Source organism: Antrostomus carolinensis, unplaced genomic scaffold (genome assembly GCF_000700745.2).
Source record: "Antrostomus carolinensis isolate BGI_N321 unplaced genomic scaffold, ASM70074v2 scaffold11603, whole genome shotgun sequence".
Lineage (NCBI taxonomy): Eukaryota > Metazoa > Chordata > Aves > Caprimulgiformes > Caprimulgidae > Antrostomus > Antrostomus carolinensis.
The window spans coordinates 1-58,709 of NW_010305872.1; the positions used below are offsets into that span (position 1 = coordinate 1).

Here is a 58,709-nt window from a genome sequence, read left to right on the forward strand (position 1 = left end):
GAAGGGCAGCACAGTGCACCCCTCCCCAGCCTCCAAGTGTTCACTGCCGGCTTCACTCTCTTGAGCGTGGGGGTTTTTTCCTCAGAAATGGTGTGAGAAACCACCCGCTGTGTGCGGGGTCTGGGGCTGCCCTGTCTACCCCCCTCTCCCCACAGCCCTGCCGCTGTTTCCTCAGGTGGGGCATCTGAGGAGACAGCATTTGGGAGCACTGCGCCTTTTCAGAGCTTGCTTTCTGCTCCTGCATTTTCCCAACCTGGAGAAGATCACACCACTTGGTTTCAGAAAGGCAGGACTAAGAAACCAGGAGTGAGAAGTGTGAAGAAGGGACTGATTTTCTGAGGTGTTGGGCAGCCAATGGGGAGGACACCCCAAACTTACAGAAATCAGGCCACTTGCTCGTTGTCACGCCATTAGCTGTGACTCGGGGAGCAACCGTCTCAGTTTGGGCTTCTTCAATTTATTCCTCTCAATTTTACTCTGTTCATTGACAGAATATCAATGAAAAATTCACCAAGGTTTCCAAGTCGTGTTGTTGGGGTGAGCTGAAAGGCTTTCATACCCTGCCACCTCAGGACAGGGTTTATGGTGACCAAACAGCAGGCTTCCCCATGGTGGCAGCGGGGATGGTGGTGCCAGGCTGCCTGTGTTGCCTGACCACATGCTGCTCTCACCAGCCAGCCCAGGAGACACCATTTCAAAAAGATGTGGATGGTAAACCCTGCTCTGCCAGTGACTTAGCCTACGGCCTCAGCCAAGTCACGTCACCACACCTTGAGAGGGAGAGATAATGCTTACCTACCTCATCTTATGAGGCTTCACTTATGTTTATATAGTGCTTTGAATGCTTAAAGAACTGTCTAAGTGCTGTGTATGAATTTTGGGCGCTCCAGATCCTATGATCTTTGGCCCTTTAAAAATATATAGGAGACTCAAGCCAGTCCTGGAGGATATGCCCATACAGGCGTCACGGAGCAGCAGGGGAGGGAGAAGCCATCGTGGCTGTGCAGCAGCTGATCCCGCATGGCTCGTGTGAACGTGGCACTCACACCAGAAGCAGGAGCAGACCGGTTGCTCTAGGAGCCTATGCAAACCTCATGCTGAGGAAGCTCCCCAGATCTAGGCTGGAGGCATTTCAGTCCACTTTGGTAGAACCAGCTCCTGCTCCTCTGCTCTGCCCTCTCAGACTCGAGCTCAGAAGTTTATTTTGTGCCTTCTTCCAGATAGCCCAATCTGTAGGGGTCTTCTGGACCTTCTCATTCTTCCAAAAGAATATTTGCTGGCCTTGGATAGAGGAGGATGTGTTATTTGTGAGTTAATTCGAAGGGGGGACCTCTGTCCTTGGCATCAGTGGAAATCTGTGGAAGCAACGCTGCTCTTTCCTCCCTGTAAGAAGAATGATTTGTTGTATGACAGTGTTGTAAGCTCCCAGTGCTGCCAGTGGTGTACACAGCATGCCCAGCATGATCACGAGCTGCATTTTATATATAATCCTTCGCTAACTGTGCTGCTAACTCTCACCTGCCCCTCACAAACACAAACCCACACCCACAGCTCCACAGTACCACTCAGCTAAATAATAACCCGACTGTCCATGCTAACTGGGTGCAAGAGGCCTTTCCAGCCAAACCAGTCAGAACACACTACTGCACTGGTGAGATATATAATCCCCCGGGATCCCATTGCTGTTCTGGTCAGACACGCATGGCTGATGGCCCCTAAAGAAGGACTCTGAGCCCTAGGTGGGGAATTGCCTGGGGCAGCCGGGGGAGCTGAGGTACAAGAACCTGTATGGGGTTTAGGCAGGATGAATCATCTTCTGCTTTGGATTTCATTTTTAATAAGTATTGGTGATTTTACTGATTGAATGTTTAAATTTTGGGTTTTTTTCAGGGAAGAATATAATAAATTTATATATATATATATATATATCTCTCTCTCTCTAAAAAAATTACAGGTCTCATGTTTCTTTGTAAGGGGTGGCTAGAGTGCTCTTTATTGGCTTAAAGAGATCCACCTAGTCAATGTGTAAGTTCCCTTAGATCACTAGTATGAAAAATGTTCTTTTTTTAGTAACTTATATGTTAGAGAGCAGTGGGCAAATATACATTTAATTTATTTATGTAATTATTTAATAAGTTCTGTTTCTCACTTTTATACCCCCAATTATAAAAGTACTGAAGCTAAAATCTTGCGGCATCCCTTAGCTAGAGTCTCACAGAATAGGCTGAAGGCTTTAAAAGGCAGTAGAGTAGAGGTGCCTAACAGCAGAAGTGGACAGATAGCACTACTCAAGAGATAAGCCATGTATTAATTGTTCTTCCTCTGTGAAGGTATGAAAGGTGACTGAAGCATTGAAGTACTAGAACTGGTTCTGAAATTGTATAGAGGGAAAAATTTAATTGTGTTTGAAGGAATAGTAATTAGTCCTTCATTTCTATTGATGGTTAAACTAGGTACTGTTTATATCCTACTCTTTTCAGCTGCATGTATGTGGCTACAGTAGTTCTGAGCTTGGTTTTTAAGGGATCACAGGACATAAATGGCCCTGTTAAGCAAGCAGCAGGTATGTCTCCCATGTGTTTGCAGTCCAGGGACGCAAACCCAATTAAAAGGACCAGCAGCCTGGACTCCTCGCACCAGATGTTGAGAGCTTTCTTATTGCACTGACAGTCCTGAAACCTGGAGGAGCAGGACATTGTAATGTAAGACATGGTGGCTTGAGCAGCTTGTACAGCAGGCGGAGTTTTCTTGGAAGGGGGAAGCAAATACAAATCAGCTGATGGTGTCAAACAAAGAGGGCAGCATAAAAGGAGACATAATGCCAGGGGGATTGTAAGAGACAAAGAGCTGGCCTGGGAGGAGGCAAAGATGAAGGGTAGGCTTGTGGGAGAACATAAAAGGGTGTGCTGTTTGCATGGCAGAATATGGAGGATCATGAATGCTCTGGTAACGAGAGGAAGATTATATTTCAAGGAGATTCTACTTTGAAAAAATAATGTGAAAAACAACTGGGAGGTGCTGTCATTATCATCCATTAATATCCCCACACTTGTTTGACAAAAAGTCACAATACTTTCCTGCCAATACCTTATTCCACATGTAGTATTTTGGAAGGGCATGAGACAACCCAAAGTACTGTTTCTTGTACTACAACATGTTTTATCTGACAATTCTAAACTTAAAATAAATCCAGCACGCAAACTAAGCCTGCACATGGAGCTTACCATTTCTTGGCTTATCGTTTTTACCTTCCTCATCATTTCCCTACTGATTTGTTATTCTTGGTCATTATTGCTCACCTGAAATTAGGTTGGAAGTTTCTTAAGCAAAGACCCGGAGTCTGTCATGTCCTGTAAAGTACTTGTCACATTTTTGGGCCTGGTAAACAGAAAAAACCCTGTGCAAGTGGATTTTCTCCCACCCTGGCAAATCAGCATTCCATATGTTCATAGCAAACACTGATGGGGCAACTTCTTGTTTACTTTAGTTGGTTCAAACTCATTTGTCAATATAGCAGCCCACTACGTGTCACATGTGAGCATAATAACAGCTTGATAGTAACTAGTTTTGCACTAATAAAAACCTTGAGATGGCCTAATGCTTCCTCATAAATAGGAAGCCTTTTGAGATTATTACCTAAATAACATCAAGTGATTTATAGAGAAATAAGATGGGGTGGGATGTTTTTCCAACCAAGAACTTTTAGAAAGATTAGGGGGTTGCCATTCAGCAGCTCAATTAATAAAGACATGCTAGAAATTAGACTATGGATAACAACTTCATGTGAAGCTAAGAATTCACATTTTACTGGAAAATCTCACCATTGTATGCATAAAATTTTGATTAAATCCAAAATTATAAGTTTAGCAGGAGTGGGGTTTGTATCTTGTGCTTTATCAGTTCATTGTCCCTGAGCACTACAGATGTTGCATACCAGTTTAGTGTGTAAAACCACCCTTCACCATTTTGCTTGTTCTGATTTAACATCTTATTCATTCCAGCAGTTAACTGTGCAAATTAAATTATACAAATTAATATACTTTTTTCCTTTTTCAGAGATTTTTTTCAAGTCAAGATTTGTCTGTGTACAGTAGCCCAATAGCTAGCAGTAAATAACAGTATAACTTTCCTGTTTTCCACTTCAAATTTGTGATTTAATTGTTAAACATGTCAGTTCTTTCAATAACCACTCTCCAATAAGGAGACCTCAGGGCTTTGCCCACTTAATGCTGGATCAGTGGGTACAATTACTTGTGCATCAGCAGCTGTAAAGAAAAAGGGGGTGAAAAACAGTCCTGGTGCTGCAGAGATGGTGCGTGAGCTGTCAAGTGGATGTGTCCTGGGAAATCCATCAGCCTCTGCATTGAGAGCTTGATATTAAGGAGAAGCTTCAACTCCAGCACTAGGAGCCCTAAAAAACATTAGGAAAAGCATATTGCAAACAACAAGGGGGTATTTCTGCAGTCCTGGTGTAGGTTATACTTTGCCATGACTTTCCACTGGAAGCTTAGGAGCCACAGCAGCGCTGTTGAGATGACAGTTGGAGATGTGTGTATGAGAAAGGGAGTCCACTGAGTCCTGTTTTGCAATCAACTCTGGATAAACAATCTCCAGTATTTTTACCAAATTTCAGGAAAGCTTGGTCTCATGATTACTTTTTTTTTATCTTCTCACAATCAATTATCTTTCTCATCTTTTTTTGTGTTGTGTAGTTTTGGTTTGGTTTGTTGGGTTTTTTTTTTTTAATTTGAGATAAAAATACAAATTAAATGGCCAGTGAACACAATTTTGACATGAGCAGTAATTTTGAATGCCTCACTTCCCAGGTGCCTGACTATAGACTATGAGAGGAGCTGACTTTCAAAAATGCCAGCCACCTTTTATTCTACCATTAAGTTTCAGGTTAGACCCTGGAAGCTGACACTTGAAATCACTAGCTTTTTCTGAACATTTCAGCCAAGCAATTCATATATAAGATTAACTGTTGTGTACTAAGTGTGCTTGACTAACTTTGTAATTGATTGCAATATTTAATTGCAATAGCCATCACAAACCTTGTACCAACTTTATTTTTCACATTCACCAACCAGCTGTTTCTTCAGGGTTAGCAGAATTACGTGTCCTGTCCCATAAGGCCCTCGGAAAGGAAGTCACTACTAATAATTTGACCAGCTGTGGAGATTTCCTAAGTATTTGGTGCTTCAAGCCATTGAAGATACAGAGTTAGATTGTTACTTTGCACTGAAGTAGCATGATAATTTTTAGCAATATCTCATGTTTCTGGTTTTATGTCCTTGAATGTAGAACTTTCCAAACAACAGTGGTGAATGGTGACATAATTGTGGGCAGAGAGCTCAGTCAAAGTGGTCCAAGTAAATTAACTGACTTATTTCACATCACACTCTGTCAGTCAGCAGAGATAACAGGCAGTCATCTTTGTCCTGAAGCCCTGGAGCTCTACAGGAGTCAGCAGAGATCTCAGCTGGACATCGTGCCTCAAGTGTGCTGGGAATCGTGTCACCCAAAACTGACCCTTCAGTGGGAATCAGAAAGTCAGATGTGCCACAGAAAGAATTTTATGCTTTGACATCCCACTTTTACTGGGCCCTGGTCACAAAGATTCACAGCTAAACATATCCAGGAAGGAAGTCACACAGCCTGGAAGATGCAAGTGTAATTATTCATGCACAGGCATCACCAGCAGAGAATCTCCCCAGCACAGTAGCTTCTTGCATATGACAGGATTAATTTACAGCTCTCTGTTCTAATTGTGATAACTCCTTATCTCTCAGCAAAAGATTGCCATTAAGGTTCCTTTTTCTTTATCCTGAATTATTTTCTTTGCTATATGTGACCATTGCTACTGAATTGCCAGGCCTGTCGTTCCCCTTCTATGCTAGTAATTAATCATTTAATGTTAAACAATTGAAAATCAAGGTGTAGAAATAACCAGCTGACGTAAACAAACACTATTGTCATTCTCTTGCCCCTTTCTTATCACCTTTCACTGCGTGGAGTCTCATCTAATTTCACTTGTAAGCTCTTAAAACCAGGGTCTGTGAATGTTGAACACCAAGCACAAGAGCCTAATAGGATCTACAACAGTGGCACTACAGAAGAAACACATTTACTGTGCACATAAACATGTAATTAACGGGGCTCCTCTGTACTCAGAAATGCCGCCTACGCTACTAAGCAGGCAGTTCTGGCCAGGTAACATCTCCCCTGGCCACCATTCTGGTCCCATTTTGAAGCTGAGAAGATGTGAAGGAATACCATGGCTAGAGAGGGGTTATTTATTGTGATATTTATTGCTGCTGGAAGACAGAGAACAACCTCTCAGGCTTTTCCTGTCTGGTCGTGCAACGTGCCACACATCGGGTCATGCGTTGCCAAAGCCTGGCAGCGCCTGTGTATGGAGGAGGCTGCGGAGTGAAGCTGCGAGATGTTGTTGGTTGGCATCTTCCCATGGATTTGGCTGACATCTCCCTCTGATGTGCAGCATCCCAGAATGGGAGGGAGGTGCCGGTGTGGAGCTCAGAACACCAGTGGGAACGCACAAGATAGGCACCAGCTGAGCGTGCCCGAACAGGCGAGCTTTGGCAGGGCTGGGCAAGGGGGAAAGGGGCTCTGCCTCTTCCCTGCCAACGAAGCCTGTGAGGAGTCATGGTCCCCATTTGTAATATCCTCCTATTACAGCAGCAGCAGTTTTGGTCAGACATCAACATAGATTTGGACATCAAGGACCAAATCCTTTGGGCATAAGATTTGTATCAACTTCACCGTCCATACAGAGCGACATTAAATGTGCTATTGTGTGCGGTTTATGCTAGACATTTCATTTTGTTGCTGTGATTCAGGATACTTGTCTCAGCTGTGCTTCTGAGATGCAGGCTTCTGCCTCTTCCCATTCACCTGATCACAGGTAAACAAATATATGTCTAATGAAGTTTCTAAAGTAATCTTCAGGTAGACACTTTGCACAAATAATAAATCTGGTAGTACCAGATTTTATTCTGACTCACGGACTATCTAAGATGGCAACATTTGAGTCCCACAGACTCATTTGTATGGTTCAGTAGAGTATTTTACATATCTTATAAGCTTTCTACATTAGTAGCTTTTCTAAGAGTCAATAAAATGAAAGTGTTCTTAAAACCATCAATCAAGCATCACAGTGTCATAAAACATTGTTGAAGAATCACAGAAAGACTAGTCTTACTGGTCTAGAAGACGATTATACTGCTGATAGAGTCTACTTGGAAGAGACACAAATGTATCAGCAATGCTTGTGATGACATATACCTCGCACATTTGACCAGTTCTTTATAATTTCTTTGTTTCACCCATCAAACAGTTACTTCAGGTTTATCTCAGTGATCTAACAAATTGTGATGCTGGAAACTAAAAGCATTTTGTTTCTTAAACTGCTGTGGTAGGTCCTACGCAGGGATCAGCATAGGTACCTGGAGAAGGAGATTACTTCTGTGGCAAAATTCGATTGCGCTATGGGTCCGTTAATGTTTTGTGTGTAAGTGGAACTGGGCGCACTTTGTCCTCTGTGTACAAGGGATACATTTCCCTCCTTAATTGTTTCACTACTTGAACCCACCTTAAAAATGCAGGAATCTTCCAAGTAGATCACGATCTTTTTGGAGGAATCCCAGTAGGTCCAACCATTCAGAAGACTGCAAATAAAGAAACTCTGATTCAAGGAGGATATCAAGGAGTTTAGTTCCAGATGAGAGATTTCATTATCCCTGAACACCAAAATCCTTGTATGAGACAACTGAGACATACTGTAGTATAGTAATTCTAAGTTAAGATGTGCAGAACTGGAGTTACTTAGCTATTTAAGAAGAATGAGCAGATACTGAAGCCTTGCTGAACAGCCGATTTAATTCAGCAAGTACTGATCAGACACAGTTAGTCAATCTGTCCGTGGGTCAGCCAGCCTTGACAGATGTTAACAGTTTACCAAGATGACATGCAATAAGACAGCAAGCACATGCTGATCACAGGTTTTATAAGAGAATCTCCAAACAGAAACTTAATGTTTTTAGACATCAGTAAAAATGAAAGTGGTTGCATTCAGGAAAGGAAGGTTGTAACTCAAATCAGACAGGAACTTGGACATGTTAGTTGTGCAAATCTCTGCTTTCTACAGAGTTAGGGAAGTGCTGACATAGGCCAAGTAGTCCCTATCCCGTGGCAGTATTAGTTGGTTCATTAGGAAAAAGAAACAAAGTGGAAGCTGGGTGTTGTCTTTCAAGTGAAGAAAGCTGTAAAATTGATGTAATGTTTGACTTTTACAGGAGGCATTCACAGCGTCTCCTCCGTGGAGAGGCAGCAGAGGTTCCAGCACCAGCATTCATTCCCAGAACATCACTGCAACTTAAAAGATCCAGCACTGGAAACAACTCCAACATTTGCACAGCAGCTCTGAGTCTCACATTATTGATTCTGCCTTTAATGCTGTTCTGTGGTCACTGCTGAAGTTGTGTACAGCAGGAGGGTCACAGACCCGCTGCAGCCTCTCTGACACCCACACGCTAGCAGGCTGGCTCAGGAACTTGTGCACGTTCCTGGGATGGCATTTCACCTCTTGGTGCTTTTGTAGGGCAAGGGAAGGTACAGCCCCAACCCTGACCTTATTAGACTGAGGCTGGAAAAGAATGGCAGCCACTGCCATTTTCTAACAGAAACTGAAATGTCATCTTTATGTCCCAAAAAGCACTAAAATCTGATACTAAAAAATATCACAAGCTTTTCTGCACCTAAAAAATGCAAATCTAACTATCCAGCTTCTACCACGTTTTTCCAACATGTACTGTGTATCAAATACCAAGCACAGATCTGCAGATGATCGTCACAGCATGTGCTAGACCTAACAAACTATAATTGAATGTAGATATGAAAGAGTGGGACATCATGGGTGACTGGAGTTAAAGCTGTTACAGAAGTTATGAAGTGGACCTGCAGCGACTCCCAGCAACAGAATGAGTGTGTTTGCATTAGTAATGGCCCTGTACAGCTGTTTAACCTGCAAACCTTTACCAAGCAGAAGATGACTGGATAAAAAGAAGAGTGTATTTGATCTTTGCAGGGATGATTTAAAGGAGAAAAATTAGGATATTTTAAAAAATTAAGCTGCCCCTGGAATTTCTCACATATTTTTAACTAATGAAAGACTCAGCTGCTTACAGGAACTAAAACAAATAGGTAGAATTTTCATTCCTTACTAATAACAAATTTTGCTTTTGATCAATCATGATGAAAAGTTTAAGGGTTACTAGACGCAAACAGATTTATCATAAGACTGGGACTTATCACAAAGAGTATAATTATGATTATCAAATCCACTGCACAAGAGCAAAGGGTGTAACAGATGAACAAGACAAATACAGGATCTCAGAAGTTTTATTGAAGCTCATCCCTGACACTGAATCCAGAGCTGAAGTTTCTGGCCTTGACTGGGCGATTCTTGCAATTTTTTTTATTAACAGCACCCTATACACAGTTCCTGTGAGTGCTTGTAGACTTACAGTTCTTGGATGAAATTTTGACATACATGAAAGAGATCCAGTTCTTTCTCAAACGAGTGTTAAATTTGCATTCATGTGTTTGTCATTTAAAGATTTTTTTAGATATTGGTCTATTTATAGAGTAAATTGCAGATTTTCTAGCAAGTTGCAGGAACACTATCTTATGCAAGATAACATATTAATAGGATATATATTTCTGTAAAGGTTTGTCATAAAGAAGTTAATACTGCTTTATTCTCAGTGTAAACGTGACCCAAACCATTTCACTTTGGCTTTACGAGCTTCTAACTAAAAGTCTTACTCAATCACATTTCTAAATGTTGTCCTTCGTGTCTTTACCTGGCTTATATGCAGGAAGAAAACAGTTGTCTGTTTTATTCCCTCTCCTTCAGTTTTACTGTTGAGACCTGTTATTGCAGTAATTCACACCAGAACACCATTCTTTGTTCAAAAGAAAAAGACAGTGTTTTGTACTTTAGATGGATGTTGCATTTTAGAAATGTAAGAACATTATTGTTTCAGTTTTCTGGAGATCAGATGAGCCCTTATTGAAAAGTATAAGGAAAATATTGATGCTTCTGTATATGTTGCAGTCAGTTATTCTGATACAGAAATAAAGGATGGATGCTGCTATGGACAAATTATTGCATCAAAGTCACTTGCAGAGAAGTTTATCAAGTGATTTCCCAGTTCAGTGCATGAACTTTTAGGCTACTCATTAGGCAAGTGTTAAGATAGCAGGTCTAAATACCATAGGCAGAAGAATCAGGGCATGGTTTTTCTCCTGATAGTAAAAATTTTCACAAACACTACTTTGTAACATACATCACCATTATATATTTACAGATAAGGCACCAAAAAGGTGATTAATTTGAAGCCTCATTTTTTATGTTGGATCTCATTGACTTAATTCCATATTAATTTTATTCATTTCAAAGCATGTTTATTGGTGTTTAATAATCAGTTATTTAATAATGTGACAGCATAGTTGTACTTTTGGTGACTGTAGTGAAGAGGTGCACTACTCTTCACATTCAAATTCCAGGCTTTATGTTTTTGTTTTGTTTTTAACTGGAGCATATACAGCGTTTCCTCAGACTACCTGCACAGTTACCTTGTTTTAGGGAGATGCAACATACCTTGGGAATCTTTTAATACTAGCAGGCTCAGCAAGTAGTCCATGCAGCTTTTCTCCATGATAAGAATAGCTGTGGGAAGGTTGAAGAATATAAAGAGGAAAAAGAAAAAAAAAAACAAAACAACTATCTGCACTTCAAAGATTCCCTTCAGATGAAGCAGATAGAAAATCCACATAGATTATTGCAGAAGCTGTAGGTGAAATTAAAAGTTGCCATCTTCAATATATGCATTTGCCTGAAGTATTGTCTATGTTTACATATTCTAGGGCAGACACAGCTGTAAAGATATATATTGCTTTTATTCTTTAGTCTGAAAGTGTTGGGACTTTAAAGTTGGGGTCTGTTAATACTGAGATCGCATTTACAGTCCAAAGAATTATGTGTCCAGCATGTAGCAATCTTGATTATGTTCCGGTCAGGATGTGGGGAAGATGCTATTAGAAACAAAACCATCAATTCGCTTAGACAGTCCCACAAACACGCTTTATGGCATCTGCCTCCTACTCATTTTAAGTGAGGTTTATAGTGACACATTGGTGAAGATTAGTACACAACTGCAGGCAGATGCCCATGACTGATTCAATTGTTTGCACTGACACTCACAATTGCTGTAATTGCAACTGAAGTGATACAAGCCATTGCAAAAAACAGACAAAGTGAAACCAACATTGTTCCACAGAGATTTTATTAGTTGAAACCCAGAAATGCACAATTGACTGTTTTTTCTTGGTATGAATTCACCGCAGCATTTTCATTTGCTAAGCCTGCAATACTGTCCTCATTGATTTAACATAAGATCCAAAAGGCCTCTTTAAAAACAGAACTTGTACAGTGAAGGCAATACATTCCAGCCTCACTTGTTTATAAAAAAATATTTTTTTAAAAAGTGATTAAAAGATAAAGCAGCAAATCATTTTTAGAAAATCAGTAGGAACTTAATGTGATCCTAAGTAAAGGATATTTCTAAGCTCTAGCTTTCCTGCATGCTCCAAGTGCAGCTACCATTGTTCCTTTCCTCTTTTCCTCCTGTAACTGCTTAACAGCATTCATGTTCAAAGCTGGTACTTCTGGAGAGGCGTGACCATCTTCTACAGCCTCAGGAGAAAGAGAAAATGGATGTTTAGAACTAGGCAGTATCCAAAACCTTCCTGAGAAGAGACTATCTTGTACCCTGCCAAGCAAGTTCTCACATGGTACAGAAGACTTCCTTCAGACTGCCTACACGACTGATGGCTCAGTCCAAAGGAATTAATAGATGATCCATGTAGGAGTTGAGGATTTAACACATTCAAGAATAGTGACTTTTGCAGACATATTTCACTGAAAATGGAAATACCTTTGCAACATAACCCATATTCTGAAGGTATTTTTAGCATCTTCATCCTGGACACTGGAAAACTTAAATTTAAATGCTTGAGACTGATTATATCTAATCCTCCTACATCAGCTAAAAACAAAGAAAACCCCAAAACTTTACAGGAAAGCAAAAAATGCCCGATTCTGTCCTATGTTCACTTAGACCAGTACACAGTGATGAAAAAATGCTGTTGGTTCCAGTTGCAGTTTCCCACTTAGATACACATGAATTTACTGACACTGATCAAATGGGACACCCAAGTGGCAGGGTAGCCATGGATGCAGCAAAACCTTCTACTCAATTTTGTGTTAATTTTATTAAATAAAGGAGATAATCTCCTCCCAGTATTTAAATTGATATTAGACATGCCAATATATTGGAGAAGAGATACCTAAATCAACAACGTATTGCATCAGAAAGGAGTTCTGAGAAATGAAAGGCAAGTGTTTTAAATGTCTCCAGTTACAGTACAGCACTGGAGAAGGTCAAACGCCCAGACAAGTTTCCTCTAAAGAAACTTGTCAGATGTGATGCTTTGAACACAAGGCTCACACCCACCTCACAGCCAGAGAAACACACCTTGTACGTTTGCAGCACAGAAGAGATTCATGCTGGGAGTCCACGTCAGAGACAACCAGGCAGCTACATCTAAGGTCTGAGTAAGAGAGGGCCCCTCGCCTGTCCTGTGCCCGGAGTGGGAGCAAGACCTCGGCAGAGCTCTCTGCTGAAAGGGAGCCTTCTGCAGTCTACAGCTAACTCCTCTCTATTAACAATCTGCCCCGCATTTCCCGTGCTGCTTGACTATATGACATTAGAAGATGGGCTGGTGTAAGGGGCTCCATTAAAGGTAGAGGGAGAGCACAGGTGGAAATGCTGCAGGTACCATAGTAGCACCTCCTGAGTGGGAGGCGGTGCAGCTGAACGGCTGTGATGCCCTCACAGCTCCTCCTGAAAACCAGGCCTGGCAAAGTGTCTGCTAGAAGGCATTTCCTCTAATGCTGGCAAAGCAGAGGAGCAATTTATTGGAAGGGGCCAACAGAACAAGACATTGTTACCCTCAGTGGTCTTCTTTTGGTAGTGTTTAGAATCCCAACCAAGTTCAGAACCACACTGTTGAATGCACCATAAAAAAGCACTTCCAGGCTCAGGCAGAAAGAGGAATAAACATTAGCCCCACTCTACAAAGAAGGATTAAAGTACTCAGAGTTTTATCAGAAACTAAGGCAGGGAGAGCAACTGAAGCCAGATGCCCTAGGGTGAACTAGGGCTTAAATGCAAAATCCCCCTGTATATGCTGATCTGGACATTTCAGAAATCTAGCACTTGAAAACAAGATCTTACCTTCTTTACTGCCTTTGTCTAAAGAAGTCAAGAACCTCCTTATGGCCTGTAGCCTCTGCCTGTAAGTAGAAACATGAATAAATTCTGCCATCCTGTGCACCAGGACATGCAAATACTTACTTGTGGGAAGTAAGAATATGTTACCACAAAATCATTAAAATCCAATTTAAATTTTAATTTCTCTGACATAGATGAGAAAATTCTGGCTCCAACAATTTATTACTATGGAACAGCACCAGGCTCAAGTTTGTAACAAACTCTAATCCAGTTTATAGTCCCCAAAGCAGCATTTACTTTTCCCAAACTAATATTACCCGACAGCGTGCATTATTACTCACACAGCCAGCACGCCATACAGAATACAGTCATGTGCACACTTACTACTTGTAGGGGACTCCTGCCATCATAACCAGTTTGCTTCAGGTCTGCACCAGCTAGGAACCAGGCATGCAGCCCATCCACATCGCCTATAGCTGTAAGGCTGCAAAAAGAATAATTAATATTTGTTCTAAATCTTTCATTGCATTTCAGTGTGCTCCTGGGTCCTGTCAATTAGCTCAGCAGGCAAATGCTGAACCAGAACAGGCTCAACATGGCTGCCAGGGGAGGGAGGTAAGTAAAGGAACACGATTACAACAGCTTTGAATAGCTGAGCAAGCAACACAGCTTGATGAATCAGTTCCTTAAATTAATAGGGCTGTGCTATAAGTACTTACAACAGGCTAGTTTCACATAGTGGGTGTGACTATGACCAAAGGGGAAAAAAAGTCATGCAGTTTCATATTTCACAACACAATATTTATCTCATGAAATGAGTTGGGGGGAGGGCAATGGCTAAATCAAGATGCAGCTGAGTAAGAGCGAGCACAAGCAGATGTGCTAGCAACCAGTGTGCCTTACTGAAAACCAGTAAGAAACCCCCTTCCTAAGTGTGCATAGCTATGTTTGCCATCAGAAGTTATGACAGCATACTTACGTGATAGCATTTGGACAAGTAACACAGCTACAATTTTTTGAGTTTTTAAAGATAATTTGTAAGATTTAAATGGACAGCAAGCAAAGAAAAATCTTTTTAAAGATGACTTCTACCTGCCATGTATAACAAGCAATAGAAAGGATCAAAAATAATCATATACAAATAAGTGAGTTAAAGTTTTCAGAGGACTCTACACCAGATTGTTTCTTCACACATCTGCTGGTAGTCCCATCCATAATACTTAAGGTTCATTTTTAACTTGTATTTTGGTAAAAGAAGGGCTAACAGCCTGTACATATGCAAAAGCATGACCATTGGTACCAAGCCTGTAGACAGGCTGAAGTGACAGCAAGGCTGGGAGAACTACCTTCAGTTTTCTCAAAATACCAAAATCTGTCAGGCTCCAGCCCTGAGCTTGCCGTGCACTCGCAGATTGTTTCAGCAGAACCATGCCGATAATCATCAAGTGAGGCTGAATCTCATTAAGAGAGGGGGAACCCTCCCGAAACTCATTAAGTTCAGAGTTTGCTGCCTTAAACAGTGCTTGCTGTGAGGGAACAGCATACTGCTGGCAGCAGGGATGGAGGACGGTGACGGGTTCCTGGGTACGACAACCAAGCCAGGCAGACCTGGTGGAGAGTGGAGAAGGCTGGAAGATGCAAGGGGCAGACAGGCAGGTAAGCTTATAGAAGAAATCCTGAAAGCAAGGCTGCAACATTCACTTCTCTGGTAGGCTGAAATAACTTCTGTTGTTGATTACATCTCTTTAAGTACCTGAAAAAAATATTTGCAGGGGAGTGGAAGCCTCTAATTGCAGCAGTCTGAGGAGAAAGTCAGACAGAGGCTTCTGCTTGCAGCAGTCCCAGAGGTTGGGCAGGAAAAGGAAAAGCAAATCATCTCTGTATTCCTCCATGCAACCCTACCAACCCCAAGGCAGGGCAGAAGACCTACAGACGGGGCCTTTGTGGGACAGGGAAGTGGCAGTGGGGTGCTGGGTTTAACACTGCTTCAGTCTGACATCATGAAGAAAAGGATCAATAAATAATTAATGAAAACTGTCATCATAAAAAAGGCCCTTCAGAAGCAATAAGAAAATCGAGGAAGGCAAAGGAGGTCTCACAGGAAGCTCAGTGCAAAGTCCTTAAGGAAACTGCAGGAAAAAAACAAGCATTAACAAAGAAAATGTGTAAGTGTTAGTAAAGCAGAGAAGAAATTGCCTAGCAGCCACTTCTGGAACACAAGAGTTATCTTTATTTAAAGACACATCTCTTGCCTTTGACACTGGAAGGTCCCAGGATTAAGGAAGAAACAAACAAAAAGCAAGTGAGAGTTATAAGCATCTCCAACACTGGACAGGAAAACACTGTATTTGCCAAACAGAATCTCCTCGTTCAGCCAAATGCAAAGTGGAAACCACTTTGGGCAAAGACCAGCACATTTAGGAATATTACCAACCTACATATCCAGGGCAATTCAGCTAGCATCACTGAAAGCTACAAACAAGGACTACTGCATCTACTTGAAAATTAACTGCCTAATAGCACCCGTTCAGAAAGAGCAATTTAACCCACACTTCCAGAGGTCAGCACTGTGGAGTGGTCTCCTTCTGTGACATTAGAGCAATCCAAATAGAAAGAAGTATTTTCAATTTTCCAGCAGCCATTTACTAATCAAGTGAGAAATGTATTTTATAGGGACTGTGACCCAGAGAACAAAAAGTGACATAGCTTGTGAGAAAATTCAGATAGCACTCTAAATAGAAGATACCTACTATTCACTAAATTGATTATAATCAAGAACACCACAAAACATTTTCTCCAATTTCAGATCTCTGTAGTCAAGCCAAACCCATCTGTATTTCCTTTACACACTGTAAGTGTACTTCATATAGTCAAATATATATATAGGACTTCTCAACATACGCTATAGGGACCTTTGCTCTTTATTTTTCTCAAAGATATTTATGTCAGCAATTCCAACTACAAGAGCATCCTCTAAGCAGCAACTCCATCATTTGTATATCATGGAATAAAAATAACTTCAATATACACTTATCAGGATGTTTAAAACCTGCTTTGTTGACAAAGAACTACTTAATCACATTCTACTAAACTCTGATACCATTTACAGCAGATAATCCCAGGTGTGCTGCCTATCAATACTCATCAGTTAGAAAAAATGATCATCTACCCTTTTCACAGTTTCAGCACGGCTAACAGAGCCCTGATGGTGACAGAGCTGAGATATCAAGAGTAGTGATAATGCAGTTACACTCACTGATTTTGTGCCTGCTGTCACACTAGCATCAAGCAAGCTCGCTTATGGGAGCAGCTCTTTAAGGGGTGCTCTGTTACTGTCAAGGTACCAAGAGTGAAGCTGCTCAGGTCTTAGAGAGTTTAGGAGGGCAAGGGCCAATGTAGTTTTAGATCTGGGAAGTAATGAGCACAGTGAAATGCCACTTTGTGGTTCCCTCCTGCATCCTCGGGTACTAGGATTTCATCTTTCCCAGGGACACAAAGCTCTGCTTTTTCAGGGATTCTCCTTTTTCAGCATCTATATAAAGCGATCAGAAAAGACTTTCTTTTTTTAGGTGTATCATCACCCTGACAGGAAAGAAAAAGGTTTTTTAAATCTTTTTTTTTTCTAAATGAAAATCCTCCAAAAGCAAGTTAAAAGTCCAGCACAAGGCATGGTTTGTTCTGCAATGAACACATTTTGGAGTGCTGCTTCTAGCTAGTATCTCCACGTCTCTCTCAGTTGAGACAAACAGACTTCTTTGAAAGACAGAAGGCATTAGAAGTTTGGTCCTAATTACTGCAGAGGCATATTTATTCTTCCTCCCCCAGCCTTGCCCCCAAAGTTTATGTTAAATTGAAGAGGCATCTTATTCTGAACGTTGCTGATTTTGAAAGGCTATATCCTTGTATATTATATCATATCATTTTATGAAATCTAACAATATGAAAGAGAAATCTGGTTTGGCTTTATGCCCCTACTTAATTTTGTAAAGTACAGACTTGAACAGAGTATCTCAATTCTATATGGGCTTTTTGCTTTTAAAGAACAAACACAAAGCAACTGTTAACCAACTCCAGAACTTGACAAGCCTTCAGAGTAAGTCTGAGTGTCCCAATTTATCTAGTCACAGTTTGGTTTTGTAGACAGATGACAATACTACTGCAATATGAGAAGAGATTCTAACATTCTTAACAGATTACTAACATTGGGACTTCTTTTTCATTTCAAAACAAAGCCAGGAACCAGATACCAACATCAACAAAATAATTCTAAAAACCAGACTAACACCTCTCACTTAAAAAAGAAACCAGCAAGTGAAACAATGAAAGATTTAATAACTAGATCATCTTGGCTGCACCTACGCGCGTCTCCACTTCCTACACAAGAGTTCCTGCAGCTAATGTCCAAGTCTCGGTTCTGGTTGGTACTCCTTTCCCTCTCAAACATCACCAATGCCAAAGGAGCACATTTATTTTTATTTTATCTCCAAAATCTTCCAACCGAACTATTATATTCTATTCTAAAATAATGAGTCTAAACAGAAGGAATCTGAGGAGACAGTATTAGAATACAAAAATCACTGTTCATGGTCTTTTATGAAAGCCAGTTTGTTTGAGGATAGGTAAGTACCAAGGGGGGAAACACAATTATAGCTTCTAATTCTGAGAGAACTGTATGGGAGAAAAAAGTTAAGTAAGTTAGCTAAGTGCAGAAACCCAGAGCTCATCAGAAAGCAAGCAGCTTTGTCCTTGTAAGCCCCAAAAAGTTGACATACTGCCTTGGTGACAAATTCAGACTGGTACAAATTGCAGCTTAAGGCAAATTACGAGATAGAAGAGATGTAGGAAAATAATTCAAATTAGACAGAGGGAAAATGTTATAAACAGCTTGTTCTATTAACAGCTTGACCATGTGAACACATTGACTGCCATGAAGGTGCCAGTGCAAAGAGAAGGCTTAAAAGGAGGAGGTAAGAGGTAGGACAGAGAAGTGAGCCCAAGCATGCTGGAAAGATGAGTGTATCAGTCCAGTCATCTGAGAATATTCCAGAAACAGTATCTGAGACATTTTGGCAGGAGGACAGGCACCAGTACCTCTGGTTTAGTAACTTTTAGCATCTGAATAATGCTCTGTGCAAAAAGTCCACTTCAGTGGAAAAGACTATGCTGGCCCCTTTAAAAGAGCAAGAGGATAGAAAGCCCTTCAGCTCTGCAGGAGTAGTGTATGGAAGAGCCACCAGTGTATGGAAGATTCACAAACTCTTCAGCGTTGTCTGGAAGCCTGACCACTGCCTTAGGCTGCCTGTGCTCTTGGTACAGGCTGTGCAGGGATGTCTGTCGAGGGCACACCTCTGGCTGCTACTCCAGGCTGGTGGCCCTGGCTCCTGACCTGCACCAAGGTGCGAGAGCCTCTTCATCTCACCCTGTGGACACCACTCTGTGCCGAGTCCTCATTCAGCCTCTGCACACAGGTGCACTCCCACCCTCTGGAAGATTTACACTGGTTTTATCCTAAACTTATTACCATCAATGCAAGTTCAAAATATCTTAAATGTTTATTACCAAAATACCAGCTTTGAACAACAGGACATCATGCAATATAGATGCAGGGTGTAGGATCCTCCTTAAAATGCCGTTAAAAACTGCATCAGAACCAATTTTTGTTTAAAGGACCTGTGTTTTCTTCTTTTTTTGTTGTTTTTTTTGGACATACTGCTCCTAGGTCAGCTAGCTAAACTGGTTCGGCACATTTCCACACGTGGCACCAGCGTTAAGTAAGGGGACAGTTTATTTGCAGAGGAACATCATTCCCTAAGCCACTCCTCTCGCCACCTTGGCAGATGGAAACTATGCAAACCAAGGGTTTAGTTCTGTCCTATCACTTTCAGTGCCCTGGGAAGTGCATATTTTAACTACAAGGTAAAAGTCTTATTACCCAATCTTCACTGCGAGCATTACGACAACAAAAACACTCCAGCTAGTATTTTTTTATTCCAGAATTACTCAAAGGACAGAGTCCAGTCTCTATACAGAACACATATAAGCTTTACCTTGACCTTATAGTTTTGTAGACAATATACAGCATTGACTGGTTCCTACAAGTCTTATGGTTTCCTGCCAAGTCTTGATATAAAGGCTGGCACTCAGAGGTTTTTTGTTTGTTTTTGAGAAGAAGAGAAGAAGAAATTCGGTAAAAACTGTGAGTAATTTTAAGAAATACATGAAACCTTCTTACAATTTTCAGAGTAATTTGTAATTCAGGACCAGTACTGGAAAAAATAAAATCAAGCATCTATTTATTTTCATAATATATATTAATATCATTAAACCACCTTATATATTAAAAGCAACCATTAAAAACCAGCTTTAACAGAGGATTATATCCTCTTAAAATTAAATGCAGAGACAGTGAGCAGTTGTTCAAAAGTTCTGGGGTTAAGCCTATTTGTCTGTTTGATTTAGTTATTTTTAAGAAGTGTTATATGCTAGTTAGAGTAGAAACCATTCCCCCATATAAGCGAAAAGTGGATTTTAAGTAAATAAAAATGATGCACTACGTGCAGCTTTATACTCAAATAGAGATGCTATTAAATCACGCTGCACAGCTTCCTCTTCACCCTTCCTCAGTATAAGTGCTTGGGAAAAACAGGACATGTTTGCTTCCAGTTCACTTATCCCAACAATACTCCCTACTTTGGAGTTCTCTGGAGTTTCTGGTACTCTGACATAGAGTTGATTTTTAATTTCATCACTTCACTTGTTTCCTTATTATTAGTCTAGCACAGAAATAGCCCCGTCGTGTGCCAGGGACCCAACTGCTTCTTGGAAGTTGTCTACATGCTGTTCTCCATTCTGAGAGTCTCTTCTCAAAAAATATCCCCCTCTATCCCAATTTTAGGGCCACCTCACCTCATATGACATTTACCTGCACAGTATTGTTCCAACGTTCTCCAAGTCATGGCTTGAAAGGTGCGCTCCCGTTTCTCGTAACAAATTAATCACTTCTATGTGCCTTTATGAAGGGAATAGAAAAAAAACTGAGAAAGTGTCTTGACCAGTAGGTTTTTTTTTCCCCCCTTAATTCAGCATTACTCATATACACAATCAATCAGTGGAAGTTCTTATATGATATTCACCACCATCACAGAACCAGTGAATCTTCTCCATTGTGACAGATGTAGCAACAGATGTGCCCTCCCCATCAAAAAATCATTACATACTAATCTCATGGAAGTGTCAAGTTCAGCTCTGAAAATGAAAGAGACTTCCTTTCTCTTTAAAGACTTTTTATTTTCTTTATCTTAGTGCTAGCTTAATTTAACACTTGACATATTAGTGAATTGAAATACACGCAAACAGTGAGGACATTTATTACACAGTATCATTCCTGTATTTTACAGAACACAATGCCCATATATATCAGTCTTAAATAAAATATATGTCTTGCAGACAAGCAATGAATCTTTAGGTTAATGTAGAAGCTAATCAGGTTTTTGGGGCTTCAGATTTGTGGTAAGTGTTCTTACAAACCTCTCACCACAGCACATCTTTTCCTAACGCCCTCCTCCCAATACCTTTATTATTTATTTCCACCTGGAGTCTTTAGGAGGTCTTCCTTGTCCTTTCCTTTGAGATAAAGGGACAAATAGATATCAGCACTACCAGCCAACTCCTATACCTTACTCAGACACTTGAGAAAGTCTATGGAAAAGGGCGGTCTGTAAAGGTACTGTTGTGGGTAGAAAATAACATAACAGATGAAAAATGTGCAAAATACGTTTTTCACAAGTGACCTAGTGAAAAGTTTAGAACTAGGTTCCACAAGGTGGTAACAATGTGATCTTCTGCCAAACAAGTGATCTAGTTCACAAATCCAAACACAGTTGTTGTCTCCAGAAAGAGCATGATGACACCAGTAGATCATGAATAGTTTCATAGTTCCTCTTTTAAGTAAGTTGCTATACCGTAACGCTTCAAAATAAAGAGTTAGGCATATAATTGTAATAGGAAATAGATGAGCTTTCCCCAACCCATTACCTAAAAACTCATCTGTATTAATTTTAAAAAAAAAGTTAATATACATGTTCTGCTTAATTTCTGCATTTTCTTGGAGGTAGCTATGGGCCTTTCCATTTTAGAACTGGACTAAACTGTTTATCTAATCCCTCTCCTTCTTTTTTAGGAAACTCCATTTTGAATGAGAAGTTACTTTACAGTTATCTGTATTAAACCTATGTAAGCTTATATGTTTCATATAAGATCTTAATTTATTAACTAAACAAAGAACTGTACAGATGCTATAGGGATAATTTTGCTTTTCCAAACATAGGTTATTTAACCTACCAGACAGTTTTTTAAGTTGTACTTTGTTTCAATTGACAGCTAAAAAAAAAGAAAATCTTTGTTTCATGGCAAAGCATTGCTGCAACAGCACATGCTGCAAGTTTGTTCAGTTATCTGAAATATTTTCTCAGGTGGGTCCCTTAAAACATGGCTCGTCATCCACAAGCATCTCCTTGAGCCAACAAATAATGTCACAGCTTCCTGTTTTTCAATCTGTGGTGAAGAATGGATTCTACATGTATGAAATTTTTAGGTCAGCCTTAAGCAGAACAGTAATTAGCTGAAAAGAAATTTGACCTAAAATAGATTAAAGTAGAACATGTCTGTTCACTCAAGCTCACCCTGGGTACAGAACTGAACATGGGGAGTGTCTGCTTACTCTCCAACAACTGCCCTGGAGCATTCCTCATTTCCCACCTTATACTCAAAATCACAGCATGAAACTAGTGCTTTTTAAAATAAAAGCTATGCTATGGGACAGCACTAAAAGATAAAAGGCAGCAAAGCATGTATCTTCCCTCAGTGTGCTTCCCACTATGAAATCTGTATCCATGGATTTAAGTGAAGGGCCAGGCTTTCTTTTCCTCAACTGTTTACTCCTCACTGGTAGCAAATGTCCTTCCAGAAAGCACTTTATGTCCCACCTACGCCACACAGCCATTACAGCTCTGAGTGGGACTCTATAAATCTTTGATGCAGACGGATTTGGGGGCATTTACCCCATATGTTTAATACAGCAAATTTAAATGAAGAAAAAAACTGGTTTGAAATAAAATCAATCTCTTAAGCATTGAAACTAACAGTTTTTACAATAAATGCTGACAATAAAATGTTTCTAACTAGAACTACAATGTCCCGATGACTGGAAATCATTCAAAATCACATTTCGTGGTATGGTGTGGAGTAGAGGAGACGCTGTATACCACTGCTTGTTAAGGGAAGGGTAAGGGAGAGGAAGAATTAGGACAAATAGTAACGTGCAACTTAGAAGTTGTAGTGACTGTGTTACACAGTTAGTACTGTGACTATGAAGAACACATCCGTCCAAGAAAGCAAACGGACGACCTCTCACATTCCCCTCACTCAACATGAAAACTATGCGGGAGGTAAGTTGCACTACAGCTTGTTCCTACTTGCACCCAAACAGTACCTACATTTTGCAGAAACTTAAACCCTATCCAGACTACCACTTCTGCTGTCTTGCACATACCACAAGAGCATTCTTCATATTTCAAGAGGCTGGCTGTGAATTTTCTGATATTGTTAAGTCTTAGGCACCTGAGAGATATTTGTCTTCAGAAGTTGTTTCTTTAAGTGCTGCTCTCCTGAGGCTTTACAAGAGACTCACAGTTTAGCTGGTCTGAAGTTCAGCTGATGTCATGAGCTATGAACTTCTTGGGAACAGTTCAAATGCAATTCCTTTTCTAAGGTGACAGCACAAAAGCAAGAGCAGAGCAACTGCTGCACAATGAAAGTTCGGGGTGTAGAGGGAAGGCCAATGTCACCATGTTAGCCTGGTGCACAGCTGCTTGTCCAGTGTAGCCCCATCTGATAAGCAAAACCATGAGGAGCTGTTGTCACCTGTGAACTGTCCCCAAGTCCCCCTTTTGTTGTTGGCTCTGTTGCCAAACAGTGGTTCTTGGTCAGGCATAGCCTATAGAAACAATGCTATTTTGCATATGGTACTTAAATTAGCTTTTTGCTACTACCACTGTCATTCATCTGCTTGCTTAAGGACAAAAACAATAGACAAAAAGTGTTTCTAGATTCCATTATTGATAACACTGGAGATAAAAGCCCCAATGTATACTAATAGTTTAACGGATCAATAGCAATGTCGTCAACATTCACTGCTATGAGTGAAGACTGAGTTCCAGATAAAGGCATCTGAACTAGTTCACGAGGGCTCTGGATTCACAGCAATCAAGGTGCCGTGCAGTATGTATCATCTTAGGCCTTGACTTGGCAGACACTTATTAAAAGTGAATCAACTTCAAAAGGGATGAATCACACATGTTAAATTAACACGCATGTAAGAGTTTGCAGGATTGGGGCCTTAGGGTGCACACCTTCCACCAACTCTCTTTAAAGAAATGCAGGTGTAATGTATATCCAAACTTGACTAGCTTCATTCTTTATAATGCTTGCTCCCCTAGCAACTGGAATGGTTATGGCAGGATCAGCTTAGTTTCACTTGTTCAGTTTTCTGCATTGTAATAGTGGGAATCTTATGCTCAAATACCGTAAGGACAGGCTTCAGTGCACTTCTGGAGTCAGTGGTGGTTAGATTTTCACTCTGCCTTAGATTTCCTGAAGTAATGTAAATGTAACCTTGCAAAATAGCAAGTATTTAAATTCATATTTACGTGGGAGGTAATTTTACTGCCTCTAATCTGGTGTTCTCACAGCACTGGATGAGCAACTCCCCATTTTCAACCTTTTACCACTGCTCTATAAGTAAATGGAAGTGCTTTTACTACATAAAATATACACAATTTTTATTCAAGACATTTTCCTGCTTAGAGAGTTTCTGTTATTAAAAAAATATTATTCTATTGTTTTGAAAATGAATTATCCCTTGAGGGTACTCTAAGAAATTAAAGGAATGCTACTAATTTTGATATGTCAAGCAACTGGCCTAAATTAACAGTGGTCTGTTTAGCTTCATGCATAAAGTGAATGAGACTACACACAAATTGCGGAGTTACAAATGAAAAAGTGGAAATGCAGTAGTTTATTTCTTATTTAAAAAGGGACTCCACATTTTACCATCTAAAGAAATAAAGAAAGAGTCACTTAAAGTAAAAAAATTTAAGAGACTATCATTGATATAGATCAAGTTGCTGGTGTACCAGCTGACAGTGCTATGTTAAGAAGCTTTTAAGAAGAGACATAACTCCTGATCATCTTTACAAATTATTACGTGGAAAAGAGAAATCAGTCATCATCATATAGGTTTGCAAGGTTAGGTTAAAAGGCAAGCCACTGAGAAATGCGACATAAAAATCTGGCAGAAGGCGATTTTTAAGATGAGTGGATACTGCACTGTAGTTAAATGCCAATTAAACAAATATTAATTCTGAGAAAATGGGATTAAGCTGATGCAATATTCAGTACAATTGAGAAAGTTAAAATATTAAACAGTTTAAAGCATTGACTGCCCATTGAGATCAGTTTTCCTCCTTCCCTCTCTGCCACTTTGCACACTGCATCAGGATAATCTCTTCATTTTCAGCACACAACTGTTTAATAAATAGAATTTAAATATTTCTGTAGCAGAAATCTTTTTAGTGGGTATCTAATTATGCACATATACCTGTCTGATCTTTACCATCGTCCTTTACATGGTTATCAGTGTGAAATGCAGTGTGAGTACAGAGTGGATCATAAATACACATTTATGAGATTAGTTCTAAGTCAACTCTTCCTCTCATTCCAACAGTAGAAACAAAAAGAGAAACTGAAAATGGTTATGGTGCAGTTTCCTTTCATAATTCCCTATATCAAAATGGGTGTGCAGTTTTAAAGAGCTTAAGAGTCATAGTAGGAGTCTAATATAGGAGTGGCAATGCTAAGGAATCCAAACAACAAGCTCATGTGAAATTCCTCAGGCGGTAGATGGGTGCGGTAAAAAAAAGTAGGTGCCTGATTTGCAGGAACATCTAATGGTATCTAATGCTTTAGCATTTTCTCACATTGGACCAGAGCCACCTCTATTCAACTCCAAGGTTATTTGTTTGATTTGCTGTTGGGTTTGTTTTTGCCTTAAGACTTTAAGGGTTTGCCACTGAAGGGCTCATATATTCATGAGATAAAGCAACAACGACAGAGCCATAGGGTGCCATGCAGTAGGTATGGCAATAGCACAGTGTGGCCACACAGGACTTCAAGCCTCAAGTTAATAGAGCCTGTTGAGTTTTCTACATCTGGTCTCTGAGACACAAAAAGCTTTCAAGTTATTCCTGTAGCCAATGCAAAACCAAGACTGTCAGACCTCCCAGGGAGCTAACTCCAGCCTGATAGACCAGGTGAACTTGTCAACATTAGAAAGTTGTAGGAGTACTTGGGGACAGACATCCATGAAGACCATGAAAATTCTATCACTCCAAGCTTCTTTACAGAAAAAAAGCTTCTCTCCTGCCATCGTACAGACTGAATATGAGCTAAGGAGCTGAAAGTGGATCAAAGAAACAAGAAGAGATTAGGGCATGCAGCTTCTAACATGTTTGAAGACCAATGGCTCTGTGAATCCCCAGGCTACATAACTAAGGGTTTCAAGATTAAATTTGGTATCTTATAACTTTTATATTCTGTGCTATGGCCATTCCTTAGGACGATACAACATGGAAAAGACCAGTAAATCACATGTCCATGACTACCATTCAAGAACTGCTGACATCCACAACAACAGGAAGAGGAAATCCACAAAGCAGGCAGAGCCATGCAGCCATCCCATATAATTATGAGTGGGTGGAAGGGAAAAATCAAAAAACCAGTCACCCAGCAGGAGGCTCAGGAAAGCACTGGTGGAAGGGAAAGATTAAAACATGTCAACCTACCGGTATATTTTGTGCCAATTGAACCAGTCTGGTCTTGATGAGAAAGGGGAGGGCAGAAAGAAAACTGACAGCCCTGGGTCCTGCACTCTCACTGCTGACAGTCAAAAGGAGTGATCAGTTTGGTTCTGTTTTATAAGGAAGTCTCATAACAAAGAGTGGAGTCCTGAAATTATGGACAAAGTCTTGGCAGGAAGGCAGCAATAAGTTACCTTATGCTAAAATTTTGCATGCATACCAAGTTCTTTGCTTTCATTTCGTTTTATTTAAAAAAAAAAAAAAATCTTTTAATTTAGGCTAGTCACATCCTTTGAAATTAAGCTGGTTTATGTTATTTTAACTGCTGACATTTACACATAACTGCTGAGACAAAAGAAGACCAAAACACAGGGATGGGCTTTAAATCCAAAATGAGAGAAGGTTTATAAACTTTACATAGAGTGGTGTATAAATTATTTTGTTACCTGAACTTGATCGCATTCATCAGTGGGGTAGATCCATATCTGTCTCTAGCATAAACAGTTGCACCTGATGTTAACAAGTACTCAACTAATGGTAAATGCCCTTCAGAGGCTGCAATATGAAGCGGAGTTCGGCCATCATAGTCTCCACAGCTCAAGTTTCCACCCTACAAAAGGGCAAATCACATGCTAAAAAGATAATGGCTATACATTAAGTTGGTGGTACAACAGTAGATGCATACACTACATTTTATTTCTGCCACCAAAATGTTAAGTCTGTCAAACTTACTTAAAGTTTATCTTGTAGTGTTGTTTTAGCGCCAATAAAGATATTTATTCTATGTTCTCTCCTCTACATGTATTTTCATTACAGCCCCTTCAGATATGCTCTTTATTGCAGTGCACCATACAGCAGCTTTGTGCCTATAGTTTGGTAATTTTACTCATCTTAGTTTATTGTTATTTTCAAAATATATTTATCCTTTCTTGAGGCCCATTACCAAAGTCTCAAATGTAGGGTAAACCATGGCAAAGAGGAAAAAAAAAAACAAAACAGAGGTGTAGAAGATGATACAGGGAAATGCCTGTTTCTTTTTCCTGGTATAACCCAAGCTAGAGCAATGGAGAGAGCCAAAAATCCTGAATTAGCACTTCACTGTGTTTTGCTTAAATATAATTTTCAAGTTTTTGTTTTTTTTTTTTAAATCATGAGAGATTTACATCCAAAAGCTGGATACTATGAATATGCATAAAGTTAAGCAAAGAAAGCAGCACATTTTAAAGTGTTCCAAGTTAGCAGATAAGAACTTGCATTTTAATCTACCTGTATTTTCACAGTTCAAAGGAAAATGTAAACAGCTGAGAACCAGATAGGGGAAAGAACGTAGCAGTTTTGAAAGGCAAAGACTGAGAAGCTTAGAAACCACTTGTATTAGTCAAAGCACTTTGATTCTAAGACTTAGGTAGTTGCTTCCCAGTGAGCATAACTTCCTCCCATCATTTACAGCTCTACTTAAAAATTCATGTTTTGTACAAACTGTTAATTATACATTACCATTTCTGCTATGGCTCTTAGTGCATCTATGTCACCCAGTTTAGCTGCAGCGCAAGCCAAAGGTGGAATTAATGCATCTCTTACAGCTTCTAACTCCTGAGAAACAAATAAAATTAAACATTTAATATCAGTCTCGCCACTAATGTGATTGATGTCCAAGTCATAAAAACACTGCCCTTGCTTTCATGTAAAGTTTCCAAATTAGTCATTTGGTTATTTAAAAATGGTAGTGTTTAGTTCTTGGAAGGAAAAAAGTCTCATGTTTATTTTACAGTTTGTCAGTCTCAAATCCATAAAGATTTATATTCTTCCCTGGCAACACTACAATTACCCAATTACCCGGTATCTATATATACCATTTAAGCTGTACACACTAACTACCATCTCTGTACTGCCATAGTTACACATCAGTACAGTAAGAGAAACAGCACTGGTAGGAGTTGGAAAAGACCATATAGTCCAGTCTCCTCAAGACTGGATCAACTTTATTCATGTGATTCCTCAGATATTGGTGTAACCTGTACTTCCAAACCTCCACTGCCAAGCTCCATAGACCCCCTAAATATCTTTCAATTTCTCAAACTTACTAAAGAAGAATCATACATTCTGTATTCATTAGCTACTAAAAATCCAAGCTACCCTGAAACCAAGCCAAGAGAAAAGCAAATATTTGTATCTTACAACCAATAGTATATTTTCTGATTTTCCAATTGGAAGGGTCTAATAAACACCACAAATTCCACTTGTGTAGTGCTTCCTTAGCATCAGCCTTCTATGACTGCGTGTACAATTAAGCTGTTTTACCCGTTATTATTTGGATTGCTCCAAACTGTCAATACATTTGACCACAAATATACAAAGCACTTTTTTATATCACTGATAGTCTGAATTACAGCAACCGTCTGAGGCTTATTGCAACCAGCCAGCCAAGAAAATAAACTCAAGATGGGGCTACAAAGAGGAAAAAAAAAAATAATATGTTTTTAATTAAAAACATTTTAATGTTATGCTTGTCATTGTGTCCTTTCTCCCTAACCCAACTGGTAAACTGGGACACTCAGTACTAAAAAAAATAATATAAAAGCTCCAATGTTCAATTTTTCTTTCAGCTCTGCTGTTCATCTTTAAGCTAGGTTCATTTAACTGAGTTTGCAGCTTTACATTACTTCAATTTTAAATATTTAAGTATATACCTCCTTGGTGCTGATATTTAGAGATTTGGCAATCACTTGAATAAACTTGCTATCTCTCAGAGAGATCTTGGCTCCTGTGGGTACAACAGTCATTTCTCCTCTTAGATTCTCACTCAGCATCTGAAAAGCAAGCAATCAAATCCTTTGTTAGCAGAGAAAAAAATATGGTAGTAGTCTAATAAAAAACCTTACAATCAAGTTAGAAAATTGTTTGGAAAAATTATAGAAACTAATTGAATGCAGACAAAAGATTAAAGAAATAGTTGCTGTCTCATGAAGATTGCAAGTTTAAAAAGACAAAGGGGGGGAAAAAAGGGACAGGCAAATAAAACTTTCTTCCAAAGCAAAGAAACCAAAATAAGCACATAAAAAAAAAAAATCCCAATTTTAGAGTATGCAGACAAAAGTTCCCTAGTGGGGTAAGCTGCAGCCTACTTAAAAACACAAAGATAGTGAGTAATTAGCAGAGTGAGGCTGAAGACCAGAACATTCTGAAATGCTGCCTTTTGCCAGCATTCCTACACCTCAGTACTCCTACACAGACCGTGTACCTCGGCCTCAAAACAAAGCCCAGCGCTGCTTGTGGATGGTCATGTATTTCAATGGATTTTCAAACAGCTCCATTAGCCCTGATTTTGTTAAAATTTGGCCATAGAGCCAGCTCTGAATGTAGAAGGTCTACGGTAGTCCTAGTCCATCAATACTAAAGCAGGCACGTAACTGTTTGCAGGATGGGTGCATCCAATACAACCAGGAAAAACAAACCAACAAACCAAAAAAAGGTCAGCCAATTCATGTGTAGAAAGTGCTTGAACATGGCAATAAAGAAAACAAAATACTACAAAAGACAGGTTCAGGGAAATCTGGAGAAGAGAGAGAAGCCAGTAATTAAGAAAAAGCAACTGGTTTCCTCAATTCTGACAATTTTACATAATTTCACAAAAGGTTGCTGATGCAGCTATAAAGCACGTAGTTACTCCAATTAGAATTTTAAAAAGCAGGATTGTGAAAGTTTGCAAGAAACAGATGTGATGTTGGAAGGAGGAATGCCCCAGGTTTGCTTATGTCTAGGCATGCCCTTTATTAAAAAAAACTCCAAGTGCTGACAACACTGTAGCTGTCTGCTGGAAGAGTCCCATATAGATGCAACTCGGAGGATACCAACTCCTTTTAGAGTTTGACAGGTTGAGATCATTGCTTTGCAGAGGTAACCTTAGCAATTGGCACCTGTGCTAAATGCACCCAGTGCAAAGCCCTACGTGTCTTACTCAGTCCTACCAGCTCTGCAGCCATTTGCATGTGTCTGGGGGCACATTCCTTGCTTCTTCGTGTTGAAAGAGAATCCTAAAATAACTACGCCAGATTCAGGAGAGCTTCCGTCTCTTGGGAGACTATTGTTTAGTGATATGTTTAGCTGAAGATATTGCCACAGACAACATATTTCCAGGCTTTCTTCTCCTGGTCTCTACCACTTATTCCTGCCCAGGCAATGCAGCATGCTGCTCCCTTAGTTGTGCCAACACAATTGTTTGTGAGTCTGTACAATGAGTCAAATGAGGAAACTGATCCTGCTTAACTCAAAGAAATTGCAAAAGTTAGTTTGTTTTTCAAGCCATATAAAGGAGATCTCACCACCACCACCAGACAAAAACTGTGTAGCGCATTCCAAAGGGCTACACATGAAGATACAGGAATACCTTGTGCCAGTGATACCTAAAATATACTGTCACCAAGTCCTCAGCTAAGCCAGCTATCTCACCTCAGCAAACTGGATCTCAAATGAAGTTTTAACTCACACACCTAAGCAGGAAGCCAGCTGGGAAAGTTTCTCCTGTCCCAGATAAAAAAAATCCTCTGTGCAAGAAGATTAAAGTCAGTATTAAAGAAAACAGGTGAGTATAGGTATGTTCCAGGGTCAGTGAGTGCACCAAAGGGGCACCAGTGAAGAGCCTGGGTTTCTAAAGTGCGTATGCACACACACATGCAATACCACTACTCTTCACACAGCGTTATGTCGCTTGTCAAGTATGTTCTTGCACAGAGTATGTTCTTGCCATCCTCACTGAAGGAACACATAGCTCTGGCTCCTCTCATTTTTCAGAGCCAGGCCTTTAGCAAACAGCCGAAAGCGCAGAGTCTGGAACTGTTCCTGAGCACGGTAAGGGGCACTTCCAGCCACCCCACTTATGATCATAGCTATCCAAATATGAATGTCTCAAGAGCTGCTACTGGTTGGAAGATACCAAGCATGAAATAACAATCAAACTTGTTTCAGTTTTAATAAAAACAAAACAGCATCATAAGATACACATGTGCATGCAGTGCTGAAGTCTAGGGAGTGACTCATCATGATGTCATCTCCCAAAGTGTCAGGATTATGATTTCACTGCAAACAAGCATAAGAAACACATGCACTCCTGCAGACTTGCTGCACATCTATCTAAGTCAGGGCTATACATTCCTTGTATAAAAGGAGCACAATATAAACTATATAATTTGAGGAGAAAAGCCTTGATTAAGCACCAGTGAACAGTAAGAAGACTGATAAAGGGGTTATGATTTTAAAATCAGTTACAATTGGTTCTAAGAATAATCCTCTTTTTTATGTATTTATAGAGTGCATTTCCTCTAAAAGAAACAAACACTGTCATGAATAAAGCTGTAAAGGAAGAGGCTGTAGGCAATATTTATTTTCAGGCAATATTTCTTTTGTGTGAATGAGTCTTGGATGAAGTCTTTAGCACACTAAGATCAATGACAGAATCTTTGCTGACTTCAGTAGGGTTGGGATTCTGTCTCCCATATGAATTTTTACATACAGGTTTTTAGTACAGAAATGTCCAAGGTAGACTACTACTGTTTAAAGATGGCATTTTTATGGCTTGGTCATAGTCTTCATCTGATTTATGCAGAGAATTCTTTTCTCTCTCAATCTGCATACATTCATTTGCACTATTTTCCTTAAGGAAAAAAACACCTGATATTCACATTATGGCTCTGAAACCAATTGCTTTTAAATGCAAGGCAGAAGCTCAAGGCATTCAGCTAAGCAGAAGTTATCACAGTAGATGAGAAAGTTAAAGCCTTTCAAGGTCACACTGAAATATTTACCTGCCTCTTCTCCTCCCAGCTAAGCTTTCTCTTGCTGAGTGTGTATGACAGTTTAGTTAGGGCTGCCTCTGGTGTCATATCACCTCCAGGAATTACTCCAACATCAGCGAGAGTCTGAATAAAAAGGAATAACCATTCCAATTAGCATATCATTCAGAAATACCTGTGTGAAGAAAAAATGTATATGAATGACGAGCAGCTACACAGAATACCATATGCAACCGTGCCTCCACTCTCGTGCTCCTCCTACTGCCACTGTAATTTTTGTAATTTTAGTTATCAAATACCAAGCAAATACTAGAGACAGCTGGATAAAGATTACTTTAAATTCCTTTTCATGCAATAACGTTGAAGAATTCACCCAAATGCTTGCCACGGTCACTTACTATGCTAAAAGGAAAAGGTTACAGGTCCGTATCAGCTATCTGCAGAGTTGTCAGATTCCCTTTATTGAAAAGCTGCAGTTACTCTGTTTTAACCCAGTGGCATTTTAAACATTGCCAAGTAGGCTGTTCTCACACAGACATATTTACCATTCTTTTATGGAGCACTGCTTTGGATGAATTCCAGCAGTACAGTGTGCTCACAGCAGGAGTGTTTTCAGATCCTTTCTGGCCATGCTAGGAGTGTATGACTTAGAATATAAAAATAAAATATGTAATTTACACAGTTCTGACAAGAATATCTGAAAAATATGATGTTTTAAACTTATCTTTCTGGTAGATAAACAAAATAAATTGTCTGAACCAAAGCGAAAAGCAGAAAGATCTTTGCTATGGTCAGCAAGCCCCATAAGTGTACAGTGAGCAAGACAGGAAAGACAAAGAGATTTCATATTTCTTGTCACTAAATTGTACCTGGCCAAACACTCAGGCTTCTCTAAACCACAGATCATCATCTTTGCCATAATGTGATGGCTCACAGTTAAGCATCTTGCAGTCTTTACTTAATTTTAAATACTTAAAATTAGGTAGGTTCGTTACTTAATTTTAAATACCTTGTATATAAACTTCAGCTTTGAAAATGTTGTGGCTTAACTAATGTTTTTAGCAAGATACAGAGCCTTTATCAGCTCATTAACCACCTCTGAGAGAGCTGCAGACTAACATTTTTAGAAGTCCCATGGGAATACATACACAGAGAAGGTGAGAAATACTTTCTATACTGCAGAGCTAGCCAAAGAACAGTTAGGGCTTTTTCAGCACGTTTGAGAAAGAGAAGGAGAAAGGGATTTCCCAGCTTCCTTCCTATACCTGAAGTCCCCTCAAGTGAAAGTTTCCACTGTGCAGATGGATCAGAGGCCAGATATTCAGTTAATTAACAAACACTTCAAGGGAAACCAGGGACTCAGCTGACCCACCTGGCTAGTTTGAATGAGTAAAAAATGACCTAGCCATATGAAAAGACCCGTGAAAGATTTTATTTAAAGAAAACTCAAAGTTAAGTTAACACGACAGTAACTCTCCAGCATTCATCCATATTTCCTCCATTGAGCAGTTCCACATGAAATGGAGAAGGCACTGAAAGAAGCATGAAGTAATTTCATAGGACTTGGCTCTGTCAGTGTTCTCAAAAGACACCAAGAAAATAGGGCAGCCTCCATCAGTAGATGCTGAAGCAACATAATACATGCTCGATACAAAAAGGAGGAGCCAGAAGTGAACGTGTTTCCACACAGCCTTACAGTGGTTCAGCAAGACCTGAGCAGAAGCTTTCAATTCAGCATATCAACAGTCTGGACCAGAGTGCAAGAAGCCATTTCAGAGGTGTGTACTTGGAAAATCTTTTAACCAGAGCATAGAAAGTTGTTTTTTTTTTTCTTCCTTCCATACATTTTAGCAGTTAATTTCAACCAGAAGATCACATAAAAGCCAGGCTTCATTTTCACGTTGATTTTCAAATGTTTGGTGTCTTTTATTGACTTAAGTGCTTTCTTCCTTCTGTCTGAACTGCTTTATATAATCCATGTATTCCTATCGTATTTGCTACAGAGCACAGGATCTTTCCAAAAGTTAATTCTTCTCAAAACATCTCCATTAAGTTATGCAAAAGTTTTACCAACACCCAAATGACTGCCCATCAGTGCCACAGAAAATACTGAGTTTGGATACTGAAGAGGTGGAAAGAAACTCTTACAATCTCCTTTTCTTTCCTCTCAAATCAGACTGTGTGTTCTTGAAGCAAATATAATCTAAAGCTGTGTCAAAAACCATGTTAAAAGAGACAGGTTTCAGCACTAGACTAGAGTATCTGTGTCTGTCTTACAGTCACTGAAGAGGCTGGTTCTGCTAGATGGGTGGTTGCTCTCAACAAAACCAGGTGTCTAAAATGGGGGGATGAGTCATCGTCTGGCAGTGCTTCTTGGCTATTTTATGGCTAGCATTTTTACAAAGGCCAGTTAAACCAGCTTCCTTCACACATGCAACACATACTCTTCTATGGCTTTGAGCTCTTATTAGTCCCAGTGATGTCACGTCTTAATACACAATTCAGAAACTCACTATAAAATGCCCTGAATATTAACAGTATCTACAGAAAGTCAGCTTTAAGCTAGCCTTCATGGGTTAAACTGATTTCCATTCTGCAAGACAGATGCCTCCTTACATACTGTTCTCCAGTCTCTCACTATCAAATACTACTTTATTTGATCATCTGACCCCTAAGCTAGCTTCTAGCTCAGTGGAATCCCTTTGGGAGAGATACTGCCAACTTAATGCAAGGTGTCCTGGAGTGCTGCACACGACATGAGCGAGCAATCACTAATCTGGGATTTGAGCTGACTGTTTCGACCATTCAGACTAGGAGTAGGAGGAGCTTGTTGCATTTAAATGCTTCCAGCTTAAGATTTTTCAGATATAGTTATTTTATGAGCAATATCTTTATAGTTTAACAAATCAGGTTTTATACACTGGGACTACTAGAAGCATACAATCAAATTGTACCAGTGGGATGTTTCTTTTATGCAGCAGGAGAGTCTGAAATCACTGCACAATCCTTACCTGTCCTGTTGCATAGACTGTTTTAACAGACCCTCGTAAGCACTGTGTACAGTTTAGAATCACTACTCTTCGTTCAGTTGCTTTCTTCAGTTCTTCCAGCAAGTCTTCTCTGTTGTTTGGGGCATTGCCACTTCCATAAGTTTCAAGTACAATGCCCTCAATTGGAGGCTGAAGAAATGCTTTTACCTGTTTAAAAACAAGACAAGGGAGAGAGACAGAAGATATGTTTAAGTCACATTAAGATTTTCATTTATGGCACAGAGTGTTTTTTAAATGTCCTGTTCCTGTTATAGTCTTACAGGCTCTCATGCCTTACAGTCTTCTCATGTCCTTCTGTGCTCCCCATTTGCAATAACTGGGACTGTAGAATAAGCTTGAAAAAACTGAGAATTTCACTCTTTAGCTTCCTTTAAAATTCCTAGAGGGATAGATTTTAAAATTAACTATTTTCTACAGTCATGACATCAGTGTGAAAAGGATGCTATTGTTCAAGTTCCATTAACAGGCTGGCTATATTGTTGCACCATGGTGGAACAAAAGGGTAGATTTACACTTACAAAATAAATGCAGAATTATTAATTGAGATTAGAACCCCCACCCCTGCCCAGTTTTGTTACTTTAGCAAAGAGTTTTGTTAACAAATGTCTGCCTAACTGAGAGAAAGTGTCTCACTTTTCAGGAAGAAACATTCTGTTGAAGCCTGGAGTTTTTTTATCTCAAAACTCAAATGATTTAACTCAAGGCAGAAAAAAAAAGGAGGCACTAATTCATTCTGGGCCAGTTGTTAATGAGGTAGTTATTGTGGCTCACTGTAAGAGGATGCCTAGCAAAGTCCCCTTCCTAGAAAAATGTATTTTAAACAACCTAGACACTTCCTTGCTGATTACGTATGCTAAATGCAATACACTGTAAGCTCCCATGAGGCTAACTATGCAGTTGGAGTTTTATTACAAATATACCACCCCTCTGCCTTTCCATCTGTTCATATTCACCTAAGAAGAATGGTAATATAATTGAGGAGTGCTGCTTAAACTACTGGATTCAATTTAAGATGGCAACAGCCACAAAAGACCTGTCAGTTTACTGGAATTAGTATTAGACAAAAATTTAAAGACAAATCTACCTAAAACCACAGCTCTGCAAAATAATTTCTAAAGGCAAAAAAATCCCACTTCTCATTTTCAGTTCTGTATGAATGCTGAGGGTCATGTTAGCCATCAGTGTGAGAAAAAAATAACCTTAAAACAGAAGCATGAATGGTAGAAATGGTCACTCCCCTCCACCCACCATATTGTGTATTCTTTGACAAGATATCTATTAATATGCCTCAATATGCAGCAAGAAAGTATTTCCAAGTCATATGCATTAGTCTAGAAAAGCACACTTGACCTATTTATGAGCCTGATAAGAAATTAAAGTTTCAGAGCCCAGGTGGCTGTCCTGGTTTTTGCTAGGACAGCTGCGAGTGGCTGTGTCTTGTTTGGCCGCCAGCTAAAGTAAACTGTCATAGCGGTTTAGACAAAAGATATTTGAAAATCGTTTATCAGTAGTTTATGGCATATGAAAATAGTGTTTGAATGCTCTGATATTCTAAAAAATGTTTATCAGAAGAAGACAGATTCTTTCCCTTCCCTCCAAAACCCCAACCACTGCTAAAACAATGCAGCTTCCCTACTTCAGCTAAGTATTTGAGCATCACTTCACCCACTTCCAAAATGAAGTGGTGATACTTACAGCAGCAGCAGTGATTCCTGGGAAGATTCGCAGAAGTCCAACATTCCTGTTCATATTGGTGTGAACTCTAAATTTCTTTTTGGTATTGGGTCTCCACACCGTTTCCCAGTTTACTGTTAGAAAGAAATGGCCTTTTTAATTTAATGCTAAAACATAATATTAATTACGTTTTTACTTTACTTACAGCATTGTCTTTAAAACTGTTTCTTATGTAGGGTATTAGTGAAAGACAATGTATTTTTGAAAAGAGGAAATAAAGGCCTATTTAAGACAGCAGCCATAGCAGCTGATCTAACACACCTCATTTATTAGGTATCACAAAATATGTCCTCAAGGCCACATCCAGGTCAGGCTGAACTGTGTTATATTTTAGCTTTAATTACAAAATAGTCTAGATTCTGAGATATACCAGTATTACTCATCAATATTTCTAAGTTAGTGCTCTTCAAGGAGATATTTAACATGCATACTTCAATTTAATAGCATTTTATAGTAAAGAGTTCCAATATGGATGTTTTAGTTCAATGCCCACTAGTGAACAGGATGATTGATCAGACATGAAGCTGTATACCTCTACTACAACCTCTTCAAAAGAGAAGTCTGATAGCTGTGAAAAGCATCCGAGTACTAGACCTCATGGGCTCACGATGTTGAAGATGTCCTGTTAGTGACATCTCTCCCAGTTCAGAGTGCTCAGAAAGTCTCAACCACCAGAGCAGCATGCAGGTCTAGCATCGGTGAGATATTTCCTCGTCAGGCACTGACCTGAACTTCATTGTTCTGTAGTTGGCCTGATACCAGCCTGGATTCATGTTTAGAAAACAGACCTTCATCTTCCCAGACAGAAGAGATGACAAATGCAGTTACTGTTGCCGCTAATCACCTCCAGAGTTTATTAGGTAGTTACTAACGATTAAATAAAATAGCATGGATTCAATTAACTCCGATTATACATTTAGAGCCAGAAGCCAGCTGTTTAACTAATTGTTTGTTTGTGCTGCATTACTAGAAGCCAAGTCATGCATTATTGATTTCAAAATTTTACTACTTCAGTGAAGGAGCGCAGCACTGGTAGCACTGACGGCTCCTACAAGGCAGTGGAAGAGGTTTAACAAACAGCAGCCAACAGCTCAGAGTGTCATGCTTCAATGAAAGCAGATGATGCCATAAAGCTACCTGTTTCCTCATCATAATTTAAGCTTTTTGGATTTTGGAGAAATTCTCAAGCAGCAAGACAGATGAAAGATCTGTGTGCATAATACTGAGTTGCTCTCAGCCATGCGGAGAGTTACTCACACCAATTACTGTTGCAATCTCTTGCAAATCAGCACACAGCCATTTGCAAGAAAATTTGGAGTACATTTAAAAGCCTCCATTGAAGCCTACTCTATTGCCCCATTACCAGAGATACTGAAAACTACACAATCCATTAAGTCAGGACAGAAAACAGCAGTCTTTCCAAACTTGCGCTCACTCTTGGGGTGTCCTGTTGGCAACTCGAGCCTCTGTATGTTCCTTCTAAAAAATACCGTAAGTCACTAAACAGGTCACAGGCACTTGGCTTGGTATCATGTCTGCCCAACCAGCCATGCTTCTTAATGCTCTGGGAATGGGAAAATAGACATACAGACTGTTTCTACGGTTTCTTTCTTTGTGCTAAGCTGAAACCACCAGGTTGGGTTTAGTTGTTAGCCAAGTAGTTCTCCAAGGCCTCCATGAGCTTTCCAGAGCAAGTTAGAGACCTGCAAGAGGTACGTGGGTGAGTGCATAAAGCTATGCATTTGTTCTGCTTGAGGTTCTCAGGCCTGGCTAACCATGTTCACTCACAAGCACTGTGCTTTAAGAAGCAGCAGCGTTTAGCAATAAATCCAGTCCTTTCAACCTTCTAACATACAGATTAATTCTTTAAAAGCAGCCTCCTCTATAAGAAGGAACAGCAATAAAATTGTATCAGAGCTTTCTTTCCTTTATCCTCCATAACCTAGGAGTCCCTGCCAAAACTTCACAAATGCATACTACTAAGTTTGGCAACTATTAGCATCCCTAACGCCTGTAACGAACTTGAAGAATGAACTGAGGAAACCTGCCCTGGCACGGATCACTAAGATAGTGCCAAAAGTAGAAGACCAAGGAGAGAGATCAGAGGATAGGTTCAGAAGTCAGCCCTATACCAGGCCTATACCTGTACTCTTGGAGTACTCTCTACCAAATAACATATCATCTTCAAGATAAATATAATGCATGCAGACATCGTACAGTGATGTAATTTCAAACTATATTAAAAAAGAGAACTAAAGATTGTCCCTGAGTTAACATTCCCTTGGTCATGAACCTCGTCAGCTTACATAACGTGCTCGGTACTGCAGACTCCACAGATGTCAGTTTTCCATTAGACAAACGAGTAAAAGGCAGAACAAAAGGCAAGTATGATGCAAGAGCCAAAGACATAAAAGCCTGACTTCATCTCAGATTTATTCAGAACTGTTGTAAGTGAGGCAGAGTGCCATGCAGGGGAAAAGAAAATTAATTAGAACACACCATTTGCATCCTGCATCTCAAAGATTACATCCACAAAAAGGAATAATATTTATGTCATATAGCTGAGTTCAAGCATCTTCATTGTACTGAATGAACCAGCTGTCTTGCAGCCTATAGTTGTACCACACTGGAATCTTCTTTTTTTTTTTAAATTAAAAATAAATTAAAAAATCGTAGGAATCACTAACAGTTTTTAAGTAAGAACTCATATACAAGCAGGTGAAGTACAGAAAGCTGTATATATCGGTGTTTGGAACAGTTTTTTATCCTATAGATAAGAGTGACTAATTAGGGATATTCAGTTTTGGCACAACACAGAAAACAGTAACCTGTTCTGACTTGGATGGCCTGTGCTTGTAAAGAGTTTAACTGATATAGTGTACTGCATTATGTAAATATGGGTACAAAGCTGAGGAAAAAATGTAGACTAGCTACTGGTCTTGCACAGCAGAAAGAAAGTTTTTAAAGCAATGTACATAAAATAAAGAAGTTATGGCTATTTATATACCGTATCCAAAATAGTTTGGGATAGAAAAGATTGCTTTATTCAAGGAGACGGCATTCAAGATACTAAGGCCTTTTGTTTATTTTTCTAAACAAAACCATCACATAAACAATACTTTGCTCTTTCCAATCTCCCCCTCCCTACCAAACACTACAGCTTTTAAAATTACAGCTCAAAAAAAATACATCCTTATCTTATTCAGCTTTATTCATACACACACATGCACACAGAACTATGGTGATAGGGTTAGTGTGGGAAAAACATCAACCTGACTTAAAAATAAAATCAAAAAGAGAAGCAGCTCTACACAGTCTAGAAAGCAGCAAAAATTGCTTTTTTTAAACAGTGCCTATGCCACAATGCAGGTTTCAACTTATAATGGGAGAGCAGCAACTAAGAGCGACACCTCCCTTAGGAGTGGTGACTGAACTCCGAGTTATGAAATCAAACAAGAAATACAGCTTTTGGTGATTGCAGAGCTCCAGACAAACAGCAACGCTTTCTTCTCATCCTCCTCTGTGGGGCTACGGGCGAGCCCTACCATTATATAAGCTGCCCCAGCATTCATTACAATTCATGGCAGCAGCCAAGGGGTGGGGAGCACGGGCCAACCTATGGGTGCAGATTCCTGAAGGAGGCAGACATAGACCCTCTTTTTTTGGCAGTTTGTTATAAACAATTGACCTTTTGAAATGAATATTTAAATTGAATGGTGTCGTTGCAAGAATCAACATGCCTACTTACAAGGGGGGAGGACACGACCAAATGCACTTCATTGAAGAGAGCTGGCATCTGCCTTAATACATAAATTACTTGGGCTTTTTACTAGAAATAACCAAAACTGCCAACCAAGACACAGACTTGGCCAGTGACAAAAAGCTTCTCTCCAATGAGACTGGTGGGTAGACGAGTCCAAAAGGGCCTTCTCACCTTCTGCTGCACCACATCTGCATGCACAGTTACGTAGGCTCTGTTTGTCCCCTACACGTTTCTCATCATATGGCCCTGTACATGTGCACCACTCCCAGAAGTTACATGCATGTGTGATGAAGAAAGTCCAGCCATGGTAACAAAGCAAATTTCGTATTTGCTTCATTAGGACAATAGAGAACAGAGGAGAGTAATCAGTTATGAAATATACTGAGACTCTTTACACATTTCAAGTGAAATAATCCTCCTTGTCTCTCCTGTTTTCAAAATATGGGAGAAATAAGGGAACATCTTTTATTTGATAAGCTTTAAGATTTTCGAAATATTTTTTGTTATTTCTACATTATCCATTTCATAGAGAGATTTCTGATTCTGCTGCAAAAGTATTTCCCGTGAACATTGTGTTTCTTACTTGTCTCAGGAGTGGGCTAAAATTTTTCACTTCTTACAGGAGTTTCTTGTGCTAAATTTAAAGTCTTGAGGAAGCTGACACACTTGCTCATCTAAAACCGGATAATGGGACTCCTAGGTGTTGCTAACACAGTTAAGGATCTGGTCAAGAACACAGCCAGTTGATGGGATCAGAAATCCACTGGGAGCCTTACCAGAAGAGGGAACAGGGTGAAAAATGGATGTCAAAAATGAAGAGAGCTGCAGGTAGGATAGGGAAGGGAAGAGGACTAAGCTGCTTCTCCTCTCTGGCTCTGAAGCAGATCATTGCTTTTATACAGCATGCCTAGCCTCAAACAGCATGTCCTCTCCTCATTCCTGTGTACCAACCCATGATCCCATTACACTGCCCATTCCCTCCACCCTGTCACCTCTCCCCCTCTGCTTCTCTGGAATTTTCATTCCCAGCTTTGTTAAAACTGGGAAGCCTGAGGAAGAGTTTCTGCACATGGCCTACTCCTCCTGGCATCCTCAGGCTGCTCTCCATACTGCTGAAGCAGCAAGAGTCAGCCCTGTCTACAGGAGGATTAAGACATACTATACAAAGGTGTTTGAAAACAAAAAGTTAAAATATGTTAGATTTGTTTGGTTTGTTTTTAAAAGCCCAGGTGGTTCCTTGTCTCCATGAAAGTTTCATACAAGGATTGTACAAGCAAACTCAAGGGAGACAGCAATGTTTCAAACAATTACTTTGGACAAAATAAAGCTGCACTAGTAGATTGCCCATACTATAAACTATGTTTTTTCAAAATGAAACAATTCTTCAATACTGACACCGTCATCTTGGATAAATGATACTACCCTAACTGGGTAATCAACTGAAACAAATAAAAATAGAGCCTATCACACCATCAGTTTTTAAATCAGAAATCCCCACTGATCTCAATGGGGCATTCGACTGAAAAGATAATGGGACCCAATATGGGCCAAGGGAAGTACTTAATAGCTTTCTCATTTTTCTACTATAGACAAGGAATACAAAACAGTTCATTCAAATCCAAGAGAGAAATAGCATGCAATTTGCAGCTTGATTTCATTATTGATCAGCCAGTAAACGGAATTTATTTATACCCTATTTGATGCAGTTCGTAAAAACCCAAGAAAGAAGATTCTCCCCAATTTACTGCAACAATCAACTGACAGTACTTCTGTTGACACCGTATTTGACACAGCACAGTAACACAACAGTGGCAGACTCCCTAACTGAGGGATGTCTTAACAGATCACTACAGTATTGCACTGGCTGCTACAAACACAGTACTTTCATCCTGGAACTTTGTTAAGTAAATCCCACTTATTAGGTGGAAGGGATAAGTTTGTTTTTCCAAATTGCAGAATGTCTCTCTCTAGTAGTAGAAATCATTCAGAATGGCATGCTGCACGGCACAGGGCTAGATCTCCTACTGCCACTAATAGTACCTAGCAAAAGAATTTGGGAACCCCCTCCTGTTCCTATTTTTTTGTAATCATGGAGATTGTCCCAAATCCTACTCCTTTTTAATATACCTAGCCTATTCAAAAGCAGCTCACATAACGTGTTATATTTTTTTTAAAACTGTCCTTTGGCATGTTTTTTGGCAACTCCTCATTTGGCTGGATTCCAAATATGTCTCTCTTCTCCCCTCTCCAAAGAAAGGGTGCCATTTATCCAAGAACAGACATCAATGTGTTAATGGCTTTGCAAGTGAGTACTGAAATCTTCATGGAGTTTTCCCCCTCTTTAAAAAACAAGACACACAGAAATTATAGGGAGCCTGAGTAAGTTTGGGGAAAAAAAAACTTCACGTAGCGCATATTCTAGGTCTGCTGTTTGCAGTGTGCTTGCAGTTTAGACAGGTCCTAAATATCCAGTAAAACATCTTACACAATGACATGCATCAAACAGAGAATCTGTTGAAGCTGCAAGTACTCTGCAATGACTCTTTTGCCTGATTTCAGAGCCCAGCATGGTCATTAATGAGATTAAACTCTTTGTTCTTTCAGTCCTCACTCCCTCGTTTTTATCTTCAGAGCAAGCATTTTCATGACACAGGGGCAACATGCCCTCTGGTTACTCTGCATCTTTAGTCAAAGTCAGTCTAGCTCACATCTATATTCAACAGATAAATGCAGCGGAGTCACACATTTTCAGTCTTACTAATATTTAAACAGTTTCAGAGCACATAAAGTGGAGTCAAGCTACAAGGCTTTCAAAGTATTTGAGTTTAAAAACAGCATTTCAACTACATAGGCATGGATTCTTTTCAGCTAGAGTTCTATTGCATGTGGCATAAATTACAAGGCTTAAGAGATGATGTTGCTTACTTGTAATATCAACCTCAGCATTTGCAAGTGGAGGCAGGTTAGGTGAGGAAAAGGCATTGAAACTCCCAGCATCCACCTTAGTCACCCTATTTCCCCTGTACAGTTTATTATAAAAATACAGGCACACCTGCAAGACAAGTAAAGAAACAGGTCTATGAATAAGCCAGTAATTAAAAGATTCAGTAGATAAATACTGTAGTCTGTCCTTTATAAAGTGTTTTCTAAATCTTTAAAGCAACTCAGAGGCTAGTAGATGTTTACAACTCTTACCCTTTCAAAAAGAGCTTGCACATCTGTCACGCATTGCTTTAAGAATTTAAGAACAAAACAAGTTAAGAACTAACTACTTTTGTAATCCTCTCATGAGGCATAGTCTAGGAGACAGCAAATTTGTCTGACTCCACTTCAGAGACAGAGGAAAGAAACAGTGTGGACTTATAAGTTCTTCAGTTATATCTACACTCAGAGTTCGAAACCTTAACAAAAGGCCTAGTGAAAATGAGGATAAATTTCAAAAGAGTTACCACACATAAATAATTAGGTTCCTTCTCAAATCCCTTAAAGTTTGTCAAATGGAATTTGAAGGAAAATAGATACTCAGAGTTGTTAGTTATGAAGATCTTGGTCAGTCAGCTAGTGCTGTTGTCTTAAAAGAACTGGCTTTATGAGCGTGGCAGGAATGAAATGAGGTGCAACCTGACCAGTCTTCTCTCATTTTTGGGCTGTACAGCACCAACATCTTTAAAGGCAGGGTGCTGAGACCATGGAGGTACTTCCATGTCCATTAGGTACACAGAATGTCATATCATATCATATCTCACATCGTATCATCCTCAACACTTCAGTCTTTAGGAACTAGAGCTAGAAGACACTCCTACTAGTTCTAGAGCAACTTTAGAACTTCAGAGTAACTTTCAGTTAAAAAACTAACTTAGAAGTAGTTTAGATCCCACATATTTGCAAGGGAACCTCTCATTTCAAGTCTGCTGCAAGCTCCATTTCAGACTTGATAGCCTTTGTAGATTGTATGTGGGCAAAATGCGATACGAATCCTGAGTAAATGGCGTGTGCTTTGCAAGTGCCTGTTACCTCAGCAGAATCCATTTTATCTTCCTGTTTAAGTGCAATTCCTTACTGCCTACCAGATATTTTGAGTAGGTAAGTATATGTCCTGGCTAGAGGCAGAAAAGCAGCTTCTGAGACAGTCTTCACAGGCAGACAGACCTCAGGAATCACGAACTGCCCAGCGAACAGCAGTGCCCCCAGAAGGTTGGCTCGGCCGTCATTCTGCAACTCATAGATGGGCACCTGAAGAGCAGAGACTGAAATTACACGCTGTCCCTTATGTACAGCCTACACAGCAGAAAAAGAGAGTCCAGCTTATGCAATACAAATATATGAATTATTTACGTAACAATGATTTATGACAAATAAATTTTCCTTCATTCAAACTATTTTAGACTGCAGCAGATGGCAGGGTTTCCCTCTGTGCTTAACAGATTTCTATCATATAAGTGATAAAAAGGTAATATAAAGATTATTCTAGTGTGATTAAGTAGACTAAAAGACTGATTTAGGAAAAATATAAAAAACAGAAAGCAGGCATAGTTAAAGTGACTGAGCATGGGAGAAGTGATTGTACGTACAGAGGAAAAGTAAAAGCCCCAGATCATACAGAATTGCCACTGTGGGCTTCACAACAGCTCTCTTGCACCATCTTTCCTCATAGTATAGAAAAACTGAACTAGCAGGTTGTTACTGACAGAAAAGGACAAGATTAAAAACAGAAATTTGGTCTGCTAAGTGATGACTTCCATGCCTTTTCAGATTGGCTCTTTATTAACTGAGAGTTAGAGCTCCTTTCACCAATGGAAAAAAAAAAATCACCTGCTCCATTGCTAGATCATATCTTTATTAACAGAGAGTTAATGCTCCTTTCACCAATGAAAAAATAAAAAAAATCACCTGCTCCATTGCTAGATCATGTCAGGCAGCTCTCCAAGCAATAAAGTCAAAAAGAAAGTAAAACCCTGAATATGACGTACCACAACTAGACTGCCCTGAGTCAAGACAGTAAGTGGGAGCCTACTCCTTCCTCAACTTCTGTATTTTGACTTCAAATAGACCACATGTGAAAGGGAAGTTATTAGATGGGGAGGGGAATTTTACTGTGCAATGTTTCATCTCTCTTTTGTGATCAGAGCTGTATTTTATGCTTAAGCAAGCTATTCTAGTGAGACAACCCCTCCCCCTCAGACAATATGCAAAGGGCTGATCTCCAGCTAAGAGAATGAAAATTAATAAAAGTAGTCTTTAGAGGAGAAGAAACAGACCATGTTAGATGCTTTGTGCAACAAAAATGATCAAAAATGCATCTAATGCTTAGAGATTATTAAAAAAAAATGAAGAATGCAACAACGAGTAACATGAGACAGGATAACATAAGACAGAATAACAACTGATGAAGTAAAAAGTAATAAGCTTCAGGGCTTTAAAAGAAAAAAAAAAGACAGCTAACAACAGCAGCCACCTGAGGCTGGAAAGATGCTTCTCTTATAAACCGATTAATACACAATGGCCAATGACAGGCTCTTATATCTTTCTCTGAAGCAGCTGGCCCCAGCCATAATGAACTACTGGTATGATTTGGTACAGAGTTGTAAAGTCATTAATGATAAAATTATGGGGCAGATCCTCAGCTGCTGAGCCCGTCAATTCTCACTAATTTCTATCAGCACTGTGACCACTCACTCTGGCCAGAGGCTTGTCCTGTGCTGCTAAACTATACAGCAATAATCAGGATACTACCTAGCTTTGCATATAAAACCCAAAAATGAGGCTTCTGACTTTAACTACAAATTAAGTCCATTACCTGAGATCCTGTCAGAACAACAGTTTTACCCAGGTTCTCACACATGAAGGATAAGGCTGAAGCTGTATAGGCCATGGTATCAGTGCCGTGAAGGATCACAAAACCATCGTACTTTTCATAGTGCTCCTGGAGATGGAGAGACAGTTTTCACATTGTTAGAGCAATGCACTGGCATCAGCAAGCGACGTATATATTGCATTACTTTCACTGATGCACGCAACAGCAAAATACTTTAAAGGGTACTACACGCATAATTCCTTCTAAAGTTATCATGTTTTCAGCTTAAACACAATTAAGGGTTAATAGGACGCTAAGCACTAGAGCCAGTAATTCTAATTATGGAACAGTCAAAGCGATTCTTCTATGTATACATATTAATGCAGCATTTTTAAACCAGAAGACTGCTAATTAAGAAAAGCTTAGCAATGGCTTTAAACAGGAATGTTAACATATGCAAATTAGTCGTACAGTCTGATTTCTTGTTGCTGCTTTCACTTTAGGGATTACACCATTTACAGGAACAGATTAGGCAAACCAAGGCTATCGTAACATATAGAAAACACAGCCTATTTAATCCGGGTGGCAGGCAGGCAAACTGCCAGTGTAAGAGTGCCCTCTTCTGTTGAAAAGTCATCCTCTCTGAGGCACTATGGGACTTCTGCTGCAGAAAGAGGTGAAGAGGCTTCTTGTTAATGCACATACACTTGTTGGGTTTTGAGAAGTCCCTTAGACTATCAGACACGCACAGACGCAAAAAGGAATTTTATAGTAACTTTAATCTACATGCAATTCCACACTGGAATTATTTTTTTTTTTTTAATGCAAAGATGTGAATTGCACACTTCATCTTGTTGGAATAAAGTTCATCTGCCAGCTTTGGGAGGAAAAAGGAAATGATTCCTCTCTTTGAAGAGGGATGCCCATAGTAACCCTGTAGTGAGAGACACGGATGTCTCTGATGTAATTCGGTAACATGGAAAGGATTACATAGAAGTCTAAGCAGATATACAAAGTGCCAGCGTGGGGGAAAAAAGGGGGTTTGCCATAGAATTAAACAACTTAAACTTAATTACACTTCTTATGCTACAGTAGGCACACATGCTTGGCATCTCCTGATAATAAGGTCACCTCCAAACTCAACTGCAGATTGCTATTTGTCATTTTGCTATTTCTTCACTGATACTCGTACCTACAGGTTGCTACCTACTGGAAGTTTCAGGGGATTTCTGCTTATCTCTACGTTACCCAGCAGAACAACAGCCAGTGTTGCAAGATGTTTCTGTAGGCCAAACCATAGTGTGATGCAAAAAGCATGCTGTGGTTATTCACCAATGCAGAAACAAGATAAGTAAGTTTCAAGAAGGCCTAAGAACACAGAAACAGCCACTTGTCGTCTATAACTCCATCAGTACACTCACAAATATTTTCAGCCTTATGAATCTTATTAGATGTGAAAGAACATAGCTTGGTCTAAGCTTCACTACCTAAAAGATTAGACTGGCAATTAAGGAGATATGCCACAGAAATATCTTGGAATGTTGCAGTCTGGAAAGTCATCAGCACATTGTAGCTGTGCCAAGTACATGTCCAAGGTAAACACAAAGTGGCAATGTCCATACAGTTAAAGTTGGTTTTTTTTTTCCCCTTGTCAGCACTTTTCACTTGGATTACATGCACTGGATAACTGTACATACAGAGAAGCAGCATTCTGTGTATGAGAAAGAAGCAATTTTTGAGTTCAAGAGTTGTAATAAAACTAATGTGCCGTCAGGGAAGAAAGGTAAGTTCTCCTGCTGAGCATGGAATTGCTTCCTTTGTGTTACTCTACTCTTGGCCCTAGGCTTTTCCCAGCTGGGTCCCTGCTCCGTCCTAGAGGCTGTCCACCTATACACCAGGTCAGTCTCTTCTCTGCCCTGGCAAGATGCATTCCATAGGAGGAACACCATCTCTAGTTTGCTGGTTTCAGGATTAGAGGATCTAAAGGTGAAAGCCCTTTACCTGAATCTTCAGCAGCATTCCCAGCATTATTATGCTGTTCGGATGCATTGCTACAGCTTGGTGGAAGAAGGAAATTTACACTACAAAGCCCACTATCACAGAGCAAACAGGAGTGGAAGAGCAATATCTTAGTAGGCCCACGGTTATTTATTTCTAACAGCCATGTATGAATTCCTGGTGTGAAGTATTTTAAATGTTTTGCATTTCTGCTTCCTTAAAAGCACACAGCTAAGTTCAGACAGGGGGACAGGAGCAGAGAAATGCTGATATTTCAATCTAGAGAAGGATGCAATAAGTTTATTGATATATGCAGAAATATCTAGAGCTTTAAACATTTCCCAGTGTGGGAAACTTAACTATGACAGCATCTTTTCTACTGGCTGCAAAGCCAAAGCTAGTCAAGTCCACCTGTGTCCAGAGTAAAAAGGCATAAAGACATGAAATTATTTTGTACATCAACAGCCAACTATTAAGCTATTTGAACACTCAAATGATGTGTAACTAAGCAACCTTCAATTGTCACTTACACCTAAGGATTTTATTCAACATTTTAGACAATGAATTTAAGTCAACATTTTAGAACATATCAGCCTACATATTGCACACCTTATTCAATCACAGCTGCAATTTTCCTGTTTATTTTCTTGTACAGAATTATGACATGGCTTATTATTGGACGAACTATGTAACTTTAATGAGTCTGCAACATTTTCAAAAGAAAAAAAAAATTGGCAAGCCTTGCAAGCACAGCACTCGTTACTTTGCAAGTAACTAAGCAAGGTACATAACCTTTACATTTAAAATAAACAAATACATATATGTATAGCGCTACTGAATTGTTTTATCTTGCTAATTATACTAGATATACTACTGGTTTAGTTTAAGTAACAAATGAATTCTTATCCCACGCCACAGTACCTCAAGTTTCTTTGCAATTTTGGCCCAGTCCTCTGGCGTCATGTTGGAAGAATCAAGCAGTGGCGAGAGCTCCAGGATTGTGTAAAAAATTCTTTTGTTTTGCTTAGATATACTATGAAGAAAGAGAATTGGGAAAAAAATGCTTAGAGCTAATATCGGCTCATCACTTCTGATTTTTTCTCCAAATCAGTAGTTTTCACCCTTTTCCTCCCCATCCCCCAAGTCTATGGCAAAAAAATGGTCTTAAATTTGGAATATTAAGTTTCAAGTTTAGAAGTTCATGGTTTGATGTGGTTTAAAGCATAAATCCCTGAATTTGATTTAATAATAAATATAATTTGGGAGGCAGAAAGGGGCTGGCAAAACTAAAGACAGAAAAGAAGAACCCAGACTTTGTTTAAGTTTGGAACTGAGTTCTAACAAAAGCCTTAAGGTTTAAAAACGCTTCATAAGCTATTGGGAGGAATCTATAAAGCTCCCAAGGTTTATAGGAGGTCAACAGAAGAGTTGCCACAACATTTTGATCCTTCAATAAATATAAATAGATACCCTATAAACAGATACTCTTTCCTGACACAAAGGGTATCTTCTTTCAAGAGTCTTATGACTGGGATTCATTTTTGTGGCCTTTAGAAGATCAACTCTTCTCAGTTTCTCTGACCTCAAATTTCAGAAAAAGCCTCTCTTGGTTAGTTAAGATCTTCAGGTAAACTGTTGCCTTTGCTAGTAATACGCTAACTTTGTAAAACCCCAGTCCCAGCTTATTAGACCTGTTGTCAGCTTGTTATGAAAGTTTGCTATATGGCACCAGCTCTTTCTTGTTATGATGTAGAGCTTAAGCATGTGGTAATAGCAAAGATCTTAAAATACTGGCATGCATTGAAAACAGAGGCCTCAGGACTATAAACAACTCAGTGGTGATCAATTATTGGCCACTGAACAAGTGCAACCTTAACAGCTGGCAAAAGACTGCTCTAAGTACAATAAAAACAAGACAAAGCAACTATCCAAGGAAAAAACCCCAAACCAGAACAAAAACAGTCAAGCAATAGGATAAAGTACCTTTGGGCTAAGGAATGTAACACTTTCAAATATCATACAGTGTGTACACCAGCAGATGGAGACCAAAGATTAAAAAGTGTCTAGACACTCAAGCTGCTTATAACAGTACACAATCCCAAACCTGGAGGGGACTTATCAAAAGCGATGATGGCTATGGAATCACAGTGGGAATGTCCTAGCTCTAAGCATGTCTGTTCTCCCTGCCTTCAAGGACCACAGATCTCCCTTTCTCCACCTGCCTGTCTCAAGAAATGTGACTCTTCAAAGACCTGTGATTTTCCAGCCAACTGGACTGCATACAGAGCATGTGTTTTACCTCACAAAACATGCTGATTTCTCCACATTAACTTTCTAACCTCTCAGAATAAAGTCAATTTATATGTTGGCAGTTAAGATGTGGGGTAATAAAATAACCCTACTACTAATATTTTCTGTTACCTTTCTGAAGCTTGGAAGAGGATGGAATATCCACCATTTTCACCCATTCTTATGTTAGTTGGAATATGTTCCTATTTAGCAATGCAGTGGCCAACAAACAGCTAATGAAGAACTGCTAGCGGGCCAGCCCTGCCCTTCCTACTCACTCTTCCAGGCAAAGCCATCCTGAGCATGTTTAACAGCATCATCTTCAGAGTATTCTCAATGCTTTTCCACTGCCTGAGGATGATGGAAAGTTCCCTGCCAGCTGTTAACTGTGATAGATACTTCAACATTTACACTGGAAGACAGTCAATGGCTATAGAAAAGACCAAGATACTGCATGGATGCATAAAAGTTCCTGAAATAAAGTGCTCAGAGCACAGAAGAGTTTATTACCTTTCCTTGGCATTCACAATAGTGTTTTGTTCCCACTTGCTATTGTATATATTTACAGAAATGTAAGATATGCAAAAACAAGAGTCAATTATCAATTCATGATCTAATAAAATCTGCAGACCCGCTCCCCTCCTGAGGCCTGTAAGACAGTTGCGTACAGCAGAGAGAGCTTTAAACAATATGTAGTTTTCATTCACAACCAACTGACATACTGTACTGTCCTGGTTCCTGGTGGAACTATCACACGTGCCTAAGAAGTTAGACTTAATATGAAAAATTGCTTTGTTGGATATCACATTTACACTTGCTAAGAGTAACTTGGGAAGTCAGTTGGAAATCTGAAAATGAAGCTCCCCTGAGGATGTGCTGTTTAAATAAAATAGGACATATCAAAACCAGGGTCCAGCCTAGTCTATGACTTTTGATGCCTCACTCTAAAAAGAGATCATATCGTTCCTTTTACATCAAGGTTATTACACAGATATACAAAGTTCACAAAATACTCCTATTTTCTCCCTTTAGAAACTCAATATTTCTCAACTGCCTAGTTAAAATATCACTCGGCTAGCACAAAAGAGAAAATGGCAAATTGCCATGACTAACCTCCAGAAACAGCACTCAGCAGTGCCAGAAAAACAAGACAAGATTGTTTTTTAAACCTCAGTTTTTGATGTGAATCATTGTTTTAAGCTTTCCTGTTCTTCATGGAAAAGATGTGCCATGAGAAGTATATTTAGGACTCAAATGGGTATATTAGTGCAGTTTTGTTGTATTTAAAATCCCTTAAAGTATTTAAAAGTTATTCAGTTATAAGCACAGTATTGTAACAGAGCTCCATTTTTCTTAGTATAACCACCGTATGTAACACAAACTGTATGTTCACATCAATACTACTCCACTGGGAGTCCATTTCTTTTCTCCTCACCCCTTTTCCTGCCATCTGCCTTTTAAGTGGTTACTTTTAAAAGCTTTACACAGAGACCTCAATACAAAATAGAAAGAAATTAATAAACTTTACATTTGGTTTGTATGTCCTGATTTTCTCCTTAAAGATTAAAGAACAGCTGTTTTTACTCTTATAGCAAAACAGCTTTAGTCCCATTTATTTTTGAATGACTGCGTAAAATCACCCTTTGTGCAAAGTTAACGTGTTTACAGGGGTACAGTCATTCATCACAGCTAGGGAATATCTCAAATTAGCATACTGCCCTCTAAATAAAACCTATAAGCTTATTAATCATTGCCCAACAGTTAAGAAGCAATGCAGATTAATTATAAACCCATCACTTATTATCATAATGCTGCATAAATTTGGGAAAGACAATCAGCTTTTAGGGTTTTTATAAACAGACAGCCTGCAGAATTAAAGCATGAGGCCTATTCACAGGTGCATTAATTAGATGCTACTTTTTCAGACATATGCTGAAGATAATTCACACAGAGCTGTATATACAGGTTTTTTAGTTTTTATAGAATATTTGTATCTTTGCACAGTAGCAAATTAATATCCAAAACAATAAAAAAAAATGCAGGACTAAGCTACACAGAATGATAACTTAAAAGTTATTTCTCAAGCAGTTGTAAGACACTTCATGGCAAATATATCAAAACAGACATTTTCTATTGTGCCTGACATGGTAGGCTTTTTCCTCTTAAGTCATATAAGCATTTTCGCTAATCTCATAATGGATTCTTCCCATTAAATGTTTGAAGATGTAATTATCTCAAAATTAACAAGATACTTCCTAACCCTCCCTCTCCCCAAGGAAAATAGACTTACGGGAGTACCAACGTGTTATCTGGAAATTCATGGAAGTTGTTCAGTTTTGTTTCCTGGGCATATGCCTCGTCATGCAGCATCGGCATCGTTTTCAGGCTGCTTACTAATTTATTGGCCTCAGGAGCAAGTCCTTAAAAATAAGGAATAAAGGAAGTAAATAAAGGAGCAGGGATGGAAAGAAGCGAGGGCATAATTAGGATGGAAGAAGTCAAGTTAAACAGCTGCTTGTCCAGCCTTCCAAATTAAACAGTCTATTGCCAGTTTAAGAATGTGAAAACAGAATATAGCCAGTAAATCTCCATGCAGTTATTCTTTTATTGACTTGAAACAAATAAATCCTTTATTTAAGAGAAATAATGGTACAAATCTCCTCCATATCAAATATTTATGTTTTACCTACTTTCAATTTTTGCTTCTGTGCAAATACCAGGGGCAGGAAGCCAATTTTTGCAACTGTAGCAAAAAGCTACCATTCTCTATTACGTTTGCCACAGCTATTCTCTATCCAGCAGCAGAAGACTTAGAAAACACTGAGCATTATTTTGTACTATGAAGTTGTGATATTTTTACCTAAGCTTCTTAGCTTGCAGCAGCTTACAGCTTATGGCACAAACAGTCAGGTACTAATGCGCCTGTGCTGGAAAGCTGCATGTTATGTCTCACTGTTAATGGCAATAGAATTTCCATAGAGAAAAAAATAAATGAAAGGGAAAGCTAAAACAAACTCCATAGTAGGTATTGAGCACTGACAGATACAGACAAAAATCTCTCTCTATATAAAGATAAAGAAACCTCAGCTTCCCAGAAGAATCTTAATTAAGTGTTCTAATCACTCCCTCTTGAAGAGGTACTTTCCACCCTTGAATAGGGACTTTCCACCAGCCAGTTTAGGACTGAACATGTCAATTGACAAGAGGCAGAGAATGTGCATAAACTGCTGAATAGAAAAAGCTGAAAGCATCTTAAGCTCTGTTCACCCTCTCCATGCCTGTGATGTTGTCTTTCTCTTTGTGGCAGGGGCCCTAAAATGGTTGGGGCTTAAACTAGCATAAGTACAGTTAGTGTTTTCTGGATCTGCAGGTGTCCTGGTTGCAAGCAGGTATTTCAAAGGGAATCTGCATGCCATTCTCTGTTAGCCAGAAAGGCACCTACATTTTTGATGTTACAATCCTCAGCATCATAGAACTGATTTCATTTGTGAATCTAATTTGCAACTCAGCTCCCAATACCCTGTTTCAGGAAGGCCAGCAACAGTCCTGATGGCCAGAGTCAGACACCACCCTGTTTTTCTTAAATCTGACTTTTTGAGACCTTTTTTATTAAAGGAACTTCCATCAGAGGAATTTCCTTCTGGATTTCAAGATTCTACTGGTGTTACTGTCCAGTTCAGTTTAATCTCTGTGAATGTGTTTTATACAACCGGTTCAGATGGTGAACAAATCCTCAAACCTCATTATTCTACTCTGCTAGTTCCAGTTATTCCTAATTTGAGGCCAGGTAATTCTCTCCCACTTCCCAGTTCTTCTGTTTAAAAACAATTCTCATCCAAGTTAGCATCTGTATTTTTTTTATTTCATCTTCAAACAAAATTTATTTAAAATACTACAAAACACAGAGTATTTTCAATCGTATTTATATTTTTTTCCATTTACTTTCCAAACTGATGGAAAAATCCTGAAGAACTCCCTAAACTCCCTCCTGGCTTGCCTTAAATGAAGTAGCAGGTCCTTTCATAGCCAACTTTCTCACAGGATGGCAACAGTATTTGAGTGGATGTGTTTGGATTCCTGCCAGAATACTTTGTTTTACAAAATATATTATTTAACACACTTCCAAGGTTTGGATGTTTCATTCATTCAGCTGTAATCCCTGCTTTTCCTATTAAGGATGTTCCTAGCTTAGTCACAAATGGCCACTTCTGCTGCGCTTGGGCATAGAGTCATTTTGGCTCTGAGATGCAGCCCAGTTTCAAGTGTTTTCTGATTATTCTTCTGTTTGTCCAATGCTCATCTTGCTCTGAATATTGACAATAGATTAGTCTGTTTATTTTTTGTATTTGCTCTCAGAACTAGAGAGCTGATGTACGTTAATATTATTAAATCCCTTCTCTATAAATGGCAGCTCCTCATCTCTTAATCACAAATCCATCAGGATTTTTATGTAATTGCTTGTACTGAACTGAAAGCTTTTTCTTTTCCTTAGACATTTTGCAGGTGTATCCAAGAGGACTCACTTACAACCCATACAGACCCTGAAATGCATCCACATTTAGCAGTGTTTTCTGCTTTACAGTTTCAAGAAGCAAACATGGGGGAACACAAGTGCAACTGTTTTAAGAACACTTCTACTTTATTATACATTGAAAACATCTTTTGTGAGCCAAACTTGTTAACTAAGTATCTGAAGCAGCTTCACCCCTGCAGAGAAGAGGCAGGCTGTGCAACTTGTCCAAATGGCTCTCATCAACTTCTGTCCTTTCCTTCTTTAGCTGGGCCAACCCCAGCATCACAAAGCAGACAAAGGCAGAACAGCAAACAAGTAACTGTGGCCGAGGACAAGTTCTGTCTCAACTACAGTAGAGGACTCTGCTTTCCACTCTGGTGCTACAGATAACACAGTTATAGCTACTTGCCAATCGATATCCTATAACCTGTCCTGCAGCAGTGAACAGGGAGCTGGAAAAGTCTGATGCAGCTGTTTCAGTGAGGTTTTGCATCCAAGAAACCACAGGCACTGGGGAGAAGCAGCATACTGTACATCAGCATGCTGAAGTCATCATCCCCAATCCTAACAAACTCTCCATGCTGAGGAATACAAAAGACTTTGCTAAATCAGTTTTTACCTATAGGAATATCAATACAAATGGCACACACATCTATAGTGCCAGGTTCCAAAAGTAACAACTACATTTTGCAGAGGCAGAGAAGGAGGAAGTGTTCTCCAAAATACTCATTTCTGCAGCTGCAGTACTTCAAGTTTTTGGAAGTGAGGTGTATAGGTTTCAAACAGAAAAAGGTTTGGACCACAGCAGCGAGTCCTTTGGCAGTCTAGCATGTCTAGAAAAGGCAGATAATTAGCCAAGTTACCCAGGCAGACTCTATTCCAAGATAACTAATCTTTCTAAGGGGATTTATCTTAGTTCTAATTGTATTTGTTGAGTGTTTTTTTTTCTTAATATTCCAGGTAAAAGCTAGGAAAGAGATCCATCCCACAAGCCCAAAGAAAAGATCTTCCTGAAGGCACCAGCCAGGAGGAAAATGAGCACAAACTTGATGCAAAGATTAGTATCACAGTAACCTCACTAAGGAGTGCAGAAAGATTCTCTTTCTGAAATGAGCTACCAATAAGCCAAAAAAGGCTGTTGTAGGAGAAAATAAGTAGGAGGAAGTAGAAGGAAGAAATTTTAAAAATGCATTGATGTTGCTTATTTGACAGTGAAAACATGAATACTGAGAGAGTCTGCAAGTGAGTCTGGTTGTCACCAAACCCACAGAAACAGACTATCCATCCTCTGAAAGTGACTGCTGCACAGGTAACCTGTAGGTCTGCAGAAAGTCCAACAGGTCCAGGACATGCTGGAGTTGCAACACATGCACAGGTCAACTGCAGAGAACCTCTGCAGGAGGTTTACAATCAGATCTTGTAACAAGAAATAATGCTTCCATACATGCACAATGAGCCCAGGGAATGCCATTGTATCAGTCTTGTACATGGGAGCAGTTCTGCACAGGAACATATTCCTTGCAGAACACATTAGCCCTAAAAATAATCTGATTTTTAAAGTTAAACTATCTTACCCAGCAACAGGAAAGGCCATAGAAAAGCTTGTAAGCCTAGACAGAAATTAGGTAGAAATGTAGCTTGATCCCTTCACTTTGAGCAGCTGCTGTTATGAAAGGTTTTGTGCAGCTCATGGAGGCTACTTCTGTTCACCTTGCTTGAAATAAAATATTTGTAGTTTAGGTATGGTTGTAAACAGGCACTTTCTAGCCAGTGATCAATAAAAGAAATGAGTATCTATTGTTTTTTCCTTTGAAACATGCTGCCTTTCCCATGCCCTTTCACCAGCTTCTGTGTGAACACTAAAGACTGCCAAACATTCTGAAAGAGGTACTCTGGCTGCTCTGCTGCTAGATCTGCGTATGAAAAGCAGGTTGACACCCTCACCAGGATGCAGCAAGTCAGCATCATTGGATCATAACTGTTCGACTGTTTGTACACGATTGACACTTGCTAAGCAAAAGGGATTTTAAAAAAGCATATGAGAAAGGGTTATGGAGTTCATTTATAAAGGAATGTGACATTATTTTAATTTATTTGCTTAAAAAAAGGTGTTTGGAAGCTGAGACAATAGAAGTAGGAAGTTATTTTAGTACAAACAATGCAGACAGAGAGAGGAAAGTCATCACATGCCCTTTAAAATACAGACTACTTTTTTTTTAAATGCAACTTTGATAGATTAAACATAAAGATGACAGCCATAAAAAACAAAGCATAACAAACCCATAAAGCATCTCCCCTACACTGAGGATCAGTCAGCCACCATCTTCTGAGAAGGAGGGATATGCAAACCTAGTCTAGGAAGCTCTGAGGTGAAGCCCTAAGTGTTCTGACCCTACAAATGAGTAGCTGAGATGGTATCTCAGGCAAGGGCTTGAAATTCTGTAGTAGGGAACACAAGTACCCACGCTTCTAAACCGAGACAGACACAGGCTCTGGAAGCCCTCAGATGCTCCACCGCTTCCCAAGTGAAGGAGGAAGGAAACTGAGTAGGCGTTCATTGAAATTGGACTGCTTCCCTCTCCCCCTTTATACCAATGCTGGTAAACGCACAGCCCTGCAGCAAGTCAGACCTGGCTGAAATCTCTTTTCCCCACACACATTAGTTGGCTGATGCTTCTGGCATCCCCTGGGAAATGTGCCTACTGAGTGAGGGTCTAACAGTGCTTAGGTGCCACTCCAACCAGCTTCTGGATTGGGAACTGGGGTGGGGGGAAGTGTCAGGTGAGTTTAGGCACCTACCTCCTGACATTTATGGGCATTCAGGTAAAATGCAGGCAATATCCTGAAAAAAACTCAAGAGTTCAGTTTTGGATTTAAACAATTTTCAGCTGGTGGGAGGGGGTTTGGCACACCTAGCCTTTTCGTTAACACAAGTCTCAGCCTCCCTTGGTAAGGTAAAGCAGAACTCTAATGATTTCCTGAATGAAGTCAAGAGCTGGCAGCAGATGAGCACAGATGCTGCATCTGATCCTGCTCATCATGACACCTGGCAGCACACACACTGCCACACTTGCATTAGCTGCATCTGCTGGGTCACCACTTGCAAATCCTTGACACGGCCACCACCTCCAACAGCCCACGCCCTTCCCAGTGGGCATATGAGGCACATGCTCTCCAGGCAGCCGGGGACAGTGGCTCTTTTGGGGCTAAAAAAAAAAAATAAATAAAGACTGCATGACTGGTATGATGAAGCCAGTTTCATTTTCAGTGTGCAAAGGAGCGGAGAAAGGACTCATACTTCAAGAAACACGTTGGCCTCTGCCAAAACCTGCTGTAACTAGCTGTGAGGCTCACTTGTCCCAAGGATGCCTATCAGCTCAGCTACCAAAATAACCAGCTGGTAGGAACAGAGGAGCAGAGGAAGGCGCACACCCCGCTGGTGTTGCTTATACTCGTTACGAGAAACCCGGGGATGCTGAACCCTGA

At 39.6% G+C, this 58,709-nt stretch overlaps 1 protein-coding gene across 1 annotated transcript; it reads right to left on the reverse strand.

Moving 5' to 3' along the window:
* Positions 1–13,387: 13,387 nt before the first annotated feature.
* ASPG (asparaginase) lies at positions 13,388–53,130 on the reverse strand (the record flags this gene model as incomplete). Its single annotated transcript, XM_010164910.1, has 14 exons — positions 13,388–13,441; positions 13,764–13,863; positions 20,302–20,388; positions 26,740–26,903; positions 27,791–27,886; positions 28,984–29,103; positions 32,095–32,208; positions 35,094–35,279; positions 36,828–36,940; positions 43,555–43,681; positions 44,779–44,862; positions 46,427–46,552; positions 49,343–49,454; positions 53,001–53,130. Coding segments are annotated over 14 exons (1,613 nt in total), but the record flags the coding sequence as incomplete, so codon positions are not given.
* Between the last annotated feature and the right edge of the window lie 5,579 nt (positions 53,131–58,709).